Source organism: Helianthus annuus, chromosome 15 (genome assembly GCF_002127325.2).
Source record: "Helianthus annuus cultivar XRQ/B chromosome 15, HanXRQr2.0-SUNRISE, whole genome shotgun sequence".
Classification (NCBI taxonomy): domain Eukaryota; kingdom Viridiplantae; phylum Streptophyta; class Magnoliopsida; order Asterales; family Asteraceae; genus Helianthus; species Helianthus annuus.
The window spans coordinates 76092851-76164939 of record NC_035447.2 but is presented as its reverse complement, the minus strand read 5'-3'; the positions used below and the strand labels follow the sequence as shown (position 1 = coordinate 76164939).

The 72089-nt window shown below is 38.8% G+C and overlaps 3 protein-coding genes and 1 long non-coding RNA gene across 4 annotated transcripts in view; all 4 read left to right on the top strand.

Moving 5' to 3' along the window:
• The first annotated feature begins 21375 nt into the window (after nt 1-21375).
• LOC110911832 (gamma carbonic anhydrase 2, mitochondrial) lies at nt 21376-26311 on the top strand. Its single transcript, XM_022156482.2, has 5 exons — nt 21376-21562; nt 22538-22681; nt 23928-24053; nt 24127-24278; nt 25713-26311. The coding sequence occupies exons 1-5, from the start codon at nt 21448-21450 to the stop codon at nt 25992-25994; spliced, it is 819 nt and encodes a 272-aa protein (XP_022012174.1). The 5' UTR covers nt 21376-21447; the 3' UTR covers nt 25995-26311.
• Nucleotides 26312-26352: 41 nt separating this feature from the next.
• On the top strand, nt 26353-31125 carry LOC110911831 (proline-rich receptor-like protein kinase PERK4). The gene is made up of 8 exons (XM_022156481.2): nt 26353-27340; nt 28034-28489; nt 28568-28654; nt 29621-29691; nt 29752-29828; nt 30096-30243; nt 30318-30479; nt 30636-31125. The coding sequence occupies exons 1-8, from the start codon at nt 27004-27006 to the stop codon at nt 30843-30845; spliced, it is 1548 nt and encodes a 515-aa protein (XP_022012173.1). The 5' UTR covers nt 26353-27003; the 3' UTR covers nt 30846-31125.
• Nucleotides 31126-57685: 26560 nt separating this feature from the next.
• Nucleotides 57686-61277, top strand: LOC110911830. Its single transcript, XR_002577400.2, has 2 exons — nt 57686-58104; nt 60859-61277. It is a non-coding gene; the product is annotated as an uncharacterized LOC110911830 (long non-coding RNA).
• Nucleotides 61278-70184: 8907 nt separating this feature from the next.
• Nucleotides 70185-72089, top strand: part of LOC110873067 — a 3521-nt gene continuing 1616 nt past the window's right edge. Inside the window, exons 1-5 of the mRNA XM_035984357.1 lie at nt 70185-70888; nt 70970-71125; nt 71258-71389; nt 71468-71716; nt 71787-72089. The exon at nt 71787-72089 is cut by the window's right edge and continues 755 nt beyond it. Of these exons, the coding sequence (XP_035840250.1) occupies nt 70189-70888; nt 70970-71125; nt 71258-71389; nt 71468-71716; nt 71787-72089 (1540 nt within the window). The 5' untranslated portion in view covers nt 70185-70188. The remainder of the gene's footprint in view (nt 70889-70969; nt 71126-71257; nt 71390-71467; nt 71717-71786) is intronic.

Sequence of the window (72089 nt, the reverse complement as noted above, 5' to 3'; positions counted from 1 at the left end):
TTGTGTTTGTGTCTTAAGAACAATGTTTTTATTTTATAGTGTTGTAAACTCGATGCATGTGTCTGCATTTTAAAACAATGTTGTGTTACTTTTATTTTAAAACTTAAATCAATGGATGATCAGCATGGTTTTAAATTCATATAGCTTGGTTGTGAATAAGCTATGGTATTAAGAAGTCACACCAAATTAACCCACGCTTCCGCAAAGCCAGGGTGTGACAGCTTGGTATCAGAGCTCTGATCATAGCGAACTAGGATTCCTTCTCGAGTCTAGACTATGATCACTAGGGCTCTCACAAAAACATTTTTATATTACATCCACTAAGTCCAGATCCAAAACGTTTTTACAAACAAAAGTTGAGCACATTTTAATTGTTAGTTATGGCTCAGTCTGGGAAGTTGAGGCTCGGTCTGGGAGGCTGAGGAAGTTGTCTAGTGGGACTAGGGAGTCAGTCTGGGAGGCTGGGAGAATTGTCTAGTGGGCCTAGGGAGTCAGTCTGGGAGGCTAGGAGAGTTGACTAGTGGGACTAGGGAGTCAGTCTGGGAGGCTGGGAGGCTAGTGGGACTAGGAGAACTATTTGATTGTTTATTGGTGACTAATGTGCTTATTTGACTATATGATTGATTATTTGTGCATATGTGTGTTGTGTTACAGACGACATGCCTTCATCTAGCACCGGAGAGTCGGACACCACAGACCCTATGCCCATAGTGTCGGACGACAGAGTGTCATCAGATTACGAGGTGCACACTTCGGACACCACCAGCACGGATGATGATGATTTCCAGCCATTTGCGCTGCCCGATGTTGTTGCTGAGCCCGCTGATGGCCCTATCGCCAGGGATTTGCCGCTCGTGGTGATCCCTGCCCCTGTCCCCCTTGCCGCGTACCCTGTTCTTGATATGCTCCTTGATGTAGTCGCTGACGACGGCGTCGACTTGTTTGACGAGGATCCACTAGAGGATGATTTTGAGGGCGAGGCCCACATAGCTGCTGGCGATCTCTTACTTCTCGCGGATGCTCTTGCTGAGGAGTCACCTGTTCGTTCACCCGTCCCAGACTCCTTTGAGTCTGTGGCATCTGCACCATCACATGCGCAGGGAGTGCAGCACTATTCGCATGATACAGACCCTGATAGAGCGTCATCCGCTGCACCTGCCCCTGCCCTTAGTTTTGCGATCGACCACGACATTGATGATGATTCAGATCCCGTTTTCCCACCTGGTTTTGATCCAGACCAGGAGATTGAGTTCATTCATTTAGATCAGCCCATGGAGGATCCTGTGGCTCCTGTTGACCCTATGTTTGCTGATCACGCTGATTTCGAGATGGAGTTTGACGATCCGGAGCCTGCTGTGGCCCCCGAGCCAGTAGTTGCTCCAGACCCCGCATTCGAGCATGACCCTATTCATGCTGATGTATCCGCTGTTGATCCTTTGATTGCTGATATACCTGTCGATGATCATCCTATTGTTGCTCCACTGTTGGAGGATGATCATGCTGTTGATGCTCATGTTGATGCTCCTCACCTTGCTGATATTCCTGCTGATCCTGTTATTGCCCCTCTTCCTGACCCAGTGCCTGTAGAGCCTGATCATGCAGCCTTTGCGACCCATGTTGACCCTCGGTATGCGCACACCCGAAATGGGTGGATAGACGATGATGATGACTACCCGCCTTTCGTGGTACCTGCTACACCTGCTCCAGCACCTACTTCAGTTCCTATTGATGCACCTTTGTTTCCTGCACACGTCACTGATGCGCATCGCGCAGACCTGCCTATCACATTTATCCAGGACATACCTCCACCACGTCCTGGGGAGGGTTCCTCTCGTCAGCCTTTTGGCCATGTACCTTTCATGACTGGAGGAGATCAGTTTGTACCACAGATCTCTCATCATATTGATGTTCCCCCTGTTGCACCGTTTGTTGTGCCATCCTTTGCTCCATCTAGCGATCCTTTTCTCTGGACTTCACCACCCATCATGCCACCATCTGATCCTTATCATTCTTATCACATGGGTTATTTTGTAGAGGATATTCTCAGGTCATTCATGATCCAGCAGGAGGCACTGACTCGTCGCGTGCAGGAGCTTAAGAGAGCACAGCGACCACCATGCCAGTGCCAGGGCCAGACTCACCCTGCGATATCACATCCTCCTCGTCCGTTATCTCCCAATTCTGCTGCTCGTTTTTGGACTCAGGAGCAGCAGCTAGCGTATCTGTTGCGTTCTCATCGAGCCATGGAGGAGGATTAGCTTCACATGCGACGTTTGTTCTTTTCCCGTTTTCCCCCTCCTCCACCGCCATCAGCGTAGGGCTATTTTGTACGACACGGGTGGACTTTTGTTGAGAAGACGGCGATTGCACAGATTGCACAGCTTTTGGGAGACTGCATATTGATCCTGACTTTTGGTTGTTATGTATATTGGATATTGTTGACACTGATTTGATATTTTGGACTGGGGTGATGTAGCCCTTAGTCGTTGATGTTGCATGATACAGTATGTACTTGTAAACTTTACATTGTGGTCTCGATTATGGCAATGCAATCGCAGTATTCTCATCATATGTGATGTTTGATTGATTGTTTATACTTTTTAGCATGGGAGGTTATGTGTTTGGTATTTATAACATGAGATGTTATGTGTTTTGATAAAAGGTATACGTATGATTCTTTATTTACTATGGTCTGACTAACGTGAACACATCTTTTAGAAGATGCCACCGAGACGCCAAGCACGCATGCCTACCAACGAGGCAGAACTTCAGCAGGTCATCGCTGCCGCCATTGCGCAGTACGCAGCCTCACAAGGAGGAACTATCGGGAGTAATTCAAACAACAATGGCAACAACAATCCACCTCATGGTAATATTAAGTCATTAAGGCATACCATGATACATTGGATATCTCTAGCAAGTTTGCTAATGCCACTTGTATATTCTAACGTATGTGCAGGGTGCACCTACAAGCAGTTCCTAGACTGAAAGCCTGTCAACTTTGATGGCACCGGAGGTGCTGGTGCTTTTGTTCGATGGGCCGAGAAGACAGAATCAGTTCTCCGAATGAGCAAGTGCGCTCTAGACCAGCAAGTTACCTACATTTCTGGGCTATTCTTGGACGGAGCCCTATCTTGGTGGAACCTACAAGTTCAAACTCTTGGTGAAGCCGCAGCTTACGCAATGACATGGAACGAGCTGAAAGAGCTCATGCGAAGAAAGTATTGCTCTCGCACTGAAATTCAAAGGTTGGAAGCTGAGTTTTGGCATCTGAAGATGGAAGGTCCGAAAATTGCGGAATATGTTCAGAGGTTCCACGACTTGTCTCATGTGGTACCTTATATGGTTACGCCAGAGTTCAAGCAAATTGAGCGCTTCATTTGGGGTTTAGCTCCTCAAATCATAAGTATGGTGACCTCTTCAAAGCCGGCAACGATCACTGAGGCAATCGATCTGAGCGTGGCTATCCGCCTAAACAAGTTTTCTGATGTCGAGCAAAAGAAGAAGGAGACTCACGTAGAGTCGTCCGGGGGTAACAAAAGAAAATTCTCGAACTTCAAACAAAGCACAAGCAGTGATGGCAGGAAAGGAGAACCAAGCGCACCAGTCCAAGCTACATTTGGTACTGGAAAGAAAGAAAAGGGATATATGGTTACACATCCCAAGTGTAACACCTGCCAGCGTCACCATTCTGGCCAGTGTGGGTCAAAAGTATGTGAAGCATGTGGAAAGGTTGGTCACTCGAATGATACTTGCTGGGCCACTGTTGGCCAGGGAGGCCAAGGAGGTTTTGGAAATAGAAACAATAACCGGGGTGGAAATGGAAACCGTGCACAAGGAAATAACGGAGGGAATGGAAATCTAGGCAACAACGCGAATCAAGCTGGTACTGTGAATCGTAACCAAAACAACAATCAAGTTGGGAATGGAGGTGGAAACGGGCAAAGACCGGGTTGTTTTAACTGTGGTGACACTGGGCACTATAAGAGGAACTGCCCAGAATTGAACCAAGCACGGGGAAGGGTTTTCAATATCGAAGCGAGGGAAGCGCGCCAGGATCCCAATGTTGTCACTGGTACGTACCCTGTAAACCAACACTTTGCATCCATTTTATTTGATACTGGTGCCGATTATAGCTTCGTGTCATTAGAATTTAAGAATATGATTGGGTTAGCTGCTAGTAAATTAGATATTCCCTACTCAATCGAATTGGCAAATGGAAAGTTAGTAGAAGCTAATGAAGTGGTCAGAGGTTGTGTGATCGAGTTGGGAAAGCGTGGGTTTGCTTTGGATCTACTGCCAGTCAAGTTGGGAAGCTTCGACGTGGTAGTAGGGATGGATTGGTTATCGAGCAACAAGGCAGAGATTGTTTGTCACGAAAAGGTCGTACGCATCCTAACCGAGGATGGTGAAATGATTGTGGTTCATGGGGAGAAGCGAGATACACCTTTAAGAATCATCAGCTGCCTGAAAGCCCGAAAGTGTTTACAAAAGGGATGTGTTGCCTTCCTGGCACACATCGTGGATAAGAAAGCTGCAGAACCGAAGATCGAAGACATCCCTGTCGTGAGGGAATATCCGGAAGTCTTCCCAGAGGACTTGCCAGGATTGCCACCCCAGAGGCAAGTGGAGTTCCGTATAGACTTAGTCCCAGGCACCGCGCCTGTAGCTAAGGCACCTTATAGACTTGCACCGTCAGAGATGCAGGAATTGTCGACACAACTTCAAGAGTTGCTAGACAAAGGATTCATCAGACCAAGCTTCTCACCTTGGGGAGCTCCGGTCCTATTTGTCAAAAATAAAGACGGTAGTTTTCGTATGTGCATCGACTACCGAGAGTTGAATAAGCTGACGATCAAGAATAGGTATCCTCTGCAAGGATCGATGATCTATTTGACCAGTTGCAAGGTTCAAGCTTTTACTCTAAGATTGATTTGCGATCAGGTTACCATCAGTTAAGGATACAAGAGGAAAGTATCCCGAAGACAGCCTTTAGGACTCGTTATGGACACTATGAGTTCCTAGTTATGCCGTTTGGGTTGACAAACGCACCTGCTGTTTTTATGGACCTAATGAACAGAGTTTGTAAGCCGTACTTGGATAAGTTCGTGATTGTGTTTATCAACGACATTTTGATTTATTCAAAGACGAAGGCTGAACACGAATAGCACTTAAGAACTATTTTGGAGCTGCTGAAAAAGGAACAGTTGTATGCCAAATTCTCAAAGTGCGAGTTTTGGCTACGTGAAGTCCAATTCCTTGGACACGTGGTGAATGGGGACGAAATTCATGTGGACCCCACAAAGATTGAGGCGATAAAGAATTGGGAAACTCCAAAGACGCCAACCGAGATTCAACAATTCTTGGGTTTGGCTGGGTACTATCGAAGGTTCATCGAGGATTTTTCAAAAATCGCTCAACCACTGACACTCCTCACGCAGAAGGATAAGAAGTTTGATTGGGGAATCAAACAGGAGGAAGCGTTTCAGTTGTTAAAGGATAAGCTCTGCAATGCGCCGATCTTAGCACTACCGGAAGGTACAGACGATTTCGTTATATATTGTGACGCTTCGCGTTAAGGATTGGGTTGCGTATTGATTCAACGCCAGAAGGTTATAGCTTACGCATCGCGCCAGCTGAAAGTACATGAAAAGAACTATACCACGCATGCCTTGGAGCTAGGCGCAGTGATATTTGCGTTAAAGATCTGGAGACACTACTTATATGGCACGAAGTGTACAATTTTTACGGATCATAAAAGTCTGCAGCACATATTCGACCAAAAAGAGCTGAATATGAGACAAAGACGTTGGGTTGAATTGCTGAACGATTACGACTGCGAGATAAAGTATCATCCAGGGAAGGCGAATGTGGTCGCCGATGCCCGAAGTCGAAAAGAAAGGATCAAGCCCATAAGGGGTAGGGCATTGCAGATGATCATCCAAACCGATCTTTCTCTGCGTATTCGTGCCGCGTAGAAAGAAGCACTTAAAGAAAGAAACCCTGAAGAAGAATACCTCCGTGGGATGGAGAAGCAATTAGTGCCAAACGAGGAAGGGACGTTATGTTTTATGAAAAGGATTTGGGTTCCTCTGTTTGGTGGTTTGAGAAAAGTTATTTTTGATGAGGCACACAAATCGCGGTACTCTATCCATCCAGGAGCGGATAATATGTACCAGGACCTTAAAGATTACTATTGGTGGCCTAGGTAGAAAGGCGACATTGCTGTTTATGCGAGCAAGTGTTTAACGTGCGCTAAGGTGAAAGCTGAATACCAGAAGCCTTCAGGACTTCTGCAACAACCTGAGATTCCCAAGTGGAAATGGGAACAAATTTCCATGGATTTTGTAGCGAAGTTGCCAAGAACGCCGAGAGGTCATGACACTATTTGGGTAATAGTGGACCGATTAACGAAATCAGCACACTTCTTACCTATCAGAGAGAAAGATAACACGAGCAAATTGGCTAAAATTTACATGAGGGAAATCGTTACACGCCATGGAGTGCCCCTCTCCATCATCTCTGATAGAGACGGAAGGTTTGTGTCAAGGATATGGCAGTCCTTCCAAGAAGCTTTTGGCTCGCAACTGAATCTGAGCACTGCTTTTCACCCACAGACCGATGGACAAAGCGAACGAATGATACAAACGTTGGAGGATATGTTGAGAGCATGTGTTATGGATTTGGGTGGTAGCTGGGATAAGCATTTACCTTTGGTCGAATTTTCATATAACAACAGCTACCACACCAGTATCGGTGCCGCGCCATTTGAAGCTCTATATGGCCGCAAGTGCAGATCACCGCTTTGTTGGTCTGATGCAGGTGATAAACAATTGGTTGGTCCTGATGTGGTCCAGGAAACCACAGATAAGATTGCACAGATCCGAGATCGCATCAAGGCGGCTCGCGATCGACAAAAATGCTACGCGGATAGAAGAAGGAAACCTCTAGAGTTTGAGGTAGGTGACATGGTATTGTTGAACGTATCACCCTGGAAGGGTGTGGCACGCTTCGAGAAGCGTGGAAAGTTGAATCCGCGGTATATTGGTCCATTCAAGATTCTAGAAAGAATTGGGTTAGTAGCGTACAAGCTGGACTTACCTGCCAAACTGAATGGTGTTCACGATACATTTCATGTATCAAATTTGAAGAAAAGTCCAACGCAAGATACTGTTGTCATTCCTGCAGACGAGATTCATATCGACGACACGCTCCATTTTGTCGAATAACCGGTTGAGATTACAGATTGGAAAGTGAACAAAACCCGCCGGAGCAGTGTCAAACTCGTCAAGGTTCGTTGGAACGCAAGACACGGTCCAGAATACACCTGGGAACGTGAGGACCGAATGAAAGAAAAGTACCCCCACTTATTTCCCAAGACTCCTGCAACTAGAAGCAGAACTTAAAATTTCGGGATGAAATTTTTCTAACGGGGGGAGAATGTGACAACCCTCACCAAATCAGGTATCCGTACGACTTAATTAATATTTAATTACTGCTTAATTACTGTGCTTGCTTACAAATGTGGATAAACTGCTACTTGAATTTTGATACATACACATACTTGCATCATACTTTATTAACTGTCACTCCATTATTTACATACAGAACGTTAGTGACAAACTTGATGCACAAAAGCACAGTAGCACAATGAACGGATAACCCATTAAACATGCTGATATAGCCAGCATCAGGCAGACACTGCCTCTAAGACCTGTATGAGCCAGAGATAGTTTACTACACCTATAGAGAGTGTAGGGAAATGAGGGTTGTAGAACTGCGTCACTAGGTGATAGTTATAGTGACCGGATGTGCCTAAAACGTATTTTAAACACAAAATTCTGCACTTTAATATAAAGTTCAGCATTTAAGCAAACTAGTAAAGTGCAAAAACATGGGAAATAATACTAGACACTTTCCAAAGTGTCGGGAACTCTTTGTGTCACTAAAAATAATAATAAAGACACTTTAAAACTTTGTTTAGCACTTTAACGGATTAGTATCCAACCGAACAACCGGACTTTACCCGGGACATAAAAATATTGTCAAAGACATTTTTTTCTTTTTCTGAGCCAGCTAGGGTCCCCGAATACCCTAACACCCGTTGTAAATTACAACACGCATAACAACTAATCTTAAACACCAACTAACTAACTAAGCTCTAACTACTTAGTTCAAAACCAACCCATTAACCCCCCCCCCCCAACGATTTCAGTCCCATGTGGGGACACCCCATAAGTTTCTTGATTATTTTATTTACATATGCTTAATATCTTGGCTACATATTATCTAGTGGATAATGAACATGGATGTATTATATAAGAAACCATAAGATCACTCATTCACATAAACAACCACACTTCAAAAAAATTCATCTCTTCCTCTCCTTCTCTTGCTTTCGACCGAAACCATACACACATCCAACATCACTTTTCAATTTTGATCAAGGCAATCTATTATCATACAAAGGTGAAGGATCACGTATAAGGAGGCTCGGTGCTTACGGATTGCCAAGGACCTCACCACAATGCTATTAATCACCTTGTTTTCGTCTAGTTTCTTCCCTAGCCTCGAGCTAGTAGTAAGTGACTCTAATCACCTTCTTGATCTTGTCTAAAGTGGTTAATAAGAGATTTGTCGGATAAAAATCATGAACATACAAGATCAAAGTTTAAAGTCTACTAAAAATGATAAACATAGTGGTTAATGAATGAATGTTAGTGTAAAACTCTTGAAACTTGTTTTGTTATGATTCTTTTATGTTGTTTGATGCTAGTAGTAGTTCGGATCGTCATCTAACCCGGCTAAGTCATGTTCATGGAACATGAACTAGTGTATGTTTAAAAGTACGAAAGTGATTAGATGATGAACACTACTACTTATTAACATGAACTTGTGTAAAAGTAATTTTTCTTGTAAAATGAAGTTCTAAACTAGTAGATCTAAAGATCTACAAGTGGTATTTTCAAAGAACCAAGTGTCAAATGAAATCATGTTTAGAAGCCGGATCTTTCTTGAAACAAAGGTGTTTTTGTGAACAAACAAGTGCGTAGACACTTATGTAACAAAAGGTTTTACCAAAGAAATATGTTCGTAACTTTTGACCGAGAAGTTGTAAACTTACACTTTCTTTAAAAATAAGATTCTCAAGAAACCGATTTCATTTATAAAGATAGAAAGATCTACTAAAAATATTGGAAGGTTACTACACACTTTTACATAACCCACAAGTTCATGTGTTTGCGATCTATGTATATTTTTGACTAGTTTGATGTTGAAACATTGTTTGTTGATGTTGGGAACATTGTTGATTGAATTTATAAAAGAAAATGATACGCTTGAAAGCGTGGCCACCTCCAGTTACAGAGGAAACTCTGGCGAAATTTTTACAGAAATATAAACACTTGGAAATATATTTTGGTGACAAGTGTTTATAACTATATTTTTAACTTGTTTTCAAAATGTAAATTTCGTCACGATTTTATTACAAAACTTCTAAGTGTCGGAGGTGGGATTTTCACAAATAAAACTTGCTAAAATATATATTTAGAATATATATTTTTCATAATAGCACTTGTGTGAATTTCATGATTATTTTGTGAACTACATAAATATTATTTTTAGAGTAAAAAATAATATTTCTGGAATACACTGAATATTAACGGCTCCAAAATAATACTAACGCCTAAGCAATAAATATTCAAGTTACACCGGTATTATTATTACCACCCGAACTTCAAACGTAACTTACGTATTTTCGGAAAAATACTCTTTAATGCGTATTTTGATAAAAGTGTTATTTTGGGAATTACATGGAATAAAATATAATATTTTTGGGAAAAATATTTATATTTTGGAAGTAAAGTATTTTAGACATATGAAATAAAATATATTTTATTAAGTGAGACTTAATAATATATTTCGAAGCTATACGAACGCACATGTATTAAAGCCCCCATCCTTGGGAAGGAATATATTTACCAAATATTTACCAAGTGTAATTACGAAATAGTTGCCTAACTATTTCCCTAAGACATTAAACCTTAAGCTAAGGCACGGCCGTCCGTCTAATAGAAGTTAGTACGTGTAGGTCGTCACACAGCAGGTTGACTGGGAGATACTTTTTAGAGACGCACTTCAGTGAGTTCATGTCCCCCTTTTCTCTTAACTGTTTTCAGTTTTTATACTTCGAGGGTTGTTGAAACACGGAATCACCGCCGAGATGATTGGACCGTTTTCTCCATGAGGGTGAAGAATCACATCTTGTTCTTCCTCTTGAACCTAGATCTGCAATGGAGAAGACTAGAAAGTGGAGCTTGTAGAGATGACCGGTAGGGGAAAGAATCCCCTGTTTCCAGTAACAAAAGTGTGGCGGCTCCATATCTTGTGCCCTAATAATGAGGTGAACACCTCTTTATATAAGAGATATGGGCCTCCCCTAACCTCAATGGGCCAGGCCCAGTTAGGGGTTATCTCTACAAGCCTACAACCTAGTGTAGTGTAAACTACAACGCGCTAGGCTTCGCGGATTAGGTTAGTCAGCACAATAATAAATAATTAATATAAAGGCAATAAGTAACGGGAAAGTCTGACCGCTCGGGTCGGGTCCAATACCATACCTCTACAAGTCCCCCAGTCTAGTGTTGCTCACGAGTGCAAGCGCTGGGAGGAGCACTAGACTTATTAGGAGTGTTGGGAAAATGAGGATTATTAATTCTATGTTTACCTGTCGCCGAGGCGCGAGAGCTTTGCTGGCCATGTTTATTGCGTCTGTCCTTCGTTGCGAATAGAGATAATATAACAGTGAATATCCCACGATTGTTCATTACCATGAGCTTGTTAAGGTTGTGCGTACGTGGTTAGGTCTTGTGCACGAGTCTTGGAACTGGCTGAGTTTTGATGGTTGAGTGTGGTTAGGGTCCAACGTGCGTATGATTGATGCAGCATTTGGGACCATACCACTTCAGGTCCCCCTAGTCCAATGTTGCTCCCACGCGCGGATGGCAAGTGGGTGGAATTCGGGACTAGATGAGTGTCGTCCCTTCGGATGATTTTTGAATGTGGCCCGGCTTTAGCGGTCCGCGCACGGTCGTGTGGCTTCTGTAGAATATTCACCCTTTGGGTGTGACTTCTGTTGGTTAACGCAAGGCGCGCGCATGTTTAACTTTATGGAATACATATACTTGGTGTTTAAATCTTTGTAAACTGTTGTCTACAATATTTGCACGTGTTAATCCACTTTGAGTCAGGTTATCGCGAATGAGAATTGGCATAAAGTTGCGTTAAGATAATGAAGTGGAAACCCGAGCCTGCGCTAATCTTCCTCTGTGCCACAACAACAATGTGGCATGAAGCAAGGAGATGTGGCTTGTCTTGAAGATTGTAGGTGTAAACGAAACTTTATTTTAGCCAATGTGTTTTTGCGTATACCCAAAGTGGTGCGTGCGTTTGTAGCACGGTTTACGTGTTGTGAGCGTTTTCATATATGGCTAAGCATGCGCGGGGATGGCATACACACTCGTATGTAAAGGCAGTAGGGCCGCATGGAGATTAGCATGCTTACATGTGTAGCAACAAATTCGCCTGGAGAATGGCGTGCTCATGTGTGGGGCGTTAAGCTCGCATGGAGACTGAGATGATCGTATGTAGAACATTAGACTCGTATGGAGACCGACGTACTGGTATGCAAAAAAGCTTGCGCGCATGGCGACTTACGTGTTCGTATGTAGAGGAGCATGTGCGCTAGCGCATGTATGCTCGCTCATGAGTAAAGGAGCATGCGCGCGTGGCGACTTACGTGCTCGTATGTAGAGGAGCATGCGACTGGCGACTTATGTACTCGTAAGTAAAGGAGCATGTGCGCGTGGCGACTTACGTGCTCGTAGTAAGGGAGCATGCGCGTATAGCGGCTTACGTGCTCATAAATGGAGGAGCATGCGTGCAAAACGCATGTGTGTTCGCTCGTATGTAGGAGGAGCATGCGCGTATGGCGACTTACGTGCTCGTAAATTGAGGAGCATGGGTGCAAAACGCATGTGTGCTCGCTCGTATGTAGAAGGAGCATGCGCGTATGGCGACTTACGTGCTCGTAAATTGAGGAGCATGCGTGCAAAACGCATGTGTGCTCTCTCGTATGTAGAAGGAGCATGCGCGTATGGCGACTTACGTGCTCGTAAATTGAGGAGCATGCGTGCAAAACGCATGTGTGCTCTCTCGTATGTAGAAGGAGCAGGCGCGTATGGCGACTTATGTGCTCGTATGTAAATGAGCATGCGCGTATGGCGACTTACGTGCTCGTAAATTGAGGAGCATGCGTGCAAAACGCATGTGTGCTCGCTCGTATGTAGGAGGAGCATGCGCGTATGGCGACTTACGTGCTCGTAAATTGAGGAGCATGCGTGCAAAACGCATGTGTGCTCGCTCGTATGTAGAAGGAGCATGCGCGTATGGCGACTTACGTGCTCGTAAATTGAGGAGCATGCGTGCAAAACGCATGTGTGCTCTCTCGTATGTAGAAGGAGCATGTGCGTATGGCGACTTACGTGCTCGTAAATTGAGGAGCATGCGTGCAAAACGCATGTGTGCTCTCTCGTATGTAGAAGGAGCAGGCGCGTATGGCGACTTATGTGCTCGTATGTAAATGAGCATGCGCGTATGGCGACTTACGTGCTCGTAAATTGAGGAGCATGCGTGCAAAACGCATGTGTGCTCGCTCGTATGTAGAAGGAGCAGGCGCGTCTGGCGACTTATGTGCTCGTATGTAAATGAGCATGCGCGTATGGCGACTTACGTGCTCGTAAATTGAGGAGCATGCGTGCAAAACGCATGTGTGCTCGCTCGTATGTAGAAAGAGCAGGCGCGTCTGGCAACTTATGTGCTCGTATGTAAATGGGCATGCGCGTATGGCAACTTACGTGCTCGTAAATTGAGGAGCATGCGTGCAAAACGCATGTGTGCTCGCTCGTATGTTGAAGGAGCAGGCGCGTGTGGCGACTTACGTGCTCGTATGTAAATGAGCATGCGCGTATGGCGACTTACGTGCTCGTAAATTGAGGAGCATACGTGCAAAACGCATGTGTGCTCGCTCGTATGTAGAAGGAGCAGGCGCGTCTGGCGACTTATGTGCTCGTATGTAAATGAGCATGCGCGTATGACGACTTATGTACTTGTAAATTGAGGAGCATGCGTGCAAAATGCATGTGTGCTCGCTCGTATGTAGAAGGAGCAGGCGCGTGTGGCGACTTACGTGCTCGTATGTAAATGAGCATGCGCGTATAGCGACTTACGTGCTCGTAAATTGAGGAGCATGCGTGCAAAACGCATGTGTGCTCACTCGTATGTAGAAGGAGCAGGCGCGTCTGGCGACTTATGTGCTCGTCTGTAAATGAGCTTGCGCGTATGGCGACTTATGTGCTCGTAAATTGAGGAGCATGCGTGCAAAACGCATGTGTGCTCGCTCGTATGTAGAAGGAGCAGGCGCGTGTGACGACTTACGTGCTCGTAAATTGAGGAGCATGCGTGCAAAACGCATGTGTGCTCGCTCGTATGTAGAAGGAGCATGCGCGTATGGCGACTTATGTACGGACCTCGGGGTGACTTTGTACCCGACACAAAAATCTGCTAGGTTTGAGTCTTCCTACTTCACATCACACATATCAATGGCTGTGCAAACCATTGGTGATCTCTTTATTTCCTTATTTGCTACATACCAGGGTTTTTATACTTACAAAGGTTTTTCTTACTCACTACACATGAACTCGCTCAACATTTTTGTTGATTTTTCCAACTTACATGTATTTCAGGGAACTAAGGATTTGGCACGGTATGCTACGTTTTCACGTTGCGTTAGAAGTTATGGGATCATCCAAGTTTAGGAGTTGTGGCTTTTACCTGGACGAGTCACAGTTCTTAAACTACGTCTGTTTTATGTTTGTGTTTGTGTCTTAAGAACAATGTTTTTATTTTATAGTGTTGTAAACTCGATGCATGTGTCTGCATTTTAAAACAATGTTGTGTTACTTTTATTTTAAAACTTAAATCAATGGATGATCTGCATGGTTTTAAATTCATATAGCTTGGTTGTGATTAAGCTATGGTATTAAGAAGTCACACCAAATTAACCCACGCTTCCGCAAAGCCAGGGTGTGACACTTTCCCCTATAACAATTATTATAAGTGAGAAATTCTACAAATCATATGAAAGGTGTTGGAAATATCAAATGGAGAAGTAACTAAATTTTACCAACAAATTTTGTTTCCAGTCTCTTGCTGGCTCGTTATACTTATATATGTGTCATTAAAAAAAACATAATAATTTTTTGAGAATATATTACATAAATAAATATTAGAGGTTCATTCTAAATTCTAAATTTATTAAAATAAACATATATTACTAATAGAAAATAAAATGTTTTACGAAGTTCGCATTTATCTGTGTTACAGTTTTACGTAACGTGGCGTTCGTATTTTTCTTTTATGGTTTTCCAGGTTTTGGTCGTTGTTTGCTTACTACTTATCATGATTTTACGACCCACACCCCCGCAACGCGAGGGTTAAATACTTGTTAAGCTAATAATAATCCTAAGCTAAGTCCATCAAGAATATCGTAGATTGCCATGTAAGTCAAGCATGGAGGATTAACCTCATTGTATGATTCACCAATACACAAATCATCACAAGGGGGCGAAACAGAGAGGGGGCGAAACAACAGAAAGGGGCGAAACAGAGAGGGGGTGAAACATAAGTCTCGTGTGGGTGAGGTTGGGCAAAAAGCCCTTTTGGCCTTTTTTGTGTTTCGTATGGCTTTGAAGCCACGCTATTACTATTATTATTATTATTATTATTATTATTATTATATTACTATATATAACAAATGCCATAGACGCTTATAAACAGTTCAGCAATTAGCCAATTTTTTGCCTTTATTTACTATACTGCCACTAAGATGATAATTTGTTGAGATGTTGATATTTTGTGACATTTACACTTTTCCCTTTCAAAATTATTATAAGTAAGTGAGAAACTCTACAAATCATATGAAAGGTGTTGGAAATATTAAATGGAGAAGTAACTAAATTTTACCAACAAATTAATTTTGTTTCCAGTTTCTTGCTGGCTCTTTATATTTATATATAAAGTGTTGTTGCCGTTAAAAAAACATAATTATTTTTTAAGAATATATTACATAAATAAATATTAGAGGTTCATTCTAAATTCTAAATTTATTAAAATAACATATATTACTAATAGTAAATAAAATGTTTTACGAAGTTCGCATTTGTCCGTGTTACAGTTTTACGTAACATGGCGTTCGTATTTTTCTTTTATGGTTTTCCAGGTTTTGGTCGTTGTTTGCTTACTACTTATCATGATTTTACGACTCACGCCGCCGCAACGCGAGGGTTAAACACTTGTTAAGCTAATAATAATCCTAAGCTAAGTCCATCAAGAATATCGTAGATTGCCATGTAAGTCAAGCATGGAGGATTAACCTCATTGTATGATTCACCAATACATAAATCATCACAAGGGGGCGAAACAGAGAGGGGGGCGAAACAACAGAAGGGGGCGAAACAGAGAGGGGGTGAAACATAAGTTTCGTGTGGGTGAGGTTGGGCGAAAAGCCCTTTTGGCCTTTTTTTGTGTTTCGTGTGGTTTTGAAGCCACGCTATTACTATTACTATTATTATTATTATTATTATATATAACAAATGCCGTAGACGCTTATAAACAGTTCAACAATTAGCCAATTTTTTTGCCTTTATTTACTATACTGCCACTAAGATGATAATTTGTTGAGATGTTGATATTTTGTGACATTTACACTTTCCCCTATAACAATTATTATAAGTAAGTGAGAAACTCTACAAATCATATGAAAGGTGTTGGAAATATCAAATGGAGAAGTAACTGAATTTTACCAACAAATTTTGTTTCCAGTTTCTTGCTGGCTCTTTATATTTATATATAAAGTGTTGTTGTCCTTCAAAAAAAACATGATTATTTTTTAAGAATATATTACATAAATAAATATTAGAGGTTCATTCTAAATTCTAAATTTATTAAAATAAACATATATTACTAATAGTAAATAAAATGTTTTACGAAGTTCGCATTTGTCTGTGTTATAGTTTTACGTAACGTGGCGTTCGTATTTTTCTTTTATGGTTTTTTAGGTTTTGGTCGTTGTTTGCTTACTACTTATCATGATTTTGCGACCCACGCCCCCGCAACGCGGGGGTTAAACACTTGTTAAGCTATTATTATTATTATTATATTACTATTTCTATTATTATTATTATTATTATTATTATTATTATTATTATTATTATTATTATGTTATAACAGAATGTAACCACGTATTTAGTAGTTAGCGAGCACGTATAAGTTTTGAGTACAAGTATTTCGAGTATTGGTTGCGCGTATGCATTCAAGATTGGTAACATATAACCCAAGTATTGCAACACGTATAAGCATGTATAAAAATAGTATTCCATTATGATAAAAGTCTCGGATACAAGATTGAAAATAAAATACGAACACCGTACGATTATAGTTTCCAAAAATAGAAAAAAATGATCTCACTTTCTAAATAAGGAAAATTACAAAAGCGAGGCGTTACATCATGTGATAATGATTGAACTTCGAGTTTAGTATTATTTTGAATTTTATAAATCACAAAACATCTCTCGCCATATACAAGTTAATCTTGTAATTAAAGGAATGATCTAAGTTACAACATCAATGTAATTTCATGTTGGAGCTCTAGTTTTGTATTTGTTCAAACATAATTCCACAAAATTAGGTTGTATTGAATCAAATGTCTTTTTTGAACAAACTCGATCACAACTCAAGGTAGCTTTAATTTTTATGTATAAAGGTAAAAGATAACCGTAAGAGAAAACAAATAGAGTATTTTGATCATGTGTTTACGATTTGAACCAAACTAACCCAGGTGATCTTGTTTGTACTTGTTACATAACCTTTGATATAAGTGTAAGATCAAGTAGAGATTCCCATCAATTTCATTATGCTTATAACCTACCTCTCAACCCTCACATCTCTCATAAAACTCGATACAGCCTAGCCATATGCATAATCAACCAAATTTGTATCAACAACAATATTTTGAGACAATTAAGATCGAATATAACATTTATACAATGTATAGAACTTATGTCATGAATCCACTATGTATAGCATCCAAGAACCCAAAGTCCAAATCCGAAGAACGTAACCCATATATGATATTCTTACGTTGCTCAAATCATGGTAACCTCACCTTAGACTAGTAATGCTTGTCGTAAAACATCGCTATAGAAATAGTTAATAATGCACAACCCATCTAGGTCAAGAACCGCAACACCATTTGATGTTATCTCCTATCGGATTAGGGACTCTACTAGTGGTGGTGACAGATTATTTAAGGTATGAGTATTATGAGTTTGATTGCAATCTGCAAAACTAATAACATCGGGTAGCCTCGCCACATATGTTGGGAAAACAATGATTAAGAAAAGATTATAAAATGATTAAATTCCCAAATTATGCTTTGTTTTGATAATGTCTTGAATTGATTACATGTGTTAATGGTTGTCAATTAAGGATGGGCATATGCTATATGCATGTCACTTAACACTTAATGATTCATAAAGCATAAAGATCATTACATACAAGGGTCATCAAGTGCAAGGATCAAAATGTATCAAATGATGAATCAAGACTACAGTGATCAAGATTGGGATATGAACTACAACAACTTATCAAATGAAACGAATCACCAATTACAATAATCATCAAGTGCTATAAATCATGAAGGGCAACAAATTATCAAGTGCAACATATCGTTAAAGGTTTCCATATGCAAAGATAAAGACCAAAGCAACAAGTGATAATGATTCAGAGTCTACAAGCTCATAAATGAAAGACAATCTACAATCTACAAATATCAAAGCATGATACATCAAGAAAATTGATTAAGAGTTAAAGAGATAACTACTCAAAGTTTAATTACAAGATAACAAATTAATCTTTCTCTAACCTTTACTAGTAAAGTCCCAATTGAACTAAACAATTTGATAATCAATTTAAGGTACTTTGAATTTTGAAAATGAAAGACTCTAATTGGTTTCTTTTTATTTGTGGAATATAATCATAGTGGGAGACAAAAGCATACCATAAATGGAAAGAAACCATGCTTTAAAAAGTACATTTATATGTTTATAGATATGAAAAAACCGGTTTGAATGATAAAAAACAATAAGAGGTATGAGTGTGGAAAAGGTGATGGAAAACCAAACACCAAGAGCAAAAAAAAAAAGAAGAAGTTGTGCTTCAATTTAAACATTCAAATCTTGTATTCGTGAGGTTAAGTATATCAATATTTGTAAAGGGCCTCCCATTGGTTGGTGATTATTATAAAACACTATTGGGAAGATAGTGTTGTGAGGGTGTTCACCATTATGATATAGTAGAGTACAAGAAATGTAAAGCTACTCACTTGGTATGACTAGTGATCAAGGTGATCACTACCTTGGACTAATGAAGGAACATAAAGACACATTGTAATGATAGTGGATTGAAGAAGGCGATCGCTACTTTGGATTAGTGAATAAGTTTATCCCGGATAATTCGCTACTTTGGATTAGTGAATAAGTTTATCCTGGTTATCTAGACGTCTAAGAAAAGGTTTTTAGTGGAGAAAGTCTTGGTTGGAGAATTGGGGAGAGGACGTAGAGTGGACTAGTTAACATCCCACTTGTACCTCTATAAACCAGTTGTGTCTTTCTCACCTTTAGCTCTTTACAATCATTATTGGCCTTCAAACAAGCTTAAATCATTCAAAATTAGTGGTTAATCAAAGAAAAATTTAAGAAAACCTATTCACCTATAGTTTTCTACAGATAGGATTCCATATGACCATTTCCAACGTGAGAATAAGTTTGGTACATGGAATTAAGTTGATAATATACACACATACACGTATATGTATTTTTAGTTTTTAAACACATATCTCATACACGTTTTAATCCTACTATTAAGTCTACAAATTTGTGCACCATGAGACTAAATTCCCCAATCTAATGGGAAGGAACACATTTCCGTCACATCTTGATACTTCTAGGCTACAAGTCTTTTGGTAGTTGATAATGGCGATATATATCGTGTAAAAGTTCTAGAAAACTATGTTAATGTGGCGCCTGGCATCCTTATCCGTGTCAAGTCTTGTTATTTAGTTTTGTGGTGTAAGACATCCACAACTTGTTAGGAGTGTATTCCTTTTATTAAAGGAATGTTGTTTCATTTATTCATTTTATTTCAATGCTTTTATTCAAGACCCGTGCCATGCTTTCCGATCCAAACATATCATGTTCCACCTTTGACCTAGTTGAGGAGTTACCCTTACACCTAGTAATATTTCTTGATTGATAAAGATGTAACTGAAAAGAGATTGGATTGAAATATTTCTTGATTGATAAAGACGCAACTGAAAAGAGATTGGATTGACATTGAATTGGGGAATTACAAGCCCTAAGGTTTGCCACAAGTGAGTCAAGAGTAAGGACATTCATTATTCGAATCAAGCTCAAAAACCCTAAATTCGATTCGAATTGAATTCGAATTCGGGTTTCGTATTCAAGTCAAGTCGAGTCTTTTTCCAAACCAAAATCCCAATTCGGTTTTTTAATCAAATTCAAACCGACGAACTTCTAACCAACTGACCCGATTATCTGAATTTACATTAGTTTTTAAAATTTATCGGGCTTAGTTCGAATTCGAATTAAAGTAAATTCAATTTACCATTCAAATGACCCGAATAACACATATAACTTGAAAATCGACCCACATTGCATATTTTGATAGTATACACTAGTAGGGTAGGGAGAGTGTACAAAGTGTCTAAAGTGTGAGAAGTGTAAGAAGTGTTTTAAACCATTAGATCAAAATAGTATACACTAGTAGGGTAGGGATAATGTACAAAATGTCTAAAGTGTGAGAAATGTAAGAAGTGTTTTAAACCATTAGATCTTTGATCTAATGGTTGAGATCAATAGGGACCAAATTATAAATTGTGTTTTAATTATTTGGACTGATTTGAAAATTGTAGGGGTAATAGTGTCTTTGTATATGTTTCAAATTAGGTAACCTCTCCTAAATTCCAACGATTCACTCCTAAATTCTAGCGATTTAATTTTAAACTTATTCTAAAATTCGGACATTCTAAAAAATCCAGAAATATGTAACTGCTACAAGAAATATATAACATTATATATCCATTATATAACACTATATAACACTATGTAACATCATATCATATAACACTATATAACAATATATAACACTATACATATATCATAGACATGCTATCAGAAAAAATAAAACACTATAACACTATATATACTCTAAATAACACTATATAACACCATGTAACACTATATAACACTATACATCCATCATATAACACTATATAACGCCAAAAAACACTATATAACACCATATAACACTATGTAGCACCATATAACACTATACAGTTCTGAATGGTGGTTGCAGTGTTATATATAATGTTGTAGTGTTATATAGAGTTATAAAAAGGGTTATACGGTGTTATATGCTATTCGTAGTGTTTTATAGAGATTTGTAGTGTTATATAAAAACCTTCATTCTGCATCCATCACTATATAACACTCTATAAATTTTCATTCTGTGATCTTCAGAATTAATAATTGATGAATGAGATGACACAAATTCGTAGATTAATTCTTAATTCGTATTCCTATAATTAAGGGTGGTGGTTATGAAAGATTATCAATTAATTAAATCAATAAAAAAATTACTTGTTTACCCTTTTAAATTAATTTAAATTCTCACACTTTTGAATTAATGTACATAATCTTCGAAATACACTATACACTAGTATTACCAATGATCTCTAGATCAAGTGGTGGAGGACTTGCATTTCTCTTGAGAGATGCAGGTTCGACTCCCACTTGGTGCAGAGTGAGGCACTGGTGGGCAGTGATAGGAGACCCAGGAAAGCCTAGGTTGGATCCTTGAGCCAAACGGGTTTTACCGGTAATTTCACCGTCGTGCCTACGGGCGGGTGGGTTACCGGTAATTTCACCGTCGTGCCTACGGGCGGGTGGGTTACCGGGTTTTCTCCGAAATTGGTGGTGGACTCGGGTTACTCTCGGAGTACTCCGTTTGTCCAGTGAGTGCCCCAAAAATGCTCGGAATTGAATTTGTTGGCCGTTAAAAAAAAAAAAAAAAAAAAAAAAAAAAAAAAAAAAAAAAAAAAAAACTATACACTAGTATTAGTTAATTTGAAATCTTAAAAAGACATAAATAAAACATTAATGTTTGAAATCTTAAAAAGACATAAATAAAACATTAATGTGCTATGACCTCACACCTGTGTATCAGCAGCTCAGAGATTAGGGTTATACAAAAATGGGGAGTTTAGGAAGAGCAATCTACCTCGTCGGATCCTGGATCCGTGTCGCTGGCCAAGCAGTTGACCGTGTTGGCTGCAGCCTCCAAGGCAGCCACCTCTTCCAAGAACAAGGTGAATCCCTTTAATTCCGAGACCCATTTTCCCTAATATCATTTCTTTTATTCTTGCACACTACGTGTTTGTGGTAATGCCTGACAGAACTTAAAGCAATTTAGGGCTCGAATTGAACTGATGCCATGTGGGTTTTACTCACTTGGTTGGGGTTGATTCTTCAGATAATCTTGTTTATTTAGACTTTTGTCTTTTTGGGATTTTATGTTGTTCATCTGTGGCTCGTTTAAAGATTAGTAGGTGAATTTGTATGTGTAGCCCTCTGTACATGTCGTCACCGGGTAAGTTGTGAATTGGATCGAGTAATGTTTTAGCATACAGAAGGGCTGCTCTTTGCGTATGAAGGACCTATAGGTTTTGTGCTGTTGGTGTTTTTTAAAGAACATACAGTTGATAGGCTGATGATAAGATTGTGACTTATAGAATGTGTTGACTTCCAAAGATGTACATTGTATATATACATCTTAGCATATCCCATATCATTGGTTCTAAGAATAAAGATGGTGTGATCATGTAGTGAACACTGTTTCTCGTAATAATGACCACTTAAGGTAGTTTCATAGTTATTAAAAAGTTAGCAATGTGCGCGCCTACGCATTCATGTGAGGCAAGGCTGTTGGGCCTGCGGTAAATGCAAGGCGAGTGCCTTCAAAAAGAGCCTGTAGTAGTGTAGTGAACACTGTTTTGGGCTTTCTTATTACTTTTGTTTGGGCTTTTTTTAGGACTTTCTACCAGTGAGCTAGTCAACATGCTTATGAATTTTGATGATAACATAAGATTTTATGAACAAATAAAATAATGTTCATGCACCTAGAAGGCTAGTCCTAAGGTTCTATTCATCTTCCATCTAGAGTTTGTTCGTAATTATTCTAATATGGGCTGGTTTTTATTGTGACTTTTACCATTTGCTATTTTCTGATATATCTTTACCATTTGACAAGTTTTAATTAAACTATCTTTCCAATCTGTCTTTAGTATCTAGGCACCGAACGTTGATGAGTTTATTTGAGAAAAACCCGGTGGTTGACAAAGACGCGTTTTTGGCTCCCGGTGCTTCTGTCATTGGAGATGTTCAAGTGGGGCGTGGCTCCTCAATTTGGTATGGATGTGTTCTTAGAGGTAAGCAAAACTATGACCTTAATACTTCTTATTTTATTTTTTATACCTACATCGCATCCTTATTATCGTTAGGCAGACTTCATAAACTATGATCACGAAAGCCCATCTTTTTATTTTGGAATTCTCGTGGCGGTTTTCCCTTTGAACATAGTAGATACTCAGTAGTCAGTAAAAGTGATAAAATGGTTGGGTATGGTCGAACGGGTTGGGTAGCTTTAGCTTGTCAAAAACTCAAAATGGGTTCGGTTTGAAATGGGTTGTTTTTAGAGCATCAAGCATTTTTTGTCATTTTCTTATAGTAGTTATTGCATTACTTAAGATTACAAACACTATGCCAACAACAACAGTAATCAAGTTTTTTAAAATAAAAAAGAAAGGGATTTAAAAGGCTTGTTCAACAAATCAAATAACAATTTTTTCGGATTTTTATTTTTCATACCTGAATTTGTATCCGATTAAGATTTGATTTATTTGATTAGAATTCGTATTTGAATTTCATGCCCAATTCGAAATTCAGTTCGATTTGTATTTGAAACTCGAATTCAAATTGAATTCGAATAAATTTGATTTATATCAAATTCACCCTAAAAAATAAATTATTATGCTATAATTTTTAAAACTACTACAAACTAATTAGACCACCCGTAGTGGAAGTGAAATTGGGCGTTTTTTTGCCCCAATCACGCCTGCGCACCGTCCCCTTGGGCGTTTTTTTGGTTGGGCGTGTGGATTATAAAACGCCGGACGAAAATTTGATTGACCAATAACAAATTTCCAACTCATTTATGATAACATTATATGTTTTATTTTTCTAAAAAGCTAATAATTAAGTAATCATTGTTGGGGCATTATACCACTACACCCATTTTAGAAAAAGGCCCAGAATGCCCCATTGCTGACTGCCCCATTGCTGACTGGACAGCCACATGGCGAATAATGCCCAAGGGATTTTAGAGTTTAGCTCAAATTTGGAAGGTTTTTTCCATGTGTGTGTGTATAATATAATTATAAAAAATATATATGTGTAATTTGAATTCGAATCGAACTGATATTCATAAATTCGTCTTCGATTACTTGACTCAAATTCGAATCGAGTCCGGGTATTTGAAAACCGAATACGAAGCTTGATAATCGAATTCGAATCGGGTCGAATTTCAAAATTTCCGATTCTGAATCGAATACTAAACACCCGTAACCAAAAGTTCACCATTTTCCCTTTTTTTTCTAACATGAGGTCTATCTTTAGGTGATGTGAACAGCATCAGAGTTGGATCAGGAACAAACATCCAAGACAATGCTCTTGTCCATGTAGCCAAATCCAATATAAGCGGGAATGATTTGCCAACAACAATAGGCAACAATGTTACTATAGGTGAGTAATGTCCATTTAGTTTTTGATTTACATTTATGCCATAATTTGGTGGTGAAAAATCGTACATATGCAGGTCATGGTGCTGTGCTACATGGATGTACTGTTGAGGATGAGGCTTTTGTTGGCATGGGTGCCACGTTGCTTGATGGAGCTTATGTTGAGAAAAATGCCATGGTTGCTGCCGGAGCCCTTGTCAGGCAAAACACACGCGTACCTTTTGGAGAGGTTTGCAGTTTCTCACTCTCTTCTAGATATGTCAAATTGAACGTGACAAGTGGGTCGGGTTGACCCGAAACACTTTTTGTCTAAACTTTAGTATGATTACAAAATTATTATTAGTATTAGTGATTATCTATTTTTTTAAATTAAATGATTTTAAGAGGTTTTATTATGCATTGGGTGACCTTTGACCTGTTTGACCCGTTCAAGCTGTTGTTTTAAGTTTTTGCTTTCTTTTTCTCTACCTGTTTGGTCCATTACTCCATTAGAGATAGAATGTTAGCTGGATTAACGGGAAATTACGGACTCTAGTCTTAGCGAACATGCATGTGCATATTCATAGTCTGCTGAGTATGTTGGTTTTAAGTAGGGTTGTGTTCGCGGGTCTAAACCATAATTTTGACCCGGACACGAGACGAACCCAAAAATAACATGGACTGGCACATGACACAAGTTTTTCTGGGGTTGACAAAAAGTCATAAACACAACCCGTCTAACCCGACATTTTATTTTAGTTTTTTTTTTTTTATATTAGTACTCTAATATAATAAATTTACAACTAAAGATACACATGTATATAAAATAATTACATTTAAACTATAAAATATTTTTATTTTTATTTTATTTGTTAGATTTTGGCATAAAATATTCCGTCAGTTTAAGTTATAACATAGAATACAACAGTTGATGGTATTTCTCTCATATGGTTTAGCTAAATGTTCACGGATTCGACCCAAAATTAACCCATATCTGTGTAGGCTAAACCCAAACCTGTGAATTTCATGTTAAGTTCGTATCGTGTCAGAAATGCACACACACACACACACACACACACACTCTCTCTCTATCTCTCTCTCCCTGTGTGTGTTTACGGTTCATTTCACATTTTGCGGTTTGAAAGCCTGGGTGTAACCTTTCGGCTCACAGCTAAGTAGTTAATGTGGTAAAAGATCGGATATCGGTCAAGGACCGATATTTGAGATATCGGTTATCGTTGTGGGATATCGATTTTAATATCATGTCGAATTTATATATATATAGCAATTTAACACTAACAGTTTAGTATACTTTCCTACCATTACCAAACCAACCTTTTGCAACTTACATAATACTACAATTGTAGCAAGTAGGAACTGATGAAGACTTAAAACACTAACAATTAAGACTTAAAACACTAATAGCAGCAATAAGAAGAAAGACGAATGGTAGAACTAAGAAGAAATGTACTGATATCGGGAAAATCGGTTATATATCGGTCAATGTCGCCGATAATATTGGTACAGCTATTCTGACCGATATCTCACCAGGGGACTGATATATATTGCGATATTAACTACATAGGTAATAGGTTCACAGTTTGGAACTTTTAACCGGTAGTGTAGACCAAACTGACAGTTTACCTTGATTAATTGGTTGCAATAACGTTTATTTTGTGCGTAGGTGTGGGGAGGCAGTCCAGCCAAGTTCATGAGGAAGCTCACAGAAGAAGAAATAGCCTTCATTTCTCAATCAGCAACCAACTACACCAACTTAGCCACGGTTCATGCCGCTGAAAACAGCAAGGGATTTGAAGAAATCGAGTTGGAGAAAACGCTTCGCAAGAAGTTTGCACGAAAAGACGAAGAGTATGATTCAATGATTGGCGTGGTTCGTGAAACACCCGCGGAGCTTACCTTACCTGATAATATCCTACCCGATAAAGCACAAAAAGCCGCGACTTAAGTTGTTAGTTTTAACTCGTTTCGGTTGGTTCGATTGAGGCTCATGAAAAGTTTATTTTGCTGCAATAATCCTTAAATCATGGAGGGTGATATGCTTCTTTGGCATGTTTGTTGACTGTGGTCAGTGGTCAACATCTTGTTTTGATTTATAAAGATTCTAAGAGAGATTGTTAATGGAACATAAATCCATGTATTTGTGGAGTTCATCATAAGGTTTGTGTTTCTTTGAACAGTTTTGACTTTTGTAAGATATTACAAATAGGATTTTGACTTTTTTAAAGAAACGATGCAAAAGGAATCCTGGATAACTTTATGTTCGAACTGTTAAATTTATGTTTTTTTTTTTTTTTTTTTTTTTTTGGGGGGGGGGGGGGGGGGGGCAGATGATTCATAATTTTTTAAAGGTATACTGTGAAAAAAGTTAAATAATGGTATTAAAAGATATAAATTTAGGAGAACATTAAAGAAAATCATACAAATAAGTGGTTTAAAAAAATGAATATGTTATATAATATGCAAGGTTTTTTAATAAATTCATGGAAACGTTCTAAAAATATTAAAAGATTGTTATTTTTGAAATAAATTATGAAATAAATTCATAGAAACGTTCTAAAAATATTAAATTATGAATATGTTGTGATTCTCGTATTGCTATATGCATAACCGTCATTGTTTACTGCGTGTTGGAGTATTTGGAAAGCGAGAAATGATCTTATTTTCCAGTAAATCAGCTAGCACATCGAAAACCGTAAAGGATATTAAATCGTTTGGGTATCTTTGGATAAAAGAATAAGTCTCTTTTTAGAATCCATAATGTAAGGAAAAATGCAGGTGACGTTACAACTAACTCGGCTTGTAAATAGAATTGAACAAGTCTCCATCTTTTTAGGACTGTAACAGCTGGTGTCATTTCTAAATTAGGATCATCATTTCTTTCACACAACAAAGGACTCAAAAGTGATGTGTTTTGATCTAGTTTTGAGATCCTGAAAAGTTTCATTAGACGTCACATGGCTTCGGCCCCTGAAACCGCTCCCTCTCCACCACCACCACCGCCACAGCGCCCTCCTCCTCCCTCACCGCCACCACCACATTACCCTCCTCCCTCCTCACCACCACCACCATTTAAGAGATCACCTCCACCGCCACGATCCTATAGCCCGCCAACTAACTCTACCCGCAAAGCACACCGTGAATCCCCACATTCTAATACAAGTAATGAGGAACTCATTGTTGGACTAGTTGTGGCGGGTTTCGTGTTTATGACTTTTGTTATGATTTGTATTACATGCTGTAGGAGGAAGAAGAAGCAGAAGGCGGCTGCTTACTACACAAAACCGCCCCCAGGTTTCATATTCAAAAACTTTTTCTTTCCTACTTATTACCATATGTTTGTTAGAGCTGGCAAAACGTGGCGTGTTCTGCTAAACAGGTCAGACATGACACGATACGATTAACCCAACTATTGAACCCAAACACGACATGTTTAACTAAACGTGCATTTACATAAACACTAGTACGGACATGTTTAATAAACGGTTACATGACATGACACGTTTAACACGAATAAATGCATCTGGTCCAATAACACATTAATACGACACGACACGTTTAACATGATTAAATAAATAATGGACAAAATCCAGCAACTTGCGACTAATTAAGGTTAAATAAAGAATAAAAAACTTCAATATAATTATTAGTTTTAAACCTGGGTTAAGGGATTTGATACATTTAATTATTTAACAGATTATAAAACTACATTATATTAGTAAATGGGTCATAAACATGTTGTGTCTACCTTTAACACGTTAAACACGATTACTTAAATGGTTACACGTGTCATAAACGTGTTAAGCGGATTGAAACCATTAGACACGTTTTTAACTATGTCATTAACGTGTTGAGCTGTTTATGACCCGAACACTTTCACACCAAAAACTAACCCGCTTAACTTTGTGTCGAGTCGTGTCGTGTTAACGGGTCGAGCCATAAAATCCCGCGCTATATTTGTTTCACATTTCATTGGTGCAACTGCAGGTGGAGACTACTACAAAAATCAATGGCCGGACTCACCTCGTGAGCACGTGATTCAATTTACAAGGCCTGAAATGATAGGTGTTCCAGTGGGTGTGAGTGGCAAATGGGCAGCCTCACCCAGAACCCCGAAAATGCCTCTAGCATTCAACATGAACCACTTCTCATACAACGAGCTGTCAACCGCCACTGATGGGTTCTCACAGGCGAACCTTCTTGGACAAGGTGGGTTTGGGTATGTCCATAAAGGGATTTTGGCTAACGGGCATGAGGTGGCTGTGAAGAGACTGAAATCAGGCAGTAATCAAGGGGACAGAGAGTTTCAAGCGGAAGTTGAGATCATTAGTAGAGTGCATCATCGTCATTTGGTATCGCTTGTTGGATACTCTATAGCTGATGCTCAGAGAATACTTGTCTATGAATATGTTCCTAATAAGACCTTAGACTTCCATCTTCATGGTGAGTTTTCTTGACCCGAATGGAAGTTAACTTTGACCCGTGTGAATATCATAATTTGTAACTAACTTTGTTATGCAGGGAAGCATTGTCCCGTTATGAAATGGGAAACGAGGATGCGGATCGCACTGGGGTCAGCCAAAGGACTTGCATACCTACACGAAGATTGTATGCATCTGTCCCTTGTTACTTATGTCAAAGTGGTGCCTGTTTCGATCCATTTACTAGTGAATGGGTCGAATCAGATTATGGTTTATTTCGAGCAAGGAAAAAACAAAAAGAGTCAAATGCCATTTTCGTCCCTGAGGTTTGGCCAGTTTTGCGACTTTTGTCCAAAGGTTTGTTTTTCCGCAACTGGATCCAAAAGGTTTCAAATCTTGCCATTTTCATCCGACTCGTTAACTCCATCCATTTTTCTCCGTTAAGTCAGGGATATTTTCGTCTTTTTTAATTAGTAAGGGTATATTGAATACTTGTACATTATGTATGCTAAATGCTTGTACATAAAGTGAAAAAGACCGAATTGCCCTTTAAGTTAACAAAAAATACGAAAATACCTCTAATTTAACGGAGAAAAATGGATGGAGTTAACGAGCCGGATGAAAACGGCATGATTTGAAACCTTTTAGATCCAGCTGCGGAAAAACAAACCTTTGAATGAAAGTCACAAAAATGGCCAAACCTTAGGGACGAAAATGACATTTTACTCTAACAAAAAATAGCTGAAAAGGAAATAGGTAAAATCAGCGGTACGATTGGAACGTGGCCCAAAGTATTCTTTCAATGTGTAAAACTCCTAAGTCATTTTATTCAATACATTATATTATTCGGAACTAATATAATTTTTCTAATCATATTTGACGCACTGGTTTATAAATTTTAATGTTTTGGGTGACACGTAAGAAAGTGTACGTTTTGACCAGTTACCCAACTCTTGACCCGCTCATATTTCCACCCTACAAGTTCATACAATTTGGAGACGTTTGATTGTATAACATATTATTATGGGCCGGACCGCTGGTTGGGTTATTATAAACTGAGCTCAAACAATGTATGGGTCGAGTCGGGTCTTAGCATAGCAAACAACAGAAAAAGTACAGTTTATGACACAAAACATCTCTTGGAAACTTGCAGGCGATCCACGGATCATCCATCGCGATATTAAATCTTCCAACATTCTCCTAGACTATAATTTTGAAGCAAAGGTAAGTTCTTTATACATTCATTTTGCAAAATTTTGTTATATCATAAATTTATAAATTCAGGTGGCTGATTTTGGATTGGCTAAACTGGCTTCCGTGGAAGACACTCATATCTCAACACGCGTTGTGGGGACTTTTGGGTATGTTCGTTTTAGCCCATAATAATGAACATTATACGATAAACGGGACTTTTGTCGATATACAGGTTGTCTTCCGGTCACATAATTTTAAGTGTTTTCGGGTTAGGGTTGATATTTTTGACGCGAATATATATATGCGGGTCGTGCTCACGTTGAACAATATAACCTGCCAACTCGAGACCCTAAATTAATTAATTTAATTTTATTATTTTACTTATAAACTTTTAATGATACACTCAAGTTTGTTTTTTGTGTGTATCATTATAGGTACTTAGCTCCAGAATATGCTTCAAGTGGAAAGCTTACAGAAAAATCTGATGTATTCTCATTTGGGGTCATGTTGCTTGAACTGTTGAGCGGAAGGAAACCGATTGATCCTACCAGTAACCGCATGGAAGATGGCTTAGTCGATTGGGTTTGATCTTTTTCCCTTTTCATTCAAATCTTTTAATATCTTTTGCGGGTGTAATCATTTTGGTAAAAAAACAGGCAGGGCCACTTCTCGCCAAGGCGTTGGAAGATAGAAACTACAACGGGCTTGTTGACCCACGCTTGGAAGGGAACTATGAACCACATGAGGTGGCCCGTATGGTTTCTTGCACAGCAGCTAGCATCCGCCATGCGGCTAAACGGCGTCCCAAGATGAGCCAGGTAAGTTTATTGTCAGTTGTTGTTTACCTGGTCCCATTAGTTAGCAGACTATTGGTGGCGCCCAATGCGTTTTCCCTAATGGGGCCTTGTGGTAAAAAAAAAACATCAAACTGTTTTTGTCATAAGTATCACATATATTAATAATACTATGATCAGATTGTGCGGGTTTTGGAAGGTGATGGATCATTAGATACCTTGAACGACGCCCTTAAACCACATCGAATGGAGTCCACATTAAGTGAGAACCAGAGCCACGACACACCGACTTCCATTGTTCATGACACCAAGGCCTATAATAATGATATGAAGAGTTTTGTGGAGAAGGTAACGTCGAGTGAGAAGACTTCTAAAGAAGCCAGTAGCTAACACAAGTGCACCCGTTGTTCTCGAGCAACAAGATAGCTGGCTACGCGCGTCTTGTAAGAATGCAAGGTTCTAGGAAAGCTGGTGGTTGGTTTTCTGAATTCGGTCATGTGCTACAAGACATTAAGGTAAGGTTTACGCGGTTGAAGGGTCGAGTAGATAAGAGGAATAAGCATGAACATCTTCTGCAATTGTTTTAACAATGTTTGTAACGTTGTGTATACACTTTTGAGAAATTTCTGTTGTATCTTAAGAAACTAAGTATATGTTACATTTTGTCGTATATTGTATCATAAATTGCAGGATGGAATGATTATAAGATCCTAGATTAAGAGGATTAATCATCATTTTCAGTTTTGTTTTTGTTAGAATAGATATACTAAAATAAAATTAGACAAGATATGGCCAAGACAAGTTGAGCGACAAAGATAAGATGATATAAGATAAGATGCAAGTTGCCAAATAGTATCAAGTTGTATTTGTTTAATATAGTTCCTACCCTATATATACTATATAGGGACCAGGATATCGAGAAAACCCCTTTGAGTTCAAGAAACTCAATCTCCATCCTTCATTAAAAAAATCTATTGTTGAGATTGGATGTTACAAAAAACAACATTCTGACATGTGTAACAGACTGACAAAAGTAAATCTATGTTTTTTGCTTTTCCACTTTTCTGTCTAACACAAAAAAAATGTAACAGGTTTGTCTGTTACACTAAAATTTTTCTATAAAACATGTAACATATTTTTTTACATGCATTACACATTGAAAACTCGTAAAAACTAAGTTAAAAAATGTTAACACTTCGTAAAACCTGTAAAAATTTGCTATTGAAAAAAAAGTGTAACGTGTAATATATGTAACAGATGAAAAAGAAAAAGGTGTAACATATATTCTTTCTCTCTCCTGACAAAAAAACTATTACGTGTCATATCTGAAAAAAGTGTAATACGTGGCAACATGTGGTCTATCCATTGAGTTTCTTGAGTTTTTTGAACTCATATGAGTTTTTCCTATGTAATTGCCATACTATATATAGTATGCACATGTAAGATTAAAAAATATGAGTGAATACAATGTCAGAGACGCCGTCCCTGGGGATTTAAGTGACTGGGACGAGCAAAAAAGAGGCACTTGACCTAACGAATTATATAAACTATTTTCTTAAACGACATTTAACACTATAGCAATAAATACAATAGAAATACAGCATTATGATAGAATTATATACCGTAATAGCTAACCGATGATTCGTGGAGCTCTCCTAGCATTCTTGATAGCAAACTTTTTGATAATCTCTTCACAATTTATATTCGGTAAGATTTCATTCTTAATGGCTATCATCGCCAATCCACTAAGTCTTTCTTGGGACATTGTGGATGGTTGTTTAGGAGGCATAATTTCTAAAAATCAAATTCAAAGTCAAAACCATTACTTAATCCTGTATTATTAACAATTACTTAATTTTAAGTCTAACAATTACTCAATTCTAGTTTCTAAATCTAACAATTAACAAAACACCCAATTTAGGGCTCAATATCCAACAACAACACACCTAATTTAGAGCTCAACATTCAATAAAACACCCATCCTAGAGCTCAACATCCAACAACACACCCAATTTAGGGCTCAATATTCAATAAATCACCCAATGTAAGGCTAAATTAACAATTATAAATTTAGAAAAAAATTGTGAATCCATAAAGTGGAACAAAAAATAACATAGGGATAAAGTTTCAATGTCGTCGTTTTGGGAGTCGGATTCTTGGTTTCCGACTAATGTTTTTTCCTACAAATGTTGTTCCATTATGTTTTAAATGTGTATTGTGGAATGTACCGGAATGAGAATTCTTTTAGAGTGATGGTGGCCAATATATTTGAAATTGATATGAGATAGAAATGGGAATAAAAAGATAAAGGGAGACATTGGTTTGGTGGCAAATTATCCCTATGTAATTTGGGGTTGTATCTGTTTTGAAGTTGTGGTGGGTGGTTTTTTGAAGAAGAGGAAGTGGAGGCGATGGTTGGACGCGGTGGATAGTGGAGGTGGTGGAGGGTGGAGGCGGTGGAGTGGTTATTAGGTGGCTGGAGACGACAGTCAAATGGGGTGTTGCGGTGTACCAAGGTGGGGGTGGGTTGGGGTGATGAAGTGGTGGTGGTTTGATGCTTCATTTTTCTGGCAAGGGTTTGGTGGTGTAGAGCAGTGGCGGACCCAGGAATTTTTTCATGGGGGTACGTAACATTTTTAAAATTTTAGGCCCCAAGGTATATAAATAAAAAATCGGTTCGTATCGGGTCGGTTCGGGTCGGTTCGGGTCGAGTCGGGTCATGTAAAACAAAAGAACTTAATTTATATAACCCACCATAGCATAATGAAAACAAAACGAAGCACATGTCTACTATGGTTAGTATGCGGCTATAATAGGCTGCTGGAGGTGGATAATATCAACCAAAAACCAACAAAAAATCATCAAAAATAACAAAGAAACTTACCCGTGGCTGATTACGGTGGTATGCGGCTGCTGACTGTTCACTGTTGTCGCTGTTGATGTTCTGATCACTGGCGTGCAAGGACGATAAAGAGAGCAGGATAGAATATGTAACAGTTTGGGCTTGATTATTTTATTTTAGTTTGAAATATTGTTGATTTGTTGGGTTTGTTTATTGGGCTAAGACTTAGTAGTGGGCTAGTTAAATGTATTGGGTATTTGGGTTTAGTTATTTAGGTATTAAAAGTAAAATAATTTAGGTAGTATTTTTTATAAAATAGGAGTTTACTAAAGAATATTTTTAAAATATAAATTGATAACACTTTTTACCTAAGGGGTGCGGACGAAAAAGTCGACGAAAAAGTCCAAGAGGTGCGGACAGAAAATTCCATGGGGTGCGGACGGGATTTTCGACGGAACTTAGCACTAAAATTTTTTTTTCCCGGGGGTGCGCTCGCCCACCCTGGGCTAAGCTTAGGTCCGCCCTTGGTGTAGAGGTGGTGTTGGTTGGTGGTGTAGAGGTGGTTTGGTGATTGCTATTATAGACTACTAGAAAGAGAGAAAAAAAGGGAGAAGGGGTGGGTAAAGGTGGGCCTTACTTTTTTAAAATATATAATAATTAAATAGATTATTTAATATTTATAATTATTATTTTTTAATAATAAGGGCATTTTAGTCATTTCGCACACCATTTGACTTAAAACATCTTCAATACCCCTTTGACCTAATTTCAGCCCTTTATTTTGTCAATCTACTTAGTTAGTTTAGCTACACCACACCACTACCGCCGATTACCATCATAGACGACCGTTGTCATTGTGTCTGAATCCAGATCCACTGCCTACACCGTCGTTGGAAGTGTCTATTTACAAAGTGTCACCGGATAAGATCGAGATTGTATCTAAGTCGGAGATCATACCTAAATCGGATATCAGAGTAAGTGTGTGTGAATAGGAGTAAAACTAGTGGTTCCTAGTGGTGGTAGTTGTTGGTGGTCACCGAAGGTTGTTCCGGTTAGGAATAATCAATGGTGGGTCAATGAGGATGATTTCAGATGGAAAAGTTGAAGGGGTGAAAGAGTGATGTTGACTAGTGGTGTTCGGTGGCAACGTAACAGGGGTGGTTTACATGGATGTTGACTAAGGTGGTGGTAGGTGGTGGTTGAATCAGGTGGGAATAGAGGGCGAATTGGGGTGGGAGTTAGGGTTTGTGACGAAGGTTGCATGTTTGAGGGGGTTTTAGGTAGGGTGTTCGATGGTGGAGATGTGGCGAAGTGGTGGTTGCGAAGGGTTTGTGGTCAAAGTGATGTGACGACAGAAGTAGTGGTTAGGTGTTGTGAAAGGGAGTGGTGATGGTGGAATGTGGGTAATCACCGAAGTGGAGGAAAGGGGAGAAATAAAAGGTGTTGGCGACGACGGAGGATGAGGCTAGGGTTTCGGGGAACCAGAAATATAGACATAATAATTAACCTTTTTAGAGGACATGTTTCATAATTCACCCTATACATAAAAGTGTTATTTACTCTAAAATTAATATTGTCAGTTTATATTATAATACATGAAAGGAGGATAAGAAAGTAATCTTATATAACTTTAAGATTTTAAGTAGTACAACTTTTAAAACACACAATAAAATATTTTAAAACATATTATTGACTTTTAAACTGTGAAAGCACTGGATCGATGACGAACATCAACATTGCACTTGATTCAAGACGCGAAACACCAAAAACATAGAAGATGGAGAAGAAGATGTAGGAGAAACTCATTCATTTCATTACAATCAACACAGATTACATACCGAACGAGTATACATCATCTTCTACAAGCTGGTTTAGGTCATAAAGATTTAAACCCTAGATTTCTCTCTCTAACACATTGTCTCTCTCTCTCTCTAGAAAATGCACAAAGCTCACCAAGGAGGCTCCCTAGAAAGATTCCAAGAGTTGCCCTAATCTACCCTATACACACATATATATAGACTAGGGACTTAACCCGGACAAAACATATTGTCCGGGATACAACAAACAATTTTATCCAAAAATACACATAAACTCGAAATAATAACAAAACAATCGTCCGAATTTAACTCATAAATTCGGAACCTTTAATACACATGGAACCATCCGAGTTTATAGCTCAAACCCAGATAAAATAACAAACTCGGACAAGGTCATAAACTCGGAACCCATATTCCAAGTTAACCTTGTAATCTGGAATCCTATCTTGCTTCATCATCTTTGACTTCTTTGACTTGGACTTTGCTTTGGTTGACCAGAACTGATAAAGCACAGTTACCAAGCAGGAACTGCACTTACAGACTCCCCCTCAACTGTTGCTATCTGTTCTGTCTGACATTGATATCTTTAGTCACCGGACACTACACTTACAGACTCCCATTTGACTGATGATATCATGTCTGCTTTTAACTTTGGCAGAGACTGATCTTTCCGGTAGAGCACAGTGATCTTCAGCCCTTCTAATAAAAGACTTGCTGACAATCACTTAAATGTCTGCTTCGAGAAACCCGAGGAATCCAACATCAAGCACTGTCAGTCCTTCCCCTCAAACTACTCCCGAATCAAGTTAACGCGAACCGACCTGCAACCACATATAAGAACATCGCTCGATCCTTAATCTTTAAACTTAATTGACAGAAGAATGAAACATCGGATTTCCAATGCCTAACATCGAACACTTCAAATTCCGCAAGGACATGAAGTTTGGTTTGATAAGTTAATAACAAACCAAACTCCGAAAATGTACATCCACCATCTTGATCAAGATCTTCAACTTAGTGTCTAAAATCATTTCATCTCGAATCTTCAAGATCCAACCTAGTGTCTTCAGGAATCCACCAATTACCCGATAACTTTCGTCTCCGATCTCCCCCTCAATGAAAGAACCTCCTAATTATTTCGAGAATCCGACTAGTCACCAACTTGGAAGAGGAATCAAGAAGACTAATCTTCTCTACTCTAACCGACATGTGATAAAGGCGCGAGTTTCAACTAGTCGTCAAACGAGAAATCAACTTCATCATGTCAACACTTGATTAAATCATGAACATACCTGATGAAACTTCAATCAAACATGAGCTCATAACTACATTGTGTTGTATACATTTCGCCACCAGCAAGATCAACCCTTATCTAATCTTAAAATTTGCGACATGACTTTTAAGTCCTTAATGCACCGCGAGCATTGGGAGATTTACAAAGAAAATAGGATACTTTTTTAATTTTACTCCCCATTTTTTCTTTGTAAACTTTCACAGTCCAAGACACTTCACCTTCAGCAAGATACCACCAACCCTGAACATAGCTTCCGGACTTACATAAACCCTGAACATATTACGAACTATAAACGCTGAACATATTCAGGACAACAAACCCTGAACATATTCAGGAATATAAACCATGAACATATTGCAGACTATAAACCCTGAACATATTTCAGACTATAAACCCTGAACATATTCGGAACTTTAAACCATGAAACATATACCGGATTATAAACCTTGAAACATATTCGGAACTATAAACCCTGAAACATATTCAGAACTAATAGAAACTAGGATGGATAAAACTCGAAACATGTAAACTCGGAATACTATCTTCAAAATGTCATTCTAAAAAACTAGGAATGCTCTTGTTCCTTTCAAAAACTCGAAACTTTGAGAAATTCGGAACCTCTTATGTCTTTCCAAACCTTGGAACATCAAAACTCAGAACAAGTCACAAATGCGGAACACACCATCTGATTAACTTGATAACAAGGAATCAAGTAATCCGGACCAAAACTTCTGAATGAATTCAGAAATTTGGACTGTTATTTTCTGGATTATCAAACCACTTCTGGATTATCTACAAAAACATGACTACACGTTAAGCTCATTGAAAATCCGGATGGATAAACTCGGAAGGAACTAATTCGGAACATTCTAACACTTACAGAAATTCGGAATACACAATTTCGGATCAAAAACCTTGATCTACCAAAAACCCAGCAATTCTCTACAAAACAACTCGAATTTCTTCATGTCTGGACCAAATTTTCTTCAACTTTCTTCAAGTTTTCTACGGAAAAGCCACGTCTTCTAGATGTTTGGCAGAAACAAACACCAAATCAAGAGCAATGGTGATTCGGAAGGCAGTTAGACCATTCCGAATTGGAAACCATGCTCTGATACCATTGTGAAAGCACTGGATCGATGACGAACATCAACATTGCGCTTGATTCAAGACGCGAAACACCAAAACATAGAAGATGGAGAAGAAGATGTAGGAGAAACTCATTCGTTTCATTACAATCAACACCGATTACATACCGAACGAGTATACATCATCTTATACAAGCTGGTTTAGATCACAAAGATCTAAACCCTAGCTTTCTCTTTCTAACACATAGTCTCTTTCTCTAGAAAATGCACAAAGCTCACCAAGGAGGCTCCCTAGAAAGATTCCAATAGTTGCCCTAATCTACCCTATACACACACACACACATATATATATATATATATATATATATATATATATATATATATATATATACTAGGGACTAAACCTGGACAAAACATATTGTCCGGGATACAACAAACAATTTTATCCAACAATACATACAAACTCGAAATAATAACAAAACAATCGTCCGAGTTTAACTCATAAATTAGTAACCTTTAATACACAGGGAACCATCCGAGTTTATAGCTCAAACTCGGATAAGATAACAAACTCGGACAAGGTCATAAACTCGGAACCCATATTCCCAGTTAACCTTGCAATCCGGAATCCTGTCTTGCTTCATCATCTTTGACTTCTCTGACTTGGACTTTGCTTTAGTTGACCTGAACTGATAAAACACAGTTACCCGGCAGGAACTGCACTTACAGACCCCCCCTCAACTGTTGCTATCAGTTCTGTCTGACACTGATATCTTTAGTCACCGGACACTGCACTTACATAAACTACCAAAATTGTTTTAAACAACATAACTTTTTATAGGTTGATATTTAGAAACAAATTACATCATAAAACGAGTATATATATATATATATATATATATATTAGTTTGAGAAAGGTATTATTATAATATTTTATTAATTTAAAAAAATTAACATGTAACGTAATTACTTGTGTCGTTTTCTCATACATCTTTAGTACACATTAAAATATAAAGTGTCATATGGATGCATCTCTAATACACATTAAAATATAAACTATTTTAAATGTTAGGTTTTAAAACATAAATTGTTCTAAATGTTAACTTTATGTATTTAACTTTCAATATATTGTAATCATAACTAGGTGGATTTGCCCGCACGATGCGGCGGGAATTCTCTCAGTTTTGTTCAATTCGTTATGGTACCGACACTCTGTTTAAAGTCATGATATGTTCAAAATAATGTGTTTTACATTGAAAATCATAAAAAAACGAATACAGATGTCAGTTCCCATAATAACTATAGCAATACCGATGTCATTGTCGGATTTGGTGGTGAGATTTTATTATACACAATATTGCATTCTACTTTATAAAAAAGATATTGGACGCGATATATTGGATGAAAATCAAACTAAATAAAAACAGACGGGCTAAAAGCATATATTTTTGTAAGTATATACCGATATTGGTTCCGATAATACTAATAACGGTATCGACGTGATTTGGCCGGTGTTGGTTCCGTTCATCATGGAACCGTTGTGACACCGACTCTTGATATAGCACATGATACCAAAAAAACCTGTATTTCAAACACAACTGCATTTTTAATAAAATTTATATAGAAATGTCGCTAAAAAAATCAAGCACAACTTCGTATTTAGTTTTTCTTAAGCAAAAGAATGCAAGTAATCAGAGAAAAATCAAATGATTAAAAAGTTAAACGGGTTAGAGGAGTATAATATATATAGAAAAGGGATAAAATAAATTAATTAGTATAACAATTAGTTAGAAAAATATACTAATAATAAATATAATAAAAAACTAATGTTATATAATAATAAAATAGACTAAAATGTTACTGTTCACGAGAACTTTTTATTTAATTAATATAGATAATAATTTGTTTGGCCAGTAATTAAAAATCTCAAATCTATTAATTAAATTATAATAAAAGAATCAACAACAAACAACACAGACTGTCCGTTTGCAAATATCAAGATGACTAGCCTAAGACCCCGCGACTTTCGCGGGTGGCTAAACACCAACTAAACATATAAAATAATTTAAACGTAGAACCGTTAAACTTTGATTGTTAAACCTAATATTTTGAGACACTTGAGCACGTCCTAAAAGTACATCGACATAATGTTCGTTACACATTAAGTTTTTGTAAACAAAACATATATAGTAATAATTGTTCCAAAACTGTTACCACACATACGACATGCTTGGTAACGATATTAGTTGTTTACTTCTGACGCTATCTGTCAATAGATACATCACCTAGGGGTTCGGATTAAGAATTCGAAACGTGTTTTGATCCCTGTAATATCACAGCAAAAACTGAGCTCCATTTTCCAACCCAGCCTGCAGCATTTTCCAACGTGCCGTTTCTTGCCGGATCTCTAGTGTCATTGAAAACCCGTCTTCAGTTTGAACTACCATCTCATCAAGGACAGACATATCTACATTTGATGCAAATGCCTTTGGGAACCACTGCATTACAGTCCGATAAAATAAACAAAATACAAACTTCAAAGCGTTACATAATATTAAAATAAAGCATTTATAGTATGAAAAACTTACAAAACGAAAAGATGGACACCATGTTAGTTCGTATTGGTTGGCTTGATGAACAACGGCCGGAATATGTGGAACGTCAACAAAGTCTGGTTCCAACACAGGATCCGCTACAATGACTGGCACATCATGTTCAACGTCTACAATGTCATCTTCCATGTCTTGATTTTCGCTGTCTAATAACAAATCTTCACTAACATCCATTTGTTATGTGTCTTCCTCTTCTTCAACACCAACACTATTGGCAACCTCGGGAATAACAGACTATATTCCATTAGGACGGAAAACCAGAATGTTGAAAATACGTCTCGCAACCAACTCAAAAACGATTACATCACCTGATATGAGATGAAGTTCTTTGTTGATTTGTGAGAAATCTTGAATGAAGTAGTTCGATCCCTAGAGCCTATTCACTTTGACATTCCACATGTATGTACCTCCAAAACGAATTGTAAAGTTATCGTCCAAAGTGTCGGTTTTGAAATACCTGTTCATAAACTCTTTCGGCAACCACTAAATAAAGAATAAATGCAATCGTCAATAAAAAGGTCAGTTGGTTCTTCATCCTAAGTAGTAAGGTATAAATTACCAAGTTACCGTTCTCGGGAAATAACATCTCTACCAAAAAAACTTGTTTTTAACACCAGAAAGACAATCAGCCTTAAAATGAGTGAACTTTAGCATCTGAGCATCAACAACATGGAAAACAATAACATCTTTATCCTCCAGACCAACATCACGAACCATAGCAGACCAACCATTCGAGAAACAATACCTAGTGGCTTCGTATAACCTTCATCAAATCACCTTTCCCGACGACATTAAATCTTATATAACAGATAAAAGATAATTTGATTATTTTCATTTTACAAACCTTCAAAAGTTGCTTGTGGCGGCCTTGTCCAAGTCATAAGTAGACGACCTTTCAATTCTCATGGTCAAGTCCGAGACATCCATGGTTGTCACACGGAAGGCGATTTGGCTCAATGTGCCATTGAGGGTTAGCAAAACTTTCTCGATAACCTACAAAGAACAGGAATGAAATATGTTTTACAATCTTGGTTTTCCTAAATTGACAGATGCTAGAATAAGCAAAAGATGAGTCGCTAAACCATGTGATTTGTCTCTTATCTCAAACGGATCAAATAGGTAGTTAATTACAACTATTATTGTAATAATAATAATCTTTGTTGCACCAGTTCTTTAATAAAAGTTGTGTTAAGAGGACTTGTTTAACGTTTTCACCTGGTACTCAACCCCATTTGAGTTGTGGTTCATCATAACTGTGCATAAAACTCCTAAATGCATGTTATTAATGTGATAATATTGTCTTTAATTATCACACTTAGTGCATTATTTATTTACAAAAGGTTTATAAATATGGATGAAAAACTATTAGTATACAAACCCTATTTCAACTGACTCAGTTTGTTTATGTTAAAAGTTGAAGAGTCATGACTTTTTGACTCTTCACTCAAACCCATTTGGGTTGTGTTTTATATCCATTTGATAAGAACTTGGTCTTTTTTTAAACAAAACATTCCTAAATTGTAATAAATGAAGCAATGTAAGTTTGAGAATGTTTTAAATGTGGGTCTATACCTTGGCAGCTTTGGTGCCGATAGGAATAATGCTGAAAAAACCGATCTTTCGCCTCTCCAGTCCTTCATAGATCAGTTGCTACTGCATAAAGCAAATATGATCAAAGGTTTAGACCACTCCAAGCAAAACAATACCACAGATTTCAGTTACATTTTGTTCAGGACATGACTAAGGAAATGCAGTTTATAAGGTCACAACAATAGGAAGAATTTTTATTACTTATAGGAGAAACTGCAAATTAGTGCATTTAAGCGATTAGGAAGCCTTAAGATAAAATGATCAATTGTAACGACATTTAGAAAATATCAGGCTGCTTTTATTTCGAACTGATCATTTGTTGTAGTCAAAGATCCAAGCTTGATAAAATTTGTTAGTCTTACCTTGACTTGATTGGTCAACTCTAGTATCCTTTCCTCCAAACGCCTTTAAAAAGCTTTGCCTAAGCAACTAAAATTTAATTGTTTTAGCATGTGACCCAACCTGCCACCTCTACATGCAAGTGTAGCCTGTAAATCTAAATAGAGTTGTAAAAGGACAACATCACATATGATCCAAACCTACTACCCGTTTTGACCAATTACCCATCCCACTAATCTTGCAACCTCTAAAAGCAACTATAACTTCAAACTCTAGATGGAGTTGTAAATGTGGCAAAAAAAAAAAAAAAAAAGATAACAAACAAATAAATATGAACGTCCAGTATCAAGCTCTAGGTTATAGATTTGTATGAATATATACAATATATATGTTATCACTTATTAGTAAAGTTGTTCTTAAGAAGAACCATTAGTAAAGAAAACTCGATACGATTTAATAATTTAAAAAGACCTGGTCATTCTAAAAGTACTTAAAATAATATAGGTCTTTTGAAGCCATCAACATGCTCAAATAAAAATGTTCCGATAATTAAACATTACCTTTTTATTGAATCTATAATCACGCTTGAGAAGAAAGTGGAGAGGCATATTGAAAGAAAAAGGAGCTTTGACGAACATGAACTTTGAAGGGCCTAAAATTTGCAAAGCTTCAATATAGTTTTAATCCAGTCTGATAAAATACATGGTTTTTATCATGTAAATATCTAACTCATCAAAAGAAAACCTGCATAAGATTCAGATCCAGCGCCTTTTGATACCCGTGTCCTGATAATCTGTTCAAAGATTTCATGGAAGACATGTTTGGATGTGTTAAAGAAAATGAAAAGTTGCAAAAGATGAAAGACAACACAATGACAATTCTTAAAATTAAAAAAAAAATGATGAAATGCATAAAGTTTATGATTATCTTAACAAAGGAACGACAAAGAAAAACTCAAAAATGTTTCACATTATCTTGAATTAGAATAAGGACTTGCAAGTAAAAACTCAAAAGATAGAAAACTAAAAAAATACATATCCAAAATTCTGTGAAGGAACGACGACACACCCAAAATTGCACAATCACTTGATGGCGTCAATGGTTCCTTCACAATATTGCGTCATGGCAAAGCATGTCCGAGTCGGCAAGCATTCGGCATGCTTTAATGTTTCATTCATTACGGTTACAGCCCTGCATATTATAGATTTATAGAAGGAAAAATAAAAGTAGAACCTGGAATTAAAAACAAACAAACCTCAAAAAACCATAGAAATTGCCAAGTATTTGAAGTGAAAAATTAATGAAGTTGGCATGTTACTACTCAAATAAGATTCACTTAGATGACAAATGATAATACCTCATGGCTACCCGTTTAAAAGCCATAAAATCAAGAATTGCAGATAATAGTATCAAAGGTTATATAGATTTTATGTTTGGGTTGTGATTCATGTTATGTTTTCTCTATAAGTGGGTCAAACAGATAATATAAATACTGAAAACATGCCAAAACATCATAGATCATTTTATTCAAGCAAATGAAAATACTACTAAATTAAAAATGATTTGGGTCAACCAAATCGAAAGCCTGAATCCATATTGACTTTTTACCCAACTACTTTGATCCATAAACTCCTAAAAACGAATTAACATATTTCAAAAACCAAGATTTCCCCTAATTAAAAACACACAAATAAGAATTTAATCACTAACGTGTCTAGGTACATTGAACCAAACTAAAAAGGAAATTCAATTAATGTTATTAACTACAAATCGTTAATCAAATTTTTAAATTTAAAATCAAGTTATTATCTATCCTCTAAATAAGGATTTATGAGCCAAAAATACTAAAAACACATTTTTCACGTTTTTTAAGAGTATTAATATATTCTTAAAACAGACTTCTAATAACTAAAACGATATTAGAAAACATACAAATGCTAGCATCTTGAGTGACATTAAAGAAACACTAGATATATGGTCGGAACCGAAATATCTAGGGGGTTTGAATCCGCATAAAAGGGTTAGCTCTCTCTCGGTTGATTCAGTTGCTACCGAACTTCTTCTCCGGTGATTCTGTAAAAAAGAGCACCGTTAGCCTCGCCAAGGAGAGAAGAGGGTTCTCTCCTTAACCTGACTCCGGTGTGAGAATAAGTATTGGTAATGGAGAAGAGGTAGTATTTGAGAAGTGAGTGTGATCTGAGTTTATACCTGAACAGTTCTCGTATTTATAACCGGGAGTTTGGGAGGGAAAATCTGTTATTGAAAAGATGACGGAAGATGCTAACGCCGTAACGGTTATATTTTCTTCCGTTAAATTCTTTGATCCCACGTCAAGTTGCCTTGATCCGATGTGAATGCACACGGATCGTGGTTTGATCTAAGGCTGGGGGATTGCCACGTGGAAAGTGATTAAGTGGAGATCACTCTCCAATTGCATGCTTTCGTTGTGGTTTTAGGGATGCCTGTGGTAATGACACGTGTCCAGACGGTTGTAACCGTCTGGGTGGTGTACGATCATATTCTTTCTAGAAGATTACTGCTGTAATCTAGTGTGGCACCTTACTGTGTGGACACAGATGTGTAAATCCCAAGTTTGGGCAAAATAATAACCGAGTTTGGATATTTGGGCGGAAGTATTGATCTTTAGGATTTCAATCCTTTGCTAATGGAAGAAGGCGCAAGGATTTTATGCTTTCCTTTGGGCGCACGACTATAAATTGTTGATTACTTTCTCCCTTTTGTAAGACCAATGCGCGACCGCGCAAGGTTAAAAGGTTGAAAGGCCAGTATGTGGTATGGTCTCAAATCCTTTTTATGAGGTTTTTGGGACCTTACCCCTTCAAGTCCCCCCAGTCTAGTGTTGTACTTATGCAAATAAGTGGAGCACTGGACTTAAGAGAGAGAAATGTTTTTTCGGCGCGAAAAAAATAAGAAATCTTCTGTGAGAAGATTGAATTTTTTGTAAAGATTTTTTATGGAATGACTTTCAACGAGGCTGGTGTGGTAAATTGATTTGACAACCTGTCATTGTCAGTTGTTTTTTACTGTCTGTGTCTTACACGCGCGCGTGTAAACGCGTGTGTGTTCTGACATTTCTTTTTTCTGCTGTTTGGGGAACTGTGATACCCGGAACAGTCGCTGTGACGGTTACCGATGCTATTTATTGCGATAAGTATATATAACGTTTGGGTAACCTCTCTTGTGTAATTATTGTTTTGTTGAAAAATTTTCCCCCTTCTTTGTTTAAAAGAAAATCCACTGTTCCCCTTCTTATGTCAACCGGAGAACATCAAGAAGGTCTTGCTGAAGAGATGTCGACTGAACTTCCACCGTTGAAGTGGTCTAGAGCGTCTTTGATGGTTTAGTTCAGAATTTCAAGTTTCCAGAAAGCTGGGGTGCTCTGTACCCTGAAGAGGGGCAGACGGCGGCAGATGCTCCGGCTGGGTATATTACCCTCTTTTGGGATTTTTTCTGTGATGGTAATTTTCGCTTGCCTGTCACTAGATTTTTCTTGAAATCCTTGAGTTTTATAACCTGCATATCTCCCAACTTCACCCTATTGGTATGGTTAGGGTTCGACATTTTGAATTCGTGTGTCGGACGATGTATGTTGAACCAACCGTCCCCCGATTTAGGGTTTTTCATCAGATGCATTGTACCCAAGGGTTCTATTCGTTCGTTCAGAGGGTTTCTGCTAAGAAAATTTTACTCCATCCCCCGAAATCTTTCCATGATTGGAAGCAAAAATTTTTCTTTATCAAGGCTGGAGTGATTCCGATGAAGATGGTTCTAAGGGGGAAGGATGATGTTCCGATTGAAACCCTTCAGACCCCCGTTAGTGAGAACTGGTATCAAGATTTGAAAGATGTGCCTAATATTGTGTTGCCGGAGAAAGCTATTGTTAGAGCCGGCATGAGTTTAAACTGGAAGATGGAGCGTGACGACAAACCTGTATATACGGAGGATGGTCATAGTAAGTTTGGGATTCTTCCCCTCTTTTTTTTTTTGACCCGCTGCTTTCTTCGAATGTAGTTGTTTCTCTGTATGTCGTTGCCTTCAAGAGGGAAGGCGGTCGAATGGGTACAATCAAGAAAAAACCAGAAGAAGAGCTTTGGTACCACCGTGTTGTGGGAAATTTTGTTCTTCCGCGGGATGCGGATTTATCTGTTCACCCGGCTGCTGGTGCGGGTAAGTTACATTTGTTTCTGTTTCCTGTTCTTGCGCGTTGTGGGTAAATTCTTTATTCTGCGCCTTTGCAGGTGAGTTGTTGAATTTGGGCACAGGCCCTGAAAAGAAAAGGCGCGTGACAACTTCTGCTTCTTCGTTAAAGAGGGGTGAAGCTGTTAAAGTTCAACCGTTGAAGATGAAGAATGTTGGAGAGAAAGAAGGTACGCGCCGTTCTCCTGACTCCAGGTGTGATTATGTGGTGGTTTCTGATTCTTTGGAGGGTCTTGCTCCTGTAGTGACTGTTCGAGAACCGAAACCTGAGCCGAGGGACCCTGCTGACGTTCCCCCTTCCAATCCAAACGAGCCTATCGATTTGGATTCTAGTCCCGAGCATTTGGTGCATAGGAAGGCTGGTAAAAGGAAGCAAGCTGATACTGACGCGGAGGGTCAACCTCCTAAAAAAGTTCAGAGGAAGAAAATTACCCGAAGAGGGAATCTTGATGCCTTTGTTACGGAATCTGTTCCTGGTAAGTAGCATCTTTCCTTGTTTTCTTTATGCGGACTAGACCCTTATGGATTTTTACTTTTCCAGAAGTTCCTGTTGCTCCAATTCCCACAAACTTGCCATCTGTGGTGAATAAAGAACTTCCCTCTACCCCTCCACACATTTCTGTTGCTGATCAGCTGGAACCTACAGAGGTTGATGGTGTGGAGAAGACCGTTGAAGCTGAGGAGCCTGTTGAAGCTGACCCAAGTGTGATGGGTGATGCTGATAATCCCCCAAGCCCTGAGGTTGTTGTTCAAGACCTGGGGGAAGGGGCAACTGAAAAAACTTCTACTCCTTCCCCTAAACCTTCGGACACTACGCCAGAGCATGTTGAGAAGGTGACAGTTGAAGAGCAAGATTCGTCTGCTGGTGTTAGTAAACAATCTCCCATCCGCCCAGAGGAAACCTTGGGAGATTATTACTATCGGACATATACGGAGAAGGATGCTGCTGACCCTCATGCCCCCGTTTGGAATTTGAAGAAAGGTGATACTTTCGTGGATTGGCATGTGTGCCAAGACTGGTTGCAGGGGATACTTCCACCCGGGGAGGTCAAGTTTCGGGAAGATCGGTCTTATGAGCAGACCTACCAGTCTTATTTTGCTGAAACTGCTTCTCATGTCTCTACCACCCACCGTATTATTCGTGAGTGGTACAGCATGCATAAGGAGCAGAAATCCTTTATGGCGGCTTAGAAGAAATTCGCCAAAGATGAGAGACGTCTGGCTCAGTTAATGGCTAAATTAGAAGCTGATCAAGCCAAGTTTGAAACTGAGCGTAAGACTGATGAATGGTCCGTTGCTGGTTGGAGAAGAAAAGCGGAGGCTGAAGCTGCTCTCCTTTCCGAGGAGCGTAAAAATTGGAGAAAAATTTGCGAAAAGGATAATGCTGAGAAGGCAAACCTTCGTAATATCATTAATAACCTCAAGGCTGAAGTTGAAAATCTGAAGAACCAAGATGCGGAGGTAGAAAGATTGAAGAAAGAAAAAGCGGATATGGAAGCTGTGCTGGTGGAGGCGCGTTCTCATAGGGAACGAAGTGAACAACGGGGGGTACAAGCTTTAACCACTCTTGCCGTTAGAGATAAAGAATTAGAGGAACTTACTGCTTTGGTTTCTGACCAGGAACAACTGAAGAAGGATCTGGAACTTGCGCATTCCGAAAATACTGAAACCTCCCGCCGTTTGACTGAGGTTGAAGAGAAACTGAAAAATTCAGAAACGGCGCGGGTCACAGCGGAAAGTGAGCTTGACCCTTTAAAGAATGATATGGCCTGGTTGAAGGATCGCGGGATTGCTTGTGTAAGTTCCTTTTCCCTTTTTTGTTGCGAAATCATATATGCGCTTCTTCTTTTTTTTTTGATGCTTATTTTCGCTTGATTTCATAGGTTGCTGAATTTGTGTTAAACTCTGAAGAACTGGATAAAACTGTTGCTAATTTGATGGTTGCTGCACGGCGAGATGGGTACGTGCAAGGTTACGCGGAATGCTCCCAACATGTGAATAGCGCGCTGAAGGTTAACTGGGATGATAGCAAGTCTGCTACCTTTGGCGTAGATACTGCCGCTGCGCTTGCTTCCCTGAAGACAGAGTTTAATAATTTGCAACTTCCAGTTATGGAGTTGATAAATGTGGCGCTGCAATCGGATGATTACGTGGCGCAACTTAAAGAAATCTGTCCGGATGAGGGTGAAGATTTAGAGTAGGATGTAATTGTTTTGAACAATTTGTTTTTTGTGGGATGTAGATCCTTGTTTTGTCAGTGCGCTGTTGCGCAAGAATTCGAAACACTGCTGTGTTTGAAGCTCTTTAGGGCGTATTTGTACGCTGAAGATAGTATGTTTCTATTTGTTTTGTTAAATGACTTTACAATATTTTGCATGAGTACAATTGCTTTTACTTGAGTAAGGCGAATGAAGTTGGTATGAAGCTCATGTGTGAGTTTATGGTCGTTTGTGACGTGATCACTGACCACGCATGGAGCTTGTTTTATACTACCATAATGTTTTTGCGCTTACCAAAAAGAAATTGCATGTACTTTGTAAACACAAAAATAATAGAAACTTTGTAATTTTATTCATGGATAAAGCTCAGAGGCGTTACAAAGTTTTTTTTTTATAATTAAATGGAACTTAACTTTCTCCCTGATAGTTCCGCCGCATTTGATAAGTCATGTCTTTTCTGCGGAAAACCTATAGAGTCCTTTAAGTTTTGGCCCATTTGCTTGAGCTTTCTTCTCCCCGGGTAATCTGCTTAATCTCCTTGCGCATATTCTGGAGTAAATGCGTAAGTTCTCCATTTTTAAGGGCTTTCTCTATTTCCGTACGCAGAGATATGCAGTTATTCGTGGTGTGCCCGTTGTCTTTATGATATTCGCAGTATTGCGTTGGGTCTTGACCACGTTTACTCTTCATCGTAATCGGAGGTTTGAACTGGTAGTCCTCAGTACTCAGAACCTCCGCCGGGGTCTTTGTTAGGGGAGTCCACTGCCTCTCCCTATTTTCGTGCTTGTTTTCTCTTTGTGCAGAGAGCTTGTTGATTGTTGTGCGGGCATCTTCAGAGGAACGACTTCCTGATGACTTGCGCCATGATTTTTTGAACCTTCTCTCACCGGTTGCACTTAAGTCTGCGGGTCTATTGTGTGGTTGTGGTGGCCTGTTTGTAGTAAGGTTTTTCTCAGTCTGCGCATAAACCTTGGCCGCCACCATTATCTTTTCCCAACTCTTGGGGAGGCCCTCTGTTCCAGATAATACCTTGACCATGTCGTCACATCTAACCGCGTACTTAAACTGAGCACGGATTAGTTGTTCGTTAACACCGCCAATCTCCAACACTTCTTTATTGTATCTGGTGATAAAATCCTCCAGATTCTCATCATCGCGGCGCCAGATGTTCATGACGTCGGATGTATCACGCATGGAACGCCTTTGTTGGCTGAAGTGTGTTAAAAACTTTTTACGCAGATCTTTCCATGACTCGATCTGTCCCGTCGGTAGGTTATCAAACCAGATTCGCGCTGGGCCGGTTAATGTTTGTACAAACAAATGACACCATAGCGGAAGAGTCCAACCGCCAACCAACCCTGCGCTAGTGAATACTCTCAGATATCATCGGGGTCAGTTAACCCATTGAATTTCCCAACGTTAGATGGTAATTTTGCCCTCTCCAATGGAGCCAGAGCTATCTCCAGTATGAACTTCGAGTTTTCTGCTGCTTCTTCAGGGCGGTAAACTAAGTCATAATTATGCTCTGCCTCAGGGTTATAAACCGCTCGAGGCCTGCATTTGTTATAGTTTGGCTGCAGTCTGTTGAATACGCTAGTGTTTGCACTCAAACGATATGTTTGATCGGATTCATCAGTGTGAGTGTCCCGTTGGGAACCCAACCTATCATGAACCGATTGCCTTCGACGAGGGTGTGGTTCACCACGGTGTTGTCTCTGGTAACTGCCTGTATCATCATAAGTTGATTCTTCTCGCTGGGAAGCATGAACTCTAGATCTCGGCAATCGTGATTGGGTCACGGGAGCAGTTTGAGCACACAACTGTGTGTACACTGCGTTTAATGCCCCTTGGGATCGGACATACCATGATATCGGAGTTTCTCCTGGTGGTAAAATTGACTGAGCGGGATTTGCTGGTAACATTCCTGGAGTAACATGATCATTTGCTCGATTGGATTGAACCTCATTATCGTCTGAGGCCTCTTCTACAATCCCTTCCACTGGTAAATTGTTTTCGACGTTTGGTCGAGGACCAGATTGCCGGTGAGATGACGAATTTTCTGCCATGTGCAAAAACAGAAAAATGGAATGAACTGAATTGAAACGAGGTAGAAACTAGAAAATCTGAGAAAACGGTGGGCGCCAAAGAAGAAACACTAGATATATGGTCGGAACCGAAATATCTAGGGGGTTTGAATCCGCATAAAAGGGTTAGCTCTCTCTCGGTTGATTTAGTTGCTACCGAACTTCTTCTCCGGTGATTCTGCAAAAAAGAGCACCGTTAGCCTCGCCAAGGGGAGAAGAGGGTTCTCTCCTTGACCCGACTCCGGTGTGAGAATAAATATTGGTAATGGAGAAGAGATAGTATTTGAGAAGTGAGTGTGATCTGAGTTTATACCTGAACAGTTCTCGTATTTATAACCAGGAGTTTGGGAGGGAAAATCTGTTATTGAAAAGATGACGGAAGATGCTAACGCCGTAGCGGTTATATTTTCTTCCGTTAAATTCTTTGATCTCACGTCAAGTTGCCTTGATCCGATGTGAATGCACACGGATCGTGGTTTGATCTAAGGCTGGGGGATTGCCACGTGGAAAGTGATTAAGTGGAGATCACTCTCCAATTGCATGCTTTCGTTGTGGTTTTAGGGATGCCTGTGGTAATGACACGTGTCCAGACGGTTGTAACCGTCTGGGTGGTGTACGATCATATTCTTTCTAGAAGATTACTGCTGTAATCTAGTGTGGCACCTTACTGTGTGGACACAGATGTGTAAATCCCAAGTTTGGGCAAAATAATAACCGAGTTTGGATATTTGGGCGGAAGTATTAATCTTTAGGATTTCAATCCTTTGCTAATGGAAGAAGGCGCAAGGATTTTATGCTTTCCTTTGGGCGCGCGACTATAAATTGTTGATTACTTTCTCCCTTTTGTAAGACCAATGCGCGGCCGCGCAAGGTTAAAAGGTTGAAAGGCCAGTTTGTGGTATGGTCTCAAATCCTTTTTATGAGGTTTTTGGGACCTTACCCCTTCAAGTCCCCCCAGTCTAGTGTTGTACTTATGCAAATAAGTGGAGCACTGGACTTAAGAGAGAGAAATGTTTTTTGGGCGCGAAAAAATAAGAAATCTTCTGTGAGAAGATTGAATTTTTTGTAAAGATTTTTTATGGAAAATCTTTGACTTTCAACGAGGCTGGTGTGGTAAATTGATTTGACAACCTGTCATCGTCAGTTGTTTTTTACTGTCCGTGTCTTACACACGCGCGTGTAAACGCGTGTGTGTTCGGACATTTCTTTTTTCTGCTGTTTGGGGAACTGTGATACCCGGAACAGTCGCTGTGACGGTTACCGATGCTATTTATTGCGATAAGTATATATAACGTTTGGGTAACCTCTCTTGTGTAATTATTGTTTTGTTGAAAAATTTCCCCCCCTTCTTTGTTTAAAAGAAAATCCACTGTTCCCCTTCTTATGTCAACCGGAGAACATCAAGAAGGTCTTGCTGAAGAGATGTCGACTGAACTTCCACCGTTGAAGTGGTCTAGAGCGTCTTTTGATGGTTTAGTTCAGAATTTCAAGTTTCCAGAAAGCTGGGGTGCTCTGTACCCTGAAGAGGGGCAGACGGCGGCAGATGCTCCGGCTGGGTATATTACCCTCTTTTGGGATTTTTTCTGTGATGGTAATTTTCGCTTGCCTATTACTAGATTTTTCTTGAAATCCTTGAGTTTTACAACCTGCATATCTCCCAACTTCACCCTATTGGTATGGTTTGGGTTCGACATTTTGAATTCGTGTGTCGGACGATGTATGTTGAACCAACCGTCCCCCGATTTAGGGTTTTTCATCAGATGCATTGTACCCAAGGGTTCTATTCGTTCGTTCAGAGGGTTTCTGCTAAGAAAATTTTACTGCATCCCCCAAATCTTTCCATGATTGGAAGCAAAAATTTTTCTTTATCAAGGCTGGAGTGATTCCGATGAAGATGGTTCTAAGGTGGAAGGATGATGTTCCGATTGAAACCCTTCAGACCCCCGTTAGTGAGAACTGGTATCAAGATTTGAAAGATGTGCCTAATATTGTGTTGCCGGAGAAAGCTCTTGTTGGAGCCGGCATGAGTTTAAACTGGAAGATGGAGCGTGACGACAAACCTGTATATACGAAGGATGGTCATAGTAAGTTTGGGATTCTTCCCCTCTTTTTTTTTTGACCCGCTGCTTTCTTCGAATGTAGTTGTTTCTCTGTATGTCGTTGCCTTCAAGAGGGAAGGCGGTCGAATGGGTACAATCAAGAAAAAACCAGAAGAAGAGCTTTGGTACCACCGTATTGTGGGAAATTTTGTTCTTCCGCGGGATGCGGATTTATCTGTTCACCCGGCTGCTGGTGCGGGTAAGTTACATTTGTTTCTGTTTCCTGTTCTTGCGCGTTGTGGGTAAATTCTTTATTATGTGCCTTTGCAGGTGAGTTGTTGAATTTGGGCACAGGCCCTGAAAAGAAAAGGCGCGTGACAACTTCTGCTTCTTCGTTGAAGAGGGGTGAAGCTGTTAAAGTTCAACCGTTGAAGATGAAGAATGTTGGAGAGAAGAAAGGTACGCGCCGTTCTCCTGACTCCAGGTGTGATTATGTGGTGGTTTCTGATTTTTTGGAGGGTCTTGCTCCTGTAGTGACTGTTCGAGAACCGAAACCTGAGCCGAGGGACCCTGCTGACGTTCCCCCTTCCAATCCAAACGAGCCTATCGATTTGGATTCTAGTCCCGAGCATTTGGTGCATAGGAAGGCTGGTAAAAGGAAGCAAGCTGATACTGACGCGGAGGGTCAACCTCCTAAAAAAGTTCAGAGGAAGAAAATTACCCGAAGAGGGAATCTTGATGCCTTTGTTACGGAACCTGTTCCTGGTAAGTAGCATCTTTCCTTGTTTTCTTTATGCGGACTAGACCCTTATGGATTTTTACTTTTCCAGAAGTTCCTGTTGCTCCAATTCCCACAAACTTGCCATCTGTGGTGAATAAAGAACTTCCCTCTACCCCTCCACGCATTTCTGTTGCTGATCAGCTGGAACCTACAGAGGTTGATGGTGTGGAGAAGACCGTTGAAGCTGAGGAGCCTGTTGAAGCTGACCCAAGTGTGATGGGTGATGCTGATAATCCCCCAACCCCTGAGGTTGTTGTTCAAGACCTGGGGGAAGGGGCAACTGAAAAAACTTCTACTCCTTCCCCTAAACCTTCGGACACTACGCCGGAGCTTGTTGAGAAGGTGACAGTTGAAGAGCAAGATTAGTCTACTGGTGTTAGTAAACAATCTCCCATCCGCCCAGAGGAAACCTTGGGAGATTATTACTATCGGACCTATACGGAGAAGGATGCTGCTGACCCTCATGCCCCCGTTTGGAATTTGAAGAAAGGTGATACTTTCGTGGATTGGCATGTGTGCCAAGATTGGATAGTACCGAACCGTTATCATGATCTGAAATTAAATTGTCAAACATCAAAGATCAAACCATTAAACTCCAAGAACACGTAAGATATTCAATCAATATTCAAACAAAACAATAGGAAGGTGGAGCAAAGATTCGACAATATAATGAATTAAAAAGCAACCAAACACTTCTAAATTTCCACAAATTTATCTAGCCTAACAACAAATTACAAACACAACACTCATAATCCGATGATTAATCACAATATCAAATCGTTAAGCAAAAAAACAACATTAACACGAAAAATCATTCATCAGTTTTAACACAGTATATAAACGGAGGTTCATAGATTACATAAACATGTGAAATAAAAACAAAATCATCAGATTTTCCATGAAAATCAGAATCAGGGTTTGTATAACCTAACCATAACCAATAAATCAGACTGAAAACACATAAACAGAATCATATCAAATAAAAAACTATAATTCATAACAATGATATACACGAATGAGGCTCATAGAATACAAAATCAAATCAAATAAAACTTATTTTGCATCACAATCAGAATTAGGCTTTTGCATCACAATCCCTCACAAAAACAAACAGATTTAGGCTTTTGCATCACAATCCCTCACAATCAGATTTAGGCTTTTGCATCACAATCACAAACTTATTTTGCATCACAATCAAAGAAAACTTACTTTACATCAATTCAAATAAAACTTAAGACAGATATTCCATAACAATCGGATCTAGGTTTCGTATAAACTTGATAGAATAAATAAACATTAGAAATAAAAAATGTTCTGCATCAAAATCGGTTTTAGGGATTTGCATAATCAACTTATTCTTTAACAAAACCATAAAATTAAAACCCCAAAATCAACATATTTTTCAATCCCAATCGGATTTAGGGTTTTCAATCACAATCAAAACCTTATTAAGCATCAATCAAATAAAACTTATTAGACATCAATTCAAATAAAACCTAACAAAGATATTCCATAACAATCGGATCTATGGTTTCGTATATACTTGATAGAATAAATAAAAATGAGAAATAAACAATATTATACATGAAAATAGGTTTTAGGGTTTTGTATAAACATCATATTCTATAACAAAAACATAATATTAAAACCCCAAAATCAACTGATTTTCAATGAAAATCGGATTTAGGGTTAAATCAACAGAAACATAGTTTTAACACAGTAATTAAACGAAGGAACACATGAATAATGATTAAAGAAGGAATTTAACAAAAACAACTTACAGATTTGTAGATCGATATTCGAAATTCTGAAATCGAATCAAGAAAAAGAAGAAGTAGATGAAGACGATGAAGAACGTAGAACCATCTATATATGTAGATCCAGTGAAATAATTCATTATTATATGGAAACCGATGGTATTCTTGGAAGAAGATTGGAGTGAAGATGAAGAGTTGATTGTGTGAAACGGTGAACATTAATTAGGTTAAAGAAAGAAGAAGGAAAAGAAAAAAGGCGTGAGGGATGTTGTGTTTTGGCGGTCATTTGAGAAAATGAGGTATTAATCAAATGCCACATGGCAAGTATTGGCTTAAGCTAATGACAAGTGGCTAAACATTATTTTGCTTTATTAGAAGTAGTAGATTTTGCATATATAATAACTATCAAGAATAAAAATAGTAATCTTCCATTTACAACATTCACAATGAATTCTTTAGTCCCCCGAGAGTACTCGGGATTGATTCTGTTGGCCGTTTAAAAAAAACAATGAATTCTTTAATTTTATCTCTATAATTACATTAAAAAATTAATTTTTCTTTCTGCTTTTCAGTTAAATAATATTTTTTTATACTTTTATAATCATCTCTTTATTTTTTTTGAAAAGCGACTTTCATTAACACCAAAACCCCAAGGAAGGGCGGCAAAAACGAAAAAACACCTAAAAAACAAGCTTACATATTAACAAAGCTACACCAATCTTCCCAACTAACCGTAAAATCCTTAGATCTAGAGTTGAGCCAGAAAAAGCCCATCGTTTTGATCTCCCTTATAATCCCCTCCAGTTTTACCGGTTTGTTGTTAAATCTGAACTCGTTCCTGGCCTTCCAAACACTCAAACACCCCACTCCAATGATACCTTGAACAATGTCTTTTTTCTTCCCTTTAATGCCAATAACCTCGTGAGATTCAAGCAAATCTTTCACCGAAAACGCCCAAATGAGAGGGATCTTGCACCACAAACTCACAATAGACCAAACTGTCGAGGCAACACTACACGAACAGAAAAGGTGATCCACAGTTTCGTCGCGATCGCCGCAGAGCATACAAGACGAGTCTCCCAAATCCAAATTCCTTTTCTTGAGAGTTTCCAAAGTAGCCAACTTGTCTAAGCCGAGTCTCCAAATAAATACGTTGCATTTTCTAGGGAGCCAATTACATGAACTCGGAAAGTAATTCCCCTGAATACCAGCGTTATTAGTCAGAAGATTCTTGACCGATCCATCGCTGAACAGCTTGTCCGTCGAACCAGACCAAGTCCATTTGTCTCTACCATCTTTCAGATCCACATCGAGAAGCATAAAACACAAACCGATGAGATCATCTACCTTCTGCCCAGAATTCAGCGATCTACCCCACTGCCAATTATACCTAGAGTTCCCACCATTGCTAAGCAGCCTTTCAGCAACCTCACAATATTTATTTTGCTCCAAGTCAAACAAAGAAGGATACAAATTTTTCAGCGGGCCTGCTGGCAACCACTGATCAATCCAAAACAGTAAAGACTCCCCGTTACCAACTTCCTCTACAAACAGCTGTTTTATAGGCTTGTTATTCAGCAAACATTTATCCATTAAATTGACGATGTTGCACCAAATTCCCACCATAGATCTTCGGACCGGAAAATAGTCCCAATTAGCTCTGGTCTTGTGAACCGATTCAATAATCTTTACCCACAGCCTTTCTTGGTCTTCTTTAAAACGCCAGCCCCATTTCGACAATAAGGATATATTAACATGTTTAAGTTTACTAAGGCCCAACCCACCTTTATCAGTCGGACTAGCCACACGCTCCCAAGCCGCCCAGTGAATTTTTTTAATCTCATTGTTTCCTCCCCACAAAAAATTCCTAATTTTAGATTCGAGATCCTTAATAACCTGAATCGGAGCTTTGTACAAAGAAAAATAATAAGTCGGAAGACTCTCGAGAACCGATTTGATCAGTGTAATTCTCCCTCCCATAGATAACATGACCGCTTTCCACTTCGCAAGTCTCGCATCAACAATATCATACACAGGTTTCCAATTTGCTACCCTATTCATATTAGCTCCGACCGTCAAGCCAGGGTATCTAAAAGGAAAAGCCTCTGCTTGGCAACCAATGATGTTCGCCATATACTCCAATTCCCCATTACCAACTCCAACCCCGAAAAGATTAGATTTGGAGAGGTTTATTTTTAAACCTGAACACAAATGGAAAATCCTAAGGATTCGAACCACGTTGTCAATGTTCGACTTCGACCATTCCCCCATAATAATAGCATCGTCCACATAAAACAAATGGGACACAATCAGACCGTTCAAAGGAGTTTTAATACCAATCACTATTCCATCATTTTTCGCCCTGTCAATTATGTAAGATAATGCCTCCATCACAATAATGAACAGGAAGGGAGACAACGGATCCCCTTGTCTAACTATCTACTCTACTCACAACCACTTTTAAAAATAATAAAAAATTATTAAAATAAACAGTATTTCCTTTAAATTTACTAATAAATAGTAATTTTTTTTCTCTTTCTCTACTCAGTCACAACCATTTACAACCCACCTAAATTAGAAAAACAAGAAGAATAGCAAATTAAGACACGCAGATCAAACTGAGAGGTAGCTTTCAGTCTGCTCCCATCTTCTCGGTCATCCGCCGGCAACCACCAACCAATCCGGCCATTATCCTAATCCCTCAATCCTCTCCGGCGATCTCCGATTATTATTCACACAACACACTATTCACCGGTCAAATTCTTCTACCACCACTATCTAAACATCCAATCGTAGGGTTTCAAACTCAAATTTAGGGTTTTACTCACAGAGAATTGTATTATAACGAATCGGTTTATTATGATAACTCGTTCGAAACTCGTGGAGCAACTCAGAGATAGCCAGATCCGATCTCAGCACAAGTGGTCTCCTCTCGTTATCTTCTCCCCCAAGCCAAATATCTCCAATTGGTATGCCTTATTCTTGTTGATCTAGTACGAACAACTTGTTTATGATTTGTGTGTTAGGATTGTGTTTCGATCTGTAATTGTTCATAATTTATGTGTTAGGATCGTTTTAGGGTTTAGGCGATTCAGAGTACTGTACCATTAGTTAATAAGTTAATAGCACTTTTGTTTAAAACGCGCGCGAAGCGGTCTTTATTTAGGAAAGGTACTAAAAGTTTAGTTATCGATATTAATTTTAACTTGTTAACTTTTAACCGGAAAAGATATGATCTACGATCGGATTTGTTTGTGTACCAAAACTCGTTGATCAATTGATGGTCGGATTTGTTCAAATGTTAGTCAACTGAATAAGGCGTTGCATCAGACTGCATGACATGCGTATCAGCTGCGATGCGATCTCATCAACGCATCGTGTGTATTGCTCGTTGTGTGCTTCTGTGTTAGATATTTTAGTGTAATCGGGGGATTAACTTGGTGACCAAAGGGAATTATAATATACATCGAACAAGTTAGGAGGTGTGGGAATGCTCGCTTGTTCGAGTTGTTATAATTCCAAGTATTCGGGTGGAGCCCTGAATGGGGGTCCAAGGGGCAACGCCCATGGAAGCAGGGTCCAAAAATTTGAGACCAAAATAAAGGCAGTTTGAGGCAATTTAACTTAAAATTTGAATTATAACTTCGCAGAGGAAGTTATATGCAAAACAATCCCCAAATTCGTATCTTCTTCTTTGGTGACATTATGGTTCATTCACGAATTCTAAAACACGCATACTGTTGTTAAATATCTCGAATCAGAGTTGTATCCGATTTAATTATTCGGGAGAACCACCAAACTAATTTGATCTGAGAGTGATTACACGCCTCTCTGATTATCTTGATGTGCGCATTTTGAAACCAAGATGGAACTGTGAAACTTGATTGAACATTTCAGTTTGGCCGTCGGGTTGTGGTGGTAGGTGCTGATCATTTATAGGGGTTGTTTGGATGTGTGTTTTGAAATTGATAATTAGGGCGTGAAGAAGTAGCATTAGATAATTAAATACTAGATATAGTTAGATAATGTCACATTTATCTGCAAAGTCATGTTTCTTGCAACTTTTGGCTCTCAATATCTGACTATTTTAATCCCTAATACTAATAAACGCATAATGGTAAATGGTTTTTGCCAAACACAGTTGTTGGGAATTCAGTCACATTGACCTGTTTGGATCTGTACATCCAAACAACCCATTAGCTAAATGTGTACATCCGAACATGACCTGTTTTTAGCAAAATGCTATCCGTTTTGGCCATGGGTTCGTGGTAGTCCTGAACTCATTAAAGGTTCAGTGCTGGAAATACAATTCAAAACGTGTTCAAAATGTATGTAAATGATAATATTCTGATTTCTGAGTGAGGATGACATATCATAATTTGAACGAGTAAATAGTTACCTATTGATAATTGGGACATGAAGAAGTAGCACTACATAGTTAAATAATTAGTTGAACAAAGCTAGATATAGTTAGATAATGTTAAATTTATCTCCAAAATCATCATTCTTTCAACTTTTGGCTCTCAAAATTTGATTATTTTGACCTCAAATACTCAAAAAACGCATAATCATAAGCAGTTTTTTTTTTTTTTTTTTTTTTTTTTTTTTGTCAAACACAATTGTTGGGACTTCAAATTATAGTTACCTGTTTAGATGTACATCTTATGTCCTAACAACCCCTTAGCTAATTACCAATGTCTCAAAACAGATTTAAAATGTTCTAAGCAAAATGTTATCAGTTTGGCCCGAGAATGCAGGACATACAATTGAAATCTGTTCTCATCTCAAAATCTATACAGAATTGTAGATGATAATATTCTTAGTGGGGATGATATACATATCAGAATTTGATTGGTTAAAATGCGTATATTTTTCTGATTTTGAGGTAAAATGCTTGGGGTAAACCTTCAAGTAGGTGGTGTGGTAAGCGCATGAATCAGAAAAGGTCTCAGGTTTGAATCCAGCTTCTACTGGTTTCCTGTCTTTAACCTTAGAAGGTCACATGCCCGACGCAAACTCCGTTTTACCTAACCTAATCCCATTGGTTAGCAAGGTATTGGCGGGGTCTTGTGAGCTTCCTGGTAACTGGTTCTCATGATTACCAATCAAAAACATGCATTGGCCCATTGTTGAGTAGGTTTTAATCAGTTTTAGGGGGGTGTTTGCCTGTTTGGATGCGTGTTTACAAAATGATAGTTGGGACATGAAGAAATAGCATTAGATAATCATATAATTAGTTGGTTAAAGTAAGACATGGTTAAATAATGTTACTTTTATCATCAAAGCCATCTTTCTTGCAACTTTTGGGTCATAAAATCTGATTATTTCGACCCCAGTTACTCAAAACCGCATAGTTGTGAACGGTTTTAGCTAATTACCAACGCCTCAAAACAGAGTTAGAAATGTTCTAAGCAAAATGTTATTCGTTTTGGCCGTAGGTCAGTCGAGGTTTTGAATGCTAAACGTGTTCACAAAGTATGAAAACTAAGACATCGTTTTTAAAATCTATGTATAATTGTAGATGATAATATTCTTAGTAAGGATGACATACATATCAGAATTTTAGTTATATACTTTATAAATTAAAAAGACCCAAGTTTTTATTTGCTACACGGTTCGTTTAGGCCCAAATAGGGTCAGGTTTGTATGGTTTGATTATTGTCGTCTTTTGATTTTAATCGATCTCTTGTGTCTAAAAGTAGTCTGGTGATTGAACGATGCAGGGTGGATGTTGCGGTGGCAATCTTGTGGGCCACACTGTTCATCGTGCTGGTAATATCGTCATATATGGCCCTCTACGCGAGACATTTCTGGCTTTCGCTTGCTATAATTTGTGCGGTTGTTTTAGTTCCTATACGGTTGCGGATTTCTAGGCAGACTATTACTAGGAAAAAAGATAGAAGGTTGCTGTTGCCTTTGTCCATGTGACTGAGCATATCCTTGCATGATTGATCAAACCCAGTAATTGATTGGGTGCAACGAGTGTTACAAAACATAATTTCTTTACCCTTGACTTGTATATTTGACCTGGATTTCATGTTACAAGTTTCTTATCTAGGCTTAGGATTTGTTTAGTGATGTCCTCACTACCGAATTCTGGTACCCCAACGCGATTTCATCACTTTGCGAGTCCCACAACTAACCATGATTGATCATTCTAATTTTAACTAATGGACATGCCTCGTTGAATCCTCGTCCTGATTTTGTTTGGTAATGAAATTTTGACATGTTGACCCGTCAACATTCTTTTAACACAAAGCAAAGCTTTATTCTCTCATTCAAGATCTCTTTAGTTCAAAACCATTTACAAAACGTATAGGAACTTTATAAATTATAAGTTGGTGTATTGACCAAAAGTTTACTGCTTTACTTTTGAAAGTCAAACAAGGTCTAAATCACAGGTTTTCATTTAGTGTTTACATTATTAGCAACTTCACTACGGTTTGTACTGAACACATTTCATTGGTGATATTTGTCATGATAATTTCCATAGAAGGGTTGTTTGTTACTTCTTTGCATCCTAAATATACCATAACATTGGTATCATAGAGCAAGGCCATCCCTGGCTCTCGTTACCGTTCAACCATGACAAGAAACCAAGAAGTCGACAAGACCTTGAAGGAGCATGAGCAAGTGCTGACCGCTCTTCAATCATCAACCGCCAGGCGCCAACACCGAGAAATCCATCTCCTCCTCACAGACCACCATGGATGAAGAAGTTGTGAAAAAGGTTAGCGGCTCTCAAAAACGACTGTGGAGCCGGCCAAAGTGAGCAACAAATCTCTGACGACATTCACGACTATCACGGCAAAGGTGCCTTTTATCCGACCTGTTTCGGGAAGGTTGAATACCATTGCTTCAATGGGGAGGATTCAGAGAGTTGGCTATATAGCTGTGACCATTTCTTTTAAGTGGACGACATACCGGATCACATGAAGTTGACGCGGAACAAGTCTCATACAATATAATGGTTTTAGTATGTAAGATAGTAGTCATTTATAAACCTTGTGAATAAAAGTTCCATACAGAAAAACCTTATTATAGCCTAGTGGAGATAAAACTTTAGCCTTGTGATTAAAAAACTGGTGGCGTCTTGAGGGTGAGATAAGGCTTAGGGACTATTAGGTCCTTAGTTCGATTCCGACAAGGGGTTTTCACAGATTTATTGGGTTTCCTCAAAAATTGGTATATAGTGATGGATATAATCGGTTGGTTTCACTAGTGGCATGATAATACTCCAATAGTTCGTCAGTGATCCAAATTTGCCGTTCAAAAAAAAAAAAATTAGAAAGAAAAGAAAAAAAGAAGAACCTTATTATAGGTAAACATAAAGTGATGACACTCACCTTTAATTTTACAATCCATCTTAATAATTAAACCTTTGAGATCAATGAATTGGTGTAGGAGTGTAAGGGAGAGACCTGATATTCTAAGGTCATCCGTGGTTATAAGGCCCTTTTGGGGGCGTTATCTGACATTTGACATGCCATGTCACCACGGGACTGTATGGGACGTTATTCAAGTTGAGGCCGTAGTCATAAAGCCCCTTTGTCATCATTACTCATTATTTTAATTTTCATTTTTTTAATTCATTTCTAAGTTTTTTAAAATTAAAATTCATTTCAATAAATAAAAAAAGAGTACAATAAATTAAAAAAACAATAAAGTAGAATAAAAAAACATTAAACTAGAATAAAAAAAATTACACAATCAAATGTTATATTTTTTTTCAATCCGCTCCTTTTGTGCCGATGCCATTTTCAAAGCTTTTTCCGTTAAGTGGTCGTGCAATTTCGAGTAGAACTCAAAGTCGTGAGCCCATTGTCTATCCCGCATAATCTCCGTAACTTCGCGGTTCTCCTCGATACATTTAGTACCGAGTTTGTGTATGTCTTGAAGTCGCTTGTTTATCTCCGAAAATGTGTTACTCATATCCGTTCCCATAGACATCGACGACGACTCGGGCTTTTTCGCCCGCCTACTTCTTCCGGGCGGTCTTGGTAGCTCCTCCACCGGCTCGTCATCCGGAATATCCTCGTTCACCTCGGTGTTTCGGGCGTCGGAGGTTGGCGTTTCGGGTTCACCCGACTCGTTTGTTTTGGACCTTTTTGACGGCCGTTTATTTCCCGACCGACCATTCGGAGTAGAGATGTTGGCCTATTTGGGGCTATGGCGAAGGATTTGCCAACACCTTAGATACGGGAAATGGCCATTAGCATCCGTATACTCGACCAATGCCGCTTGCGTAATGTCTTCGTCATTGCTTCCACTTTTCCATCCGGCAAAAGTGCGTTGGTACACGGTTTGAAAGTTCGTGCATTTTTTGTTTATATCGGTCCACTTGCCCGATATAGAGTCGGTGGGCGGTATTCGTCTCCTTTACCCATGAGATTGAAAAAATGATCTCGTATTCGGGCCCAAAAAAACGGATTGATTTTGATTATTTGCTACAAAAAAAGATATAAAAACAGAAAACAATTAAAAACAGAATATATAAACTGAAAAATAAATAAAAACAGAAAATAAATAAAGAAACTGCAAAAAACAGAAAAAAATAGAAAAAAAAAACAGAAAAAAAAAACGGAAAAAACACAAAAAAAAGGGAAAAACAGAAACAAAATCATTCAATAACGCCGCGATAAACATCGCGCCATTCAAAATTTTTTGGCCATACCGCCCTTCGTGGCGGTGTTTCGGGGCGTTTTCCGGCGCTATGTGGGAGCATACCGCCCCACTACACACTGTCTAAGTGATCCAAGTTCGATTCCTGCTCTTCTCATTAGTTTATGCGCAACTGGTGATAATGGGAGATTAGGCGCAGATCGCTTGTTCGATCCTTGAACTGAGCGGGTCTTACCTCACCGTAGTGTCGTGCCTTCGGGCGAGTGTTCACGGGCTTCGGTCCTAGGAGAGGGTTTTCCCTGGTTCGGAGGCAAGTGTATCCTGATGTGGTGAATTTCGCCAGTAATTTATTTGGAGGATTTGTTGGCCATTGAAAAAAAAAGTTTGTCAGTAACCCATTTAGAGGATTCATTGACCGTTAAAAAAAATGAAAATAATAACAATTAAACCACTGAGACGTAAGTACTTCTTTTAAAAAAGTAATAACTGATAGTTATCACACAACCATTATAGACTTGAGTTATTGCTGTATGTGAACATTGACGTTTTAGATTTTTTTTAATGACGTACGGTTAGGATATCGCTAACCGTGTTAGTATGTTAGTATCACCAAGTTAGTATCATCAAGTTAGTATTAAAATTCCCTTGTCCGTATTTGAACCCAAAACCTCCGAGAGAAGCAAAGCTTTCCACCCCTTGTTTAACGACTAGCCAAAAAGATCATTGGTTATTCACGTTTTAGATGTCTAGTAAGAATGTAATAATGCGTATAAATAAAAACATTAATTAACCAGTATTTAATTTTAAATTAATAATCAATTTACAAAATTTATCTGTTATAATAAAAGAAATCAATTTTTGGACACGTGTCATTCATTGAAGGTATCTTCAAATTTATATTTATCTTATATTAACTAAATAAATAATAAATTAATATTAAATCTTATCATACTTTAATAAAATATTATCCTCAAGTCTAAATTGTTAATTTAATATATTTTTAAAACAAATACTTATCTTTCCTACTTATTACCACACTCAAATCTCCTATTAATTTGTAGAGACACTATGTAACCTATTAACTTGTAGGTTGTTTTAGGGGTTGTTTGGTAGCCTCTTAATGACCATTCAGACGCTACCTCTTAATGGTTTAAAACCTCTGAATGAATAAGAGGTAACCTCAAGTCTGAATGGTTAAGAGGTAACCTCTGAATGGTAAATCATCACATGTCACATTCTTCTACCTTCTCATTGGTAAAATTCTTAATGGTTTCATTAAGAGACAACCTCTTAATGACCATTCAGAGGCTACCAAACAGCCCCTTAGTTTAGTTAATTGTTTCATGTTTGATTTTGTTTGTTGATGTTTAATTATGTTTTTTTGTTTGCTTAACTAAGTTAGGCCAAGATATTTTTTTTTCTAAAAAGTTCGCTTGGTGGAAAAAATATTAATAGACGAGTGAAGGCATCAGGGGCATTAGGGGCACCACACTCATTAAAAGAAAATTCCATCTAAGCACATATAATATTTAGCCTTCTTAGAGCATCTCCAACGTTTCGAACTACAAAGGCGGGTAACGGGTAGCGATGGTAATACACGAGGTCTTTTAAGGATATAATTTTTTTTTTATTATTTGGTAGATTTTTCAACCCCACTATACATGGGTTTTTTAAAGATGCGGCGTTTTTAGAATTTAATATACAAAATTACATTTATTTAATCAGTGTAAACATGTTTTTTAAAGATATAACTCCTTTTTAGGTCTATTCAACACGTGTAATATACGAGGTTTTTAAGGATGTAATTTTTTATTATTTGGTAGATTTATTCAACCCGATTATACACGGGTTTTTTAAAGATACGGCGTTTTTAGTATTTAGTGTACAAAATTACATTTATTTAATCTGTGTAATAAACATGGTTTTTAAATATATAACTTTTTTTATTATTTGATATATAAGATTACATTTATTTAACCCATACAATATACGGGGTTCATAAAGATATAACTTTTTATTATTTAATATATAAAATTACATTTATTCAACTCGTGTAATACACAGGGTTCTAACCTACTATAGATGGCGAACAAATTGAGTGTAATTCCTGCATTACACCTTAGCTACATAGGGGTGTAAAATAGCGGGGTTGCTTGTCAGGTACATAAGATTGGTCCACTAAACTCAAATTGTGCCTGGCTTAGCTCAAGTAAAATTAGAGCTCATTTTCTAGATTAGCTAAAGTATATTAGTGTTTAATAATTTCTACTATACGTTATTGGCCATTGGTAGTATCATCTTTTTTTATTTCCTCTGATAGTCTTACTTTTTCACTATTATTCCTCTACCGGTCCTCAGTTAAAAAAACTTAACAGAGTTAAGTTTTTTTCCGAATTACAAACTGACGTTTTAAGGCTTTTGATCAGAACAAGGATATGAGTCGAATGATGTAAAATTTACCATGAAATTGTGCTGCAAACGACGAAAACGGTGCTTCAATTCGGGTGTTTAAACTTCCAATTAACAAAAATCAAGTCGTTTTGAGCACCGTTTCGAGGTAAGTTTTACATCAATAGACTCATATCCTCGTTCTGATCAAAAGCCCTAAAATGTCAGTTTGTAATTCGAAAAAAACCTTAACTCCGTTAAGTTTTTTTAATTGAGGATCGGTGGAAGAAAAATAGTTGAAAGGTGGGATTGTCATAGGGAATAAAAAAATGTGGGACTGCCAATGGCCAATGACGTCTAGTATGGATTATTAAAGACCAATTTCTCTTTTATATATAATTATATAGTTACACAATACAATATATGGGGTGAAATTTAGGGAAAACGCCTAAAAGTGTGAAAACGGTGAGAATGATTTGGGTGTTGACATGTGGCGTTGGTGCTAACTTACACTAAGGGTAATATTGTCAAAAAGCTCATGCACATGCCACTCACATGTCAAAGACCATGCACATGCCACTACATGCATATTTCACCATCTTTTTTAAACTCTCGTAACTTTTCTATACGTGATTATTTAAAAAAATATACCATAAAATCGAGTGTTTTATTATCTTTCTAACGAGTATACTATTGTTATACTTTTGAAATTAAAAAAAATAACATGAACTGGATGTTCAAATAAAAACGCCATAAAAACACCCAGTTCAGAAAACGCCATGAAAAATACCCAGTTAAAAACATCATAAAGCACCTAGCTTAGAAAAACACCATAAAACTCAGTTTAAAATGCCATAAAACACCCATTTCAGAAAAAAAAAACGCTATGAAAATACCCGTTGAAAACGCCATAAAACACCTAGTTCAGAAAAAGCCATGAAAAACTCAGTTGAAAACGTCGTAAAAAACATTTAGTTTAGAAAACGCCATAAAAAACTGGTTGAAAAACGTCATAAAAACACCAAATTCAGAAAAACGCCATAAAAACCCAGTTGAAAACGCCGTAAAAAAACAAACTTTAAAACGCCATAAAAAACCCACTTCATTTTTTTCGAAAAATATATCAATAGTATAATCATTGGAAAGATAAAAAAACGCTGAATTTTATGCTGTGATTTTTTTTTTAAAAATAACCGTGTATAAAAAAGTTATTGGCGTTTAAATATGATCGGGGGAAATGCCATGTGATTAGCATGTGCACCCTTGTTTGGATCTTCCTATTTTACCCCTCCTGGTAGTTCCAAGACCCCTAGTATTTACAAAAATGCCAATGCATCAATATCAACCACAAACCACTAAGATCTTAAAGCTGAGAATCGTTCTCACCGTTCTCACACTTTGAGGCGTTTTCTCCTGATCCTGTTCCTACATATTATTATATGTAAATTATTATAAAACCATCTAAATAATGAAATTTTTAATAAATAATAGACAGGTTGAGTCAAAGCCAAACTCAAACTTGAAAAACTATTGACAAGTCGATCTCGAGCCTTAGACATAGAACTCAATACAAACCAAGCTCGAGTTTAGCTCGACTTGTTTAAACCCTAGCCAACAAATACGACTATGTGGCTTACATTGAGAAAATGGTGATCCGGAGCCCAAATAAACCCCCTATTAATCTAACTTGTGACAAGGACTGCTCATGAGTTGATCTGATTCAAGACAAGGTTAGATCGAGCTACCTCGGATTGTTAACGAGGTAGCCCAGCTCATCTTGAAATATAGACCCGGGTCGAGAATTTCAGCCCAAAATTAGCTTGTTCACAAACTGAGCTAGCTCAATAAATAAGGTCAGTGGTGGTCAATTGTCGTGAGTGGTAGGTGATTGCGACAGTTGATTATGATAAGTTGAAAAAGAAGGTGAAGAGAGATGTACGGTTGTGGAAACTGATTTATGTGCTAATGGCACCCATCGAACAAGCTAATCAAGTGAGTAGAAACAAACGGGTGGAAATAAAGGCTTTGTAACCCAATGGTACCAAAGAGTTTGTTAAGGTGTAGTCCATTCTAAGTGGTGAGTGATTCAAGTTCCATTGTGGGCAAATTGGAGAATTAAGCAGTAGGTTAGTTTGCCACTAAAAAGAAAACCGAATTGTGGAAGAGTCGAAGGGCAAATTGATGCACATTAAAGAAGAATGGGAGAAAGGGTGATAAGTTGCTTAGACGAGGGAAAGAAGATTCCAATTGTTTAGGTGTTCTGGTCGCAGAGAAAGATGTTTGCCTCAACGGATATCGTTTCTAGTTCTGGTGGTTTGATGACTTGGTGGTTAGCGACGATGATAAGCTTGCGACATAGAGAATTCAACTATTGTGATACGTGAAAATCTAAAATGTGAAACAAATGTTTATGAAAATTGGATCGTTACACTTAGACTGGGTATTGGGCTAAATAGTTCGCAAATAAAAAATATAAATAAAGAAACTGAAGAAACAGTGATCTAATTAAGGTATTAATTAGGTGGGTTTATGTTCCTTTCATAGAGGTTAATCTTCTTTTAGGTATTTGAGCTCCGACTGGTTACTCAACCTGCAAAACAGAACACCGTTACTCGTTAAGAGGGGAATGTGGGGGTTTCCCTCTTAACCGGGCTCCGGCGTGAGAATAAGCGATTGCTTTGAGAGTAATTAAGTAGTAAAGAGTGAGAGCCAAGAGAATAGAATGAATAACCTGAGGGATGAAGTTCTCTATTTATAGCCAGAGTGGTGTAAGAGGTTGTGGGCTGATGGGCCTTGGGCCAGAAACGGACAACGAATATGCTCTTTGCCTCGCTGGCCTCGACTGCTTAGTGGCTTCTAGATGCTCGTCGGTGCTGGCGCACCTTGATTGGAGCCACGTGTCATTGTTGTCGGCCTTGTTGTCCCTTCTGTCATCAGCAGACAAGTGGAGATCGTGGGACAGTTGTCCCCGTCTCTTGATTGGTGCCACGTAGGCGTCCTTGTGTACTTATCGTCAGAAGATCGTGGCGCACGATTGAACAGAGCCTGCTGGACGTTCATTGGCTCTTTTTCCTGCCACTCGTACCCTGTGTACCTCTGTAGGTAACAGCGCGTCTTCTTATGGAGATGATTTTGCTTGGTGGCGACTAACCCGCGCGGGGCTAGTGTGTTCACTTATACCATTGTTTTCATGCTAAGTGTTGCTATCTGACTTCATTATGTGCTCTTCCTCGCGCGGGGCTAAGTCATAATGTGACGTAAGCTGCGCGAGGCTGTTATTATCAAGTTGTTATGCTAAGGAGTATGGTCTCACGTGCAACCTGTTATGAGGTTTGCGCGACTTTTTGGGACCATACCCCTTCAAGTCCCCCCAGTCCAGTGCTGCACCATGCGCAACGCAAGTGGTTGGAGCTCTGGACTTGATAAAAATAAGAGAAGGGGAAGTTGTCCTTTTGGTTTTGACTTGTAAGGCGCATGTAGGAAACTGTGGTTTTCGATGCGCAGGTACTAGGCAGTTGTCGAGTGATATCTTGTTTGTCCTTTTAATCGCGCGAGGTGTTAGTAGTTTACGTATATCTGGCGCGATTCTTGTGACTTCTGCATGAAGTTACTTGCACGGTTTATGGCGGGAAACTTCGAAATTTGAACCTCTGACAGGTTGGTGAGATAAGTCGCTGAGAGCGACGCTTGAGTTGACCCCTGGCACGGATGTCATCATGCCGCCTGCGGCGGTTGCACTTCATGTCAGGAGAGTGGATGCCACGCGCGCGTGGTAACCGTCGTCCCTGCTTTTCCGCTTGACGTGGCAACCTCTCGTTGGTTGCCCCTGCGGCGAGTGCGGCACGGTTACCCATCGCATTAAATGCGATGGGTATATATATCCGAAGAGAAAGGTGAGAGATTCACTTTCTCTTCGTTTCTTCTCCCTTTTTCTCTTTGAGTCTTCATATTGTTCTTCATCTTCTTCAAACTTTCTTCAAATCTTCAAACTTTCTTCAAATCTTCAAACTTTCTTCAAGTTTTTTCCAGCTGTTTCTTGAAATATGAGTGAAGAACATCAAGAAGCTCCTGTTAGTGAGGAGGGGCCAGTCCCAGTCCTGAGATGGGACTTAGGTTTATTCGAACAGATCGTTCGAAGTTTTAGGTTTCCACCGGAGTGGGATGCCCGGTACCCTGCTCAGGGTCAGACCGCGGCTGATGCCCCACCCGGTTACATTACTTTGTTCGAAGACTTCTTCCTTCAAGGAAACTTCCGGCTGCCGGCGACTAACTTCTTTGGTAGCATATTGTCCTACTACAAGTTTCATATTTCGCAGTTAAGCCCACCTGGGATGGTGAGGGTGAGGCACTTTGAGTTCTTGTGTCAATCTCACGGCATTGAGCCGACGGTGAATAAGTTTCGTGTCTTCTATCAACTGCAAAGAACAATGGGGTTCTTTTCTTTTGCTAGCCGTGGTACGGCTAAGAAGATTTTGTTGAATCCTCCCAAGAGTTTCCACGACTGGAAACCCAAGTTCTTCTTCATCCGGGAGGAAGTCTTGCCAATAGCTATGCCGTTTAGGGAATGGACCGAAGTTATACCAAAGGAGGACCTTCCTATACCGAAGTCTGCTCAGTGGTATCAGCAGCTTACCGCAACCCCTAACCGGGTATTTGGGGAGAATGTTCTGGTTGCTGCCAAGATGAGTGACCAGTGGTCACCTAGTAGCAGGGAACTCCCGGTCTTGAAGATCGGGGATCAAGGTTAGATACTTTCCCCCTTTTTGTTTTGTTTCCGAGTACATTCACTTAACTGGTTTCTTATACTTTGTTTTTGTTGTGTAGAGACGCAACTCTATCAGGCTGCCTTCCCAGCCTTTGGTGGCTCCATGGGCGTTCGCCCTCTGCGCGATGATGAGGAAGGCTGGTATGACCAGATAAAGGGGAACTTCATGTTTCCTCCTGCTGGCGCCTTCGCCTCGCCGCCGGATGCAACTGAAGGTGCGCAATATCCTAAACCTCGTCCATTGCGCTCTGTGACTTCTGCTGGGAAAGAGACTTTCTATCTTTCCAGCGAGGAGTCAGTAGGGTCTTCGAATGGCGAGTTAAGTTCGTTGCCTAAAATCTTTGCAGGTGTGTTGCGCGATCTGGGGGTTGACCCAGAGGAGAAGAAGAAGAAACCTTCGAAGAAGAAAAAGAAGGCGGATGTTGAAGTGACCAGCAAGGGTCCTGGCGCCAGTCGCGCAACTACTGCTGCTGTCAAAGGTACGCTTCGCCTCCGGCAACGTGACTTAGACGATTACGTGATAATCAGTGACTCTTATGAAGGTTTATCATATGCAGCTATGGGAAAGACTGGCGCTGGTGGGTCAAAGGGCTCTGGGAGCGCGGGTTCTCGTAACCCGGATGCTGACGCAACTCCATCTCAACCTGAGGATGAAGAAGAAGAGGAAGAAGAGACTGCCCCGTTGATTGGAAGAAAGAGGGGTAGAAGCGAGGCGACAACTGGTATGGCCTCTGCGCCTGTTTCAGTTGTTATTCCCGTTGTTGGGAAGAAGAGCAAGTTGCGCTCGTTATACCAGTTTTCTCCTGGTATGCTCTTATCTCCCTTCTTTATAATTTAACCTCTTTTTGCTCAAGTGCGTTTGCTTTATTCTTGTAGAGATCAAGAAGAAGACCCCTGAAAAGGGGGTTAAGTTTGTTGAACCCAGCACGAAAAGACCTAAGGTTGCCACTGAACCTTCCGATTCTGCTGCGCGTGATGCTGCGAAAACTGCTGAAGCGCAGCGAAAGGCAGAAGAGGATCGGAGGAAAGAAGAGAGTAGGATTGCTGCGCAGAAGAAGGCTGAAGAGCGAAAGCGCAAAGAAGAGGAAGAGAAAAAGAGGAAGGAAGAGGAGGAGGGAAAGCTGGAGGAGGAGGCGGATAGGCAGAGGAAGGCGGAAGAGGCGAGGAAAGAAAGAGCTG

Excerpts from the sequence above, each read along its gene's own strand:
- LOC110911832 (XM_022156482.2), top strand. The coding sequence starts at position 21,448 with ATGGGGAGTTTAGGAAGAGCAATCTACCTCGTCGGATCCTGGATCCGT. Across the intron at positions 21,563-22,537 it reads CCACCTCTTCCAAGAACAAG|TATCTAGGCACCGAACGTTG; the intron begins GTGAATCCCTTT and ends ATCTGTCTTTAG. Across the intron at positions 24,054-24,126 it reads AGGCAACAATGTTACTATAG|GTCATGGTGCTGTGCTACAT; the intron begins GTGAGTAATGTC and ends GTACATATGCAG.
- LOC110911831 (XM_022156481.2), top strand. The coding sequence starts at position 27,004 with ATGGCTTCGGCCCCTGAAACCGCTCCCTCTCCACCACCACCACCGCCA. Across the intron at positions 28,490-28,567 it reads CTTAGACTTCCATCTTCATG|GGAAGCATTGTCCCGTTATG; the intron begins GTGAGTTTTCTT and ends TTTGTTATGCAG. Across the intron at positions 28,655-29,620 it reads TGCATACCTACACGAAGATT|GCGATCCACGGATCATCCAT; the intron begins GTATGCATCTGT and ends GGAAACTTGCAG.